This window comes from Diadema antillarum, unplaced genomic scaffold (assembly GCF_040938485.1).
Source record: "Diadema antillarum isolate AM-2024a unplaced genomic scaffold, OU_Dant_1.0 seq00000920_RagTag, whole genome shotgun sequence".
Classification (NCBI taxonomy): domain Eukaryota; kingdom Metazoa; phylum Echinodermata; class Echinoidea; order Diadematoida; family Diadematidae; genus Diadema; species Diadema antillarum.
Genome location: NW_027271772.1, coordinates 70,749 through 131,696, shown reverse-complemented (window position 1 = coordinate 131,696; position 60,948 = coordinate 70,749). Strand labels below are relative to the sequence as shown.

The following is a 60,948-nucleotide window of genomic DNA, read 5'->3' as shown; positions in this document are numbered from 1 at the left end:
TTCCGGTACATTTCCGACAATGCTACAACTTTTGAATAAATCATAAATCCAGTCTTCTCGCGAACTCATGAAATAATTCTCCCCAAACTAGGGGCGAGGCAAAGACAAAACAAAATAAAACAAAACAAAACACCCAGTTTATCAATCTTCATCCTTCACTGCAAAATGACTGCATTCCTTAATGTTATTCCGTTTTCAATGATTATCATCAAGAAATTTGCAATGATTTGACAGTTTCAGCTTATTAAGTGTAACAGTCCCCCGATGGTAGCAGCCGGTTGCTATGGTAACTGACATTAATGCGAGTAGCAAGGATATGTGATTATTGGAAAACGTTTTATGAAGTGGACCAAGACACGACTGAGCATTAAAAGCGAAATAGATGTTAATCTGGAAACGTGTAGCCCATGGCAACACTCATCAGTATTTTCCTTGCGATGCACAAGCAGTATACGTTATTATGATGGCTTTTACAATTCGCCTTGCGAAACTACTACTATTTTAAGTGTTATGATCATGCTCTTTCTATAACCTATATAGAATATATACCCCAATAAAATCTTCTAATTATCTTTTAAAATAATTTTGGAATTCAACAATATTGAAATTAGTTAACATTAAGAAAGTACATGCCTATTTGATCGCATGTATACATCATGCAATGTTTAAATGTTTTATGATGTCTTTTCACTTTATTTCACGTCATTTCATTGTAAATACCAACTTGAATTTTCCAAATTTGTTGATTAGTAACATCTATTGTGATAAACCGCGATGCAATCCTCAACAATGATTAATAAACCAGAGAAGTTTGCTTATACAGAGACTGCAAACTATCTATAGTAGTCCCCTCCATTTCCAATGATTTTGATCTCCGCCATATTTCTCATGAAAGTCACAACATTTATATTGCATTTCAGACTTTCCCTTGATTATACAATGTTGCATTAATTTTGTGTCATTATGTGTATTCAAATGCTATTTTGTTGGAAATGAAATAGAATAAACGAAAAGAAAGAGGTGGCTTGAAAAATAAGCTAGTTGCACTAGCAATCTTCCGAGGAAAATACATCCAGGGCGTTTTTCCCCTTATTTTGGCGTGCTTCTGGCTTTCTTCCGACGTGTTTAGGGCTTACTGTGGCGTGTTCCTTGCTTCGAATAACACACCCACGGGAAGAAAAATATATAATGAAGAGAAAACGGGTTGGGTGCAAGAGAGAATCACTCAACCAACTTTCTAAATAAATAGGATAAAGAGTGAGGAGTGCTCTCAGATCTGTTGATGCTATTCACGCATGTTATTCGTGTTCAATAAAATGATGTTGAAGTGTATATGTATATAATCTTTCAAACTTTTCTGATAACTCAGTTCCCAGTTCCACTTTGCGCATTAGAGAAAGTTCATTCGTACAAACAGAAATGTTTTTTTTTTTTAATTCACTGAGAGAAGTATATATCCGTGCTGCAATGAATATTCCCCTGTAATCCTTTTTAATGGTGTTTGCTATTACATGCAGATCCACCCGACAGCAAGCCTGCCATGGTTTTTAGCAATGATGACTAATAGAAAGAGGTTGTTAATGCATTCGACATTAAACAATGATATAGAATAATGTCTGCCGAGTTTGACGGACCATTCTGGTTACCTGGTCTGTAATACGCAAATTCATCCTTTCTTTGAATATGAATTCCATGGTTTGTCGCGAAGCTTATGAATTATGCCGCTTTGAAACGAATGAAGTGCCCAACCTAGAAACACAATAGGTCATTATTTTGTACTAATGTGCACATGAGCTGTTTGTGAACTGGCTTAATGTACGGCGAATCTAATTCAGGCAATCGGAAAGAAAATACCTTGCTGGAATGATGAATGCACGACGAAAACGATTCAATTCGCTAAGGAGTACAGGAGGTGGTTTTAAAGACGTTGGTGATAGAGGATATTTGTTTCTGGTCCAATAATGAACAGAATGAGGAAGTGGCATATACTGTTACAGGACGTTGCTATCTAACTTCACTTTGCCTTCTTTATATAAGGTTCCGCCATTATTTTTAGAAAGGTGTACCGTTCTACCAGTTGAATAACAGTGGTTTTAACGAAGCGGCAATATTACGAATGAAAAATAGCCCAGCATTCGTTATATAACTCGTGAAACTTCAACAGTAAAAACCTATTAGAACCATGCAATCTCTCAATCGTCCTATATGTGAGTATAATGTAGGCCTACCATACTTGCCGATAGTAATACACTGACAACTATATCATTCACGATATACCTGCCTTCTTTGAGATGGATAGTCTATATAGTCAGATATCAAAGTTTAACGTAGATTGGGGCTTCAAATCTCTTTACATATATACATTACATATATATTATATAAATTATATATATATACTTATATATGATATATATATATTTATGTGTTTGTGAGTGTGTGTGTGTGTAGAAACACACAAAATGATGAATAGAAAACAAAACGGATAAAAACATAAAATATACATATGGTGTTAAAAAAAATATATTGTTTACAAAACCGGGAAGATCGCACACATGCATGGGGTACGCTAATTGAAGTTTCAGTAAAAATCATTTTGAATATACATTTTCTCGTATTTAATTATATGTGAAGAAAGAAACGCACGGAATATCATATAGAAATACTAGAACATCATGAGTATATGATAAAAGGCAGGAACGAAAGCTTTGCCAAAGATTACCATCGAGTTTAGCAGAAAACACGATGCACTCGCTCGCAGAAACCCGAATACTTTTCTGGGCTTTCATTCTTTTCGAACTTTCCGGCGTCTATAACATGACCAGATCCCATCGACCCATGTATGAGACGACGATCATCCGATGATATATTACTTTCAGGTTGATATTTGTAACATGAACCGTTATGGCCCGGATAAATGCCAGCGACGACGTGCTCCTATACAAGCCCACCCACGATGCCAGCGGAGAGAGGAAGCGGGGTCTACAGCACAGACTACACCATCTGTGATGGGCAACACGATTGGACGATACAATAATCAAAGACAATTTAATGCATGAAAGACAATATAGGGCACGCGCCATGGATCGCCTTCCTTTTCTTTTTCTTTTTTAAGGTGGAACTTGAAACCCGAAAACTCTGCTAACACCACGATCCCGTTAGTTGAAGCTATTCGTGTCCTTCAAGTTGCCTCATTGCGTTGAAGATACTTTGCTCGACCGGTCTCGTACGTTTAGAATAGAAGATACCCACAAAATAAAAGCTTTGTTAGGATATAATGATATAATAAACAATGATAAAACAGTCATATCCGTCAGCACGCCCCCCCCCCCAAAAAAAAGGTAGATATATCCTTAAACGTTTCTATTACAAGGTGCTCATCAACTTAGAACAGTTTACTTAAATTCTGGAGGGCTCTATTGTATACACTCAACTGGAGTCTGTAAGCTTGGCAATGCATTGTCTCTGTTCCATTAAATAGTCAAATTTTGCAATCCTTATGTGTTTTAAGTTTAATCTTCGTTTCATACATCATAAAAGATCTTCAGTTGAGATTACTTATGATGCAAAGAAAATACAAATCCGCCCTCAAAACGGAGCCGATTTGAATTTGATTTGATTCATCGTTTTCTTTACAATTATCATAAAAATTTGCAACAAAATATGAATGGCCGCGAGGGATACATTTTGTGTGTGAGTGCGTGTATGTGTGTGGTGTGCAAAATAATAATACGAAATACGCTTTAGCGCGCCATTAAAAAAACAAACAAAAAACAGATCTAAGATTACACATGAATTCAGCCTATATCTCGTGCAGCATGGATTGTTACCGTTTGTTTTTCAGAAGATTCCCTAATCCGAAAATGAAATAAGGTTCGTCATATTGATTATTCCGAAGGTTCGTTCATCCGAAATGATATAAAAGGGGGTTCGAATTCCGAATAGGGTTCGTTAATCCGAAAACAAATAGGATTGGTATAATTCCAAAGATTCGTTTAAATACAAACCTTCTTTTCATTTTCGGACTAACGAGAACCTTATTTGCGTTTCGGATTAACGAACCTCCGGAATAACGAACACTACCCATTGCATCTCATCCACCTATTATAGGACCACTTTTTCAAAATAATCATAGCGACGTTTTATGCAGTATATAGTCGAGGATGTTGATCACCTCAATACCTGAATTAACCCTTAAAGAGGAGGTTCAAGAGATGGAGGCACAACTGACATGTCTTATTCCCTTTTGAACTCTTTTTCGAAGTCGCTACTCAAAAATACTTGAAGTCTGTGCCAAAGTGAATCTGCCTCATTATTAGATAGGAAGAGAATTGGTTGTTAATGTCACACGTGTTGCAGAATGACCAGACACTCTCTGAGGCAAGGGAGATGTACGTCTGGATGATGGTAACAATACATTTTGCCATCACCACATAAGATTCACGATATACATAATGGTCTAGATGATGGTAAAGGAATGGGGATGCGCGAGTAGAAATTGCGCAAAGATGATAAAGAACAAAAAAAAATCAAAATTACTCGACTGGGCATGTTTGGCGGGCACTAATAAAAAAATACTGATCTTTAAATATCTGTATTTGAAGATTACCATCTCAGATTTACCTGTCGGAATTATGCGGAAAAGTTATAAAATCGGCTTTCCAGGAGGATACAGTTTCAAACACTTTCACAACATACAGCTCACATTTACACTTTTTCACCTACAATTATTTCGAGACGGGATTGATTTGCGCTTTTATGTTTTATCTTCATTTGAAACTTCATTTCATTCAATTATTAAATCAATAAACGAGTAAAATATATCCGACATTATGTTACGGTTCAAAATGAATCTTCAGGCTATACTCAGAAGGACGGTGGTACAAATTGCACATGTGGATCATTGGTGTCGGAGTCCTTTTTTGTAACCCTATAGAAAATTGACAGCATGATTGAATATTGTACAATGTATAGCCATCAGCTGGAGCACCATGTAACCTCCTTGGTCATCCTATCGAGCCCAGGCGAATCTTGCGGCAGAACTTATCATCTTGTTATCGTCAAATTGACACCTCTGAATTTAATGTCTTTGTATGTTTGCAGAAAAATTAGATGGGACTGGTAAAATGTCTAATATATCAAATTGTCGTATATTTTGTATCACACACATTTGGCTGGCAATTATTGCGTTTAAAAATACAAAATGGTGTATGTACGTGATGTTGGAGAAAAAGATTTGAAATTAACTGAATCTACACAAAATCAGAAGGAATTAGTCAAACATTGCCACTCTGAGAACAACAGAAGCTTTGATCTTTTAAAGTTTGATTATTGATTTACGAATCATAACATGAACACTTTAAGAGGGTTTTGAAGACAATGTATGGAATGGAAATGAATTGAATATGAACAAGTTATGACTTCAATGAACAACATTGTTTTTACTTTATTTTAGTTTCCGAAAAGAAAGAGTTATTGAATATATACATGTAGTATCAGGATGAAATTAGATACAGGACTTTAACAAATCGCTAGGAACGTTATGTTTACGGACCTGATGGGTTTGGAATTGACATGGTGATGTCATTCAATGTATGCAGAGCACGTCTAAAGAGGGTCATGGGAACTAAAGGAATATATTTTAAACTTACATGATTATGCTGGTTTGGCGCATTGATGTCACATGACACTAAATTTCAATTTTGAGGTCGTCGGTTCGAATCCTTTGACAACAGTTGTGCCTTATTTGTTGTATGAGTGGCACAGTCACAATGTGTTTTTTTTTTCTGTTTCATCCTCCTTGTCAATTCTTTCTGCCAAGACTTCCAGCTATTAAGTGGTCACGTTGAGATGGATTGTTATTACTTTATTCTTTTTTCCTTGGTTGTCATGTGAAATGATTCCAAAGCGAGAATCAAAGCATGGGAAGATCAAACTTAAGCATACATATTTTGTCGATGGCTATCAGCGCATGCGATCACGTCATAATATTATTCATGTTAGTAGTATAATACAAAACTTATATTTAGAGTTACAGTATTAAACATGGTCGTGATTAAGAAGTGTCGGTTTGAAATCGGGTTACAGTTATCAGATTGGTCTTTGGATGGATGTTAGGGTAGGGGAGATGACGGTTCAAGAATGTTAACTCAAAAAGAAACTTAAGGGAAGATAAAAGTCAAAGTGACATTGCCATCATCAATATTTTCTTGATCAGGGACTATTTTAAAACGTCTTATATGAGGGCTGTAATAGGAGAAACATAATATGTAGCACATTGATATAATGTTCAGAAGCGCCGACGGTTTAGAAACGCCGAGTGTTAACCAAAAATGAAAGGCATTCAGTCAGTTGAAAAGGAGGAAGATTGTAAAGTTAATAAGGCAAGTAAGCCTTATTAACGAATTATGAAAATATGAATGTTAGTTGGTTATCCAACACACCTTCTTGCTCACATTACCGTGACGTCACTGACTAAACTGACAGTACTGACTGAGGCGTTGCGCAAAGTCAAGAAAGACGTCTGACTATTCTTGAATCTGTCACCTACGGAGGTTGGACCCCTGTGAAAACCAGCTTTTAGCTGACCAGGGCAATCCATCCCATGAGTGGAGATTGAATAAATAAAATAAAAAAATAAAGAATCAGCTCTAGGTTTTCTCTTTTCATGGTAGATCGTCTCTGCTGGTGCTGAATCGTGACTTTTGGAGTAAAGATGCAGTAGACACTTTAAAGAGAGCAAGTGATGAGCAAGTGAGCAAAAGAAATTGACAGCTTTACCAAGGTTAGTGAGGCAAGTCCTGCAGTCACGCCAACCAATGGGGAGGGGGATATAAGAGCCCCTTTAACCCCGTGGTTCACAAGTCGATCGATGCACAGAACATATCAATGAGTCGAGTATCAAAGATAGGGCCACATACTGCTAAGAGTAGGCTTAATGCAGGGCCGCCAACTCTCACTCATTGAGTGAGACTCACTCATTTTGGTCCTTTCTCACTCTAAAATTTTATTTCATTTGCATGCATTTCTATTGATCTCACTCATTTTGACTCCTAAATTATAGCATTGGCCTATGGGAGTCTCACTCTCAACTATAGTTTCCAGTGTTGGCAGCCCTGTTATTGCCCTATTAGGAAAGCGAAAAGGTTGCCGTGGATTCACTTCAACCTTTTAGCTAGTCCACAGCGGGAAGGTTGCCAAAGGTTGCCGCACAGCCGCAACCTTCCCGCGAACTGGGTTACCGCAGAAATGGGTTGATGCGTTGTCAGCGTTGATGCGAATCAAGTAATTTGAAGAAAAATAGGGGGAAAAAATATATGGAATGTATCTATGAGATAGTCGTTTCACCGCAAAAGTGATGTTGAGGGTATCATGAATCAACACAAATCAACATGCCTTTGTACCCTTAAAGTGGTAGCAGTGGCGGATCCAGGGGGAGCGCACAGGGAGCAAAACAAGAAAAAAAAAAAGAAAAAAAATGGGGGTCGCGTGCGCCCCCCCCCCCCCCCCGATTTTGTAAAGGCGCCCTCTCTTTATGGAATTCCGGGATCCACCCTGGGTAGGTTTTTATTCATAATGAAACATCTTCGGCTTTGTCAGCTCGATTGTATTTTTTTTTAATGCCAACATAAACACGAAGTTACAATTTTCATGAAAACATAAAAACAAAAACAACACAAAAACTCAATTCGCTTTTGTTAATAGAGACAACCACTGCCTGAAGCCCCCCCCCCCGAAAAATAAGACTATTGTGAAAAACCGAGTACTGTAAATTAGAACAATTTATATGCTATCAAAAATCAGTATGAACACGTGATGCAGGGTACATCATGTGCCAACTTCGGAGAATGAATCATCCGACTACTCTAACGTTACAGCTGATAATGAGATCTTATGCGATATTCGCAGATATTTCCGAACCAAGCTAACACCAAAACTCATTTTGAATTGAATTGAATTGAATTGAATTGAACTGAAAACTGTCCATAATTATGTAGCATATGATCACGATTGATAGCAGCTGGCCTCCATGCAGTTTATCACTTTTCGACACGTAGGCCCGAGGCTATATAGGACATGCTAACTGTCCACAGTGGCACATGTGACATATTGTATCGAAGACATTTGAATATCAAACATTCGTATCCAGGTGTTACAACTCACGAAACGTTTGGTCGGGACAAAGACATTATGATAAAAATCGATTATCTCGAGTCTCTTTCATAATCCCGTTGTCGTTGACCGCTGGGCATCCTGGCATCGAGATCAGCGCAAAACGGGGCGGACGGTCCCCTCGCTGGACAGTCGCTGCTATGATGGGTGGACATCTCTCGATTCAAAACCTAAATCTAGATATATGTTCTACAATAGATTACATGCAATCGCATTCAGGGCCCGCAATATGGAAACCATTCATTCATATCAAAACACCCCCATCCACGTGTTTTTGCAATAATGGCGTGCACATTATCGTTAAGAAGAAAGATTATTTTTGTCTTTCTTTCGAGGAGCTAGCCCACGACATCACTTACCGTCAAGAGCCATTAACATGCTGAGATCATTCACGGGTATCGAAGATAAGAAGAAATCAGTGATGCATAAACGTATTACAAATGGGTTCGTCGTCAGCTAGGATTTCAGTATCATACTGTACCAGCTCCCAAAGGTGGCAGATGCGGCATGCCTGATAATATTCACCGTCGCACAATCATCGCTGGAGAAATTGCGTGTGAATGGAATTAAGTAGCGATATGGTGCCCAAGTGAAATGTACATTGCTCGTGAACTTCGGTACGGAACGCACTTGACATTGGTCTAATCGCCCTGCCACGATTGTCCTCATGTCTTTTTGGCCATGTGCACTTGCACGTAACTCACGTAGGCCAAGCCATATTTGGACAGGACACGCCCTCAACCTATATTTGGCAGGAGAGTTGTTGTGTTTTATATGGCAGGCCTCATGCATATTAACGTTTTGCCAAGATAAAGGGCGCGGCCAAAACGGTCAGGGCGATCCGACCAGACATATCGATCGGTATATCGATATCGAAACCGCAACCTCGACTTGATGACATCTTGTTATCCCTGTCCATTTGAAATTTATTACAAGAGGAATTGCTTTCTACAATTTACTATGTAAATAAGAACAATTCAAAAGTCATAACACATGTTTATAAAGTATATCAATGTAAGAAAATTATCGGTGGACCATGATGAATAACATATCAATTGATAATCATTTTGCTGGATGGATCAGAGTGGGGACCGTGGGGCGCGCGGGGAGGGCCAGGGGGTGGAGAGACTGTGTGGAGAGGGGGGGGGGGGGGGGGGTTAAAAGCCGCAACCAAGGTACCGTTGACAAACAACATGGCTGCCTGCAGTAATCTCTCACAATTTCCACATTCGCAAATTCTCGAAAGTGCATCTTGTTGATATCCCGAAAGTATGCATCTTAAGTATCCTCATACAAGCAAATTCTTCACCTGGGAGGAACTTAGGTAAGTTCTTTCTGCATTTGTCCGTGGAAAATGGACCAAGTTGCGTTCGTCATCTCTTTCATAACGCTGGTCGTACACGTACTGTAGTCCCATATGCTACATTTGGTGTGTGGGTAGTTCATGCAAGTCGAGTGTATGTTATGTTTTGTCCGTGTCCCGTATCCTTTGAACGCTCACTGGCTGCTGTCTAGCGCTGTAGGAACCTTCTAGACGATGTATAGACAATAAAAGATGATTAGGATGTATAGACTAGTCTAGTAAATTTAATGGAGGCTCCTGTTAGCTGTCCATTTTCAAAAGTAAATTGCAAACACAATCGGAATCTCTTCCTGCCTCGATGGACGATGGCTCGATGGCGTACAATACAACAATTGAATTGAATCTCTTCCTCTTGTAAAATTTTAATTCAGAAAAGTATTGACCAATGACAGTGTTGACTATGTTGACAGTTTGACATGTTCAATGTTGACTTAACATCAATCCAGAGACGTTGACTAGGTCTACCTACCCGATCTAGTGCATCTTATCCAGTACAGTGGCTGCAATAAAAGTAGACCATCTAACGAAAAGTTTAATGTTAACAGCTAGATATCATGTATCAGTGTTATCACTCACACAAATGTTATGCTTGATAAATTAATAATATAAATATAATAATACTTCACTATTCAGCTCATGGGCTAGAAACTCTATGTCCTGATATCCGATCATTTCAAAAACGAAATATCTTGTGATTTTAATATTAAATCCGAATTTACAATTGTAGAATCTCAGATGGAATAGATTTCTAATTCTTGATTTCTAGATCTAACGTTAGAATCTAAATTTACTCATCTAGGCCTAGACTCTTTTCTCTAATGTGTTAGATCTTCTTCTTCCTATTCAGTACAGTCCACCTTGTCCATCTTAAACGGTTAGACTCGGGTCTAGATCTAAAATTCTACCTGGCATGAATAGATCTAGTCATAGGCCTAGGGGGCGCGTAGGCCTAGCCTAAATACTAGATCTGTACTAAGCTAGACTAGACAGTGTAGATGATATATATGTGAAATATTAAATTTGTTGTGCTAAATGTAATGTGTGTCATGTGTCTACAGTATTACAACACAACCTGTAGCAGTAGGCTGTACATTCTGATGATTGTCTAGATGTCTTTGTGAGGGCCACATAATTGTAAGTATGTTTTCATCTTGATCCAAATCGAGAGCAAAAGGTTATTATTTTAGTAAATTTGACTCGGTGAAAAATAATGCAGAAAAGATGTGGTCTCATATAAATTTCATTCTTGGCATTCTTGAAAATATTGAATCGCTACAGAATGGAATCGTGAATGCTTGCAGTAAATCTTTATCTTATAGATTTCTTGGATTGTGATTATATTTTTTGATGTGTGCTGTCAATAAACATCAAGATTACACCAACATAATGTGTTATTGTGCCTGCAAAAATTTCTTCTGTAACAAACAGAATGATATCTCTATGACTGTTTTTTGGGTTTTTTTTACACAGCTGTCTCACCAGTGCTCTTGGGGTAAGTGTGATGCAGATTTATTGAACTCATCATTAGGCGCGGTCAGACTGGCAAAAGATCAAGAAGTTTAAGATCGCTTAGTTTGGGCCATTGGTACGCGTGCAAGGAAGATTGCGCCGTCCGATGGCTAGTGATTGTGAGGTAACAATGCACATCTGTACATGACAATGGCCTCGCGCTTCGGAGACACCGCCCGCAAACAGATTGAGAAGTTTCGCGGGAAGTTTGCGGTCACACTGGCAAAACTTCGAGATCTTAAAGATCGCGATCTTAAACTTCGCGATCTTTTGCCAGTCTGACCGCGTCTACAGTGAAGTATCCTTTGCATTCTGTAGGGTAACATTTTGAGGCACATAAAGCAATCTATTCTGCACCAACAATTTAGTAGATGACTGCTATGAAGGGTAACAAGTAAACCAAACAGATCAATTGGTCCGTTTAGCTCAGTACAGATGCAATTGCTAATATAGGGGATAAAGAAAAGGAGCAGTGATTAGTTAAGTCTTGAATCTTTGTGAATATGATCTTGTATTCTCACAAAATAGCAATCAAAAGAAAACAAAAAAGAATTCTATGCCATGGATTGGCATGATGAAGCTTAAATGTAATTGTGTCCATAGCTCTGTATAAATGCATTTCAGTGATTGTAGTGTGGTTGTGTTTTGTTTTCATTTGATATTCATGTAAAAACAAGATATTTTGAAGTCCAATTTCGATCAGTTCTGCTCATGATTTTTTTGCCTGAAAGGCAGAGGGTACTGTATAATGTGTCTTTCATTCTCTGGTCTTCATGTTTCCATGTTCCACTAATTAGATGATATATCAACAAATACATGTTACCATATGTGCAAATTTCACAAAATAGTATTTGTGTATCTTTTGACGGTTTTACGGTTTTAGTCTTCTTCACAATATCGCGCTCATCACAAACACTTCTTTTCTGTTGCCTCTGCTTCCATAGTATCCTAATGGGACGCTTCGAAGATGCATTCCAGCGGATCACATGATCAGGAAAGATGGCGTCAGCTATCGGGTGAGTGAAGCAATGCCCTGTTATCAAACATCCAGCTCAAACTCGAAGTCAAAAGGGATGAGCACTTGAACAGAGTGAAAAGAGAGAGACCATTACTGCTTTTTTTCATTTTTATTCTTCTCTTTCTTCTTCACTTTCCTCTCTTTCTTGATCATCTATCTTATGTTCTTTTTTTTTCATTTCCTTGTGCCTTTTTCTCTTCCATGGCAAGTTTACTGTAAAAGAGGGTGTCTTGATGTATATAAAGAGTTTAAATGCATAAATATACAGATATTGTATCCATTTTTATCAATTTGAGATATTGAAATTAAAGCTGCTGAAATGCAAAGGAAATGATGAAAATTAATAGTAATTTCAATGATATTTTCAAAACTATTTCTTGTTAATGTATCAAGTGTATTATCATTGAAAAAAAATATCTATTTTTCTTTATCTGGTGATAACCTTACTCATAGAATATTTTAAGATGTTGTTTGATTGTTTGAAGTCACTTGAGCACATTGCCATGATTGTGATTGCAAGTGTGATTATAATCGTGGTTCTGACTATGATTTTTTTTTTATGGTTCACAGTTGTGTTTCTTACTGTACGAGCTGAAATTTTCGCGGTGGTTTTATTTTTGCAAATTTTGCGAATCGCCTTTGAATCGCAAAAACAACAACATGCAAAAATAACAACGCGCAAATAAGTAAGTTCAGTTAGACCCTCGCACCCGCGAAATTAACACACGAAATGTCCTCCAAGTAGCAATTCGCGAAAATATCTGTACGCAAAAATTTCAGCTCGTACAGTATTATCTTTATAATCATGAATGTTATCACAGTGTCAATTGCAATTGTGATTGTGATTGTGATTGTGATTACATTGATACTTATGCTAATGGTTGTGATGATATTCATATTTGTATATTTGCAATGTACAATGTATGGTACATACGTTGCATTTGCGTGAATGCATGGCGTAAGGGCTCACATGCCTAAGGGTAAAAATAATTACATGTAGGCCTACTTTTATACGCCCTATGTCATGCATTGCTACCCTTACCATATCATACATACTACATGTCAACTATGCCATTTCCATCTGAATGTATTAATACATAACTGTAATTATGATGTTTTGTTTGGCTGAAGGTAATAATAATACAAGTAGTTACTATGATTACGACTACATCTACATTGTATTTTGTAAACAAACAGGAGATGCTGAAGCTGATAGACCTAAAGTATTTCAACGAGGCTCTCCACCTCTCCGTCAACATGCACACGGCGGACTACAACATCAACGTCCTGCGAAAGAGCATGAACCTCCTCAACCACAAATTCCTCACGTATGTCTCAAAACTTTAACTGAAATGTGATTGTTTGTTTCATTTTGTAGCTTGTACTGTGGATGACAACCAGTCTTTATTAGCCATCGAAGGATGTAGATTGTAGTTTATCTTTCATATTTTTCATGTTGATTGCATACCAGACAATTATTATAGGATAGAAAAGCTCAATTGTGTGATTTGTGGGAAAGGTGTGATGACTGCTAGAGGTTGCAAACGACCTCTGAAAACTTAAAAAAACAACAACAAAAAACAACAAAAACACCAACAACAAATTCCCATAGTGAACAGTAATGAATGAAATCATCTGAACTTTGTGCTGCTATTAATTACAACTGATCTATCCATCAAGGTTTTCCTTGGTTTGATGTGTCTGAGGTCTACAGACTTGTCACACTGTCTGAGGTCAAGGGTCACACTCAAGGCCAAATTTGCAAGTGCACATTTAATGCAGTACTAAGATTACCCCAACGTGAACTGATGAAAGTAGAGCAGCTCAGGTACAAGAATAAATATCATACTACCGGGTACATAGATATTTGTGTGCAAAACGTGAGAGAGAACATTGAATGTAAGCAGCACAAAGAGAGTATTGCTAATACTACGTGCTCATGATGTACGCTCCATGCACATACAATTTCTGCAATATTCTCAGATTCTGAGCTTCCATCATGCTCAAATTTTAAGTTGTGGACCACCCTGATAATATTATTATTGTAGCATTATACATGAATTCTGCTCAAGCACAAGCACAGCTGCATCTGCTGTGTGAATTTTTAGTGGACATGGGTGGTATTCATTGGTATTAGTGGATAGTGTGCCGTCGACTGAGGGCAGTCACTGTATGTAATATCTGTGCACTTATTACATGAAGAGCTAGATGTTAGTTTTCAACAGTTTTTACCACTACAAATTTAGAAAGTTTAGCTTATGAAAGACACAGTCTAAATTCACATCTTTTCTTCTTCTTCTTCTTATCAATGAATTGTACTTTGTTGAAACGTGCCGTATTGCAAAGCAAAGTCAAGTGAAAAGTTTGGCATAACCGCTGCACTGACTGGCAAAAATTGCAACAATGACATCGTACCTGTGATTCCAGAGATGGTAGACCTGGACATGAATATTCATGAACTGTTTCCCCTCTTTAACACGGTCACACCCCCCTCTCAACCAATCACCATTCACCCTGTACAGGTTTGATGAGCTGAATGACGTGCGGGTGGCCTTCCAGGTGTATGAGGCTGGAGACATCAAAGGAATGATCATTGACAAGCACACCCTCATGAGGACCCTGAAGGTAACATTATGGCCACTCCCCTCTTTTGCCTTGTAATGGACTATTCCAGTCCATTTCTTTCAATGGTAGTGAGGGAGAGTCCAGTTTGCAATTGGGGGCGGAGAAGTGATTACAGATGAGGGAAAAGGCATATGGATATAAAGATTTGGCAACTGAAAGATCATGTTTAGGGTCAGCTTCTGAGTCATTGTATCAAAATCAAAATGATTAACCCATTGAGGATGGACTGATTCTGCTACCACAGGCGTTTGCCATAGGCAACTGCCCGAGTATACTCAGGACTCGTCCTCAACAGGTTAAAGATGAAACATGAAAACTGGAACTTAGTAAAGTAACACACTCAAGCAAGCCACATTCTAATAAAATAATGCTTGAAAATAAAAATGAATCAAGGTCTAACATGCTAACTGGAAATAAGCAATTTTATTAGGAATCAATGTGTGGAATTGACAAACTCACACAAACGAAACAAGAAAGCCACAAACTAATAAAAGAATGTATGAAAATCAAAATGAATAAAGGATAAATGAAGAAGAGGGGCATGTTCTGCTGAAATGGTGTGTATGATGGAAGAAATATGAAATAAGTGTGCAATTGTCTCGTATGTGAATAATGTAGTGTGATGCAGCTTAGCATATGAAATCAGCTCATCAAGCATCAATACTTGTCTGGCAACTTCCTTGCAGCTATGTGGGCGCACCATTGCACCCCTCAAATTGATGCACAGGGTCAAACACATGGAGGAGAGGTTGGACGAACCTGGACGCATACAGTTCTACGAGTTCCTGGACCTCATCGTCTTGTAAGTTACCCGCAATGCATTTGCTTGACATATTCGCCCTTGCATGATTGAGGGAAGAAATGCGTAATGCTCGTGTATTTAATCCCGAGTTCTTAACTGAACTGTGGGGCCTCAGTCAAAGGAGTATACAGGAAAAGCCTGTTGTAGTGAACTCATACCAGGACCATAAAAGATCCCGCTTCATTCACTCATCGCAAAGAGCAGGGTGTTTAACCCGGTCAAGTGGTCCTGCCTCACATTCAACTGGACCCCACGGAAGACCTGCTTAGCATAGCTGAATATGGGCTATCCAGCCATCTTCTCAGATGGAAAATGAAAAACGAACAAACCATCGAAATTACCTTGTTATATAGTGTAGATATCTCATCATAAACGTTCTGTAAAGAGACCAGCTATATACAGAAATGGGAAATTGAGACCGCCGAATTTACCTCATTCAAAGCAGTACCTTGTATTTTTAAAAGCCAACTCATTATAATGGCATTTTCCTGTTTGTGTATTGCCAAGAGAATATTAGTTGGAATGCAATTCATGAAATTCACAGCAGGTGTCAAGAATGTCACAGAAATTTCAATGCCAGTTTGTCACATAACATGATCTTGTTCTGGAGATTAAACTCAAGATTTCACTAATTGAAGTGGGATGTTTCCTAAGTTTAAGAAGATGTCTCATGTATTTGAGCATGTTGAATCCATTTCTAATCTGGATAGGTTTTTTTATGTGTCTTGGAAATGAATAGGACCCTCGTTGTCTGTCATGGCAGATTAATGATTACATATTGCATGGTGTCCTAGACAGTCATTCACAAAATGTGGGTTAAAGAAGTATGGCTTCAGTGACATTTCATGCAAAAAAAAAAAAAATGAATGTGAAATATCACATTAACCACACTACACCATGTTGGAGGACTCAGTGATGATCAGATTGTGGTATAGTCTTGCCATGTTAGTCCAGTTGTGCTCAAGCTCCAATCATATTTTGAGTGCTGTTTTCTTGTATCAGAAATACTTCCTCCAGGATACATAGGGTACTGTAAAACATGATATATTCGTGGCATGAATTTTTCGCGAATTGGAGCCGATGGCCTTTTTTGCGGCATGAAATTTTTGCAGACTTCCACTGGCATTCAGTGCATATAGTGTACAAAAGAACTTTCGCGTGCATTTTAATTTTGCGAATCTTTGCGCTCGCGAAATTCGCGAAATTAAAATGCACGCGAATATTCCTCGTTTTACAGTAAATAACCCTATTTCTAATTGCAGCAGGCCTTGTACAGGGTGCCTATTTATGGCAGAGGCCTTTTCATTCAGCGATAAAATCAGGTGTCACTTCCCATGACACTTCCGTGTAACTCCTGCTTGTGTTCTAAAGTGGGACTAAGCACACATGATGTTCATTAGCTGTTTAGTGATGAATGAAACTGCCCCTGTCACAAACGGGCACCCTGCCGCAAACAGGAGTGATTACTCTACTCTCCTTTAATTGACTTTTGTCAAGTCATGGTGAAATTTTGATGATTTTGATCCTGATGAAATTAGCTTCTCATCATCTTTGAATTGGCAACACTCAATTTTTCTCTGTATAATTGGTGAACTTTGACCTCTGTCCAGGTGCTTTCTCACCAAAGACGTTGTACTGCCCGAAACCAAATGTGGACCCCTTGACAAGACTTGGAGGAAGCTGTTCGAGGTAAGACAATTTACGAATGAATTTGCATCGTGTAAAAAGAGCATACATGTACTGTATGTCAAAAAAAAAAAAATTACAACGGGACCCTCCTCAATGATAACTTTAAAAATGATGAATCAATCCAAACACAATTTCAGGGTATGAAAATATAACTCATTGCCCTCATCTTACAGAAAACCCCATTTGATTTGCTTCAGTGGTCAAAGAGAAATGGGGAATTTTATAGAGCATATCAGGAATCTCTTCCCTCCAAGTTCTGTCCATTGTGTTCACATATTGATATGCAGTTCAAAGAGCATCCAAGTGCTAAACTTGAAAGAATCAGACTCATGACATGCTTTACAACAATCCACATTTCTCTCTGACTGCTTAACCAAATTGAATGGGGTTTGCTGGAAAATAGAGCTAAGATGTTATATTTTAAGACCCTGAAGTAGCATTTGGACAGTTTGGTCATATTGGGAGTTATCAATGCGAAAATATGATTGTATTTTTTTTTTTTTTTTTTTTTTTTTTTGGGGGGGGGGGACGGGACATACTGTACATTCCCCCACCGCCAACCATTGAGTTGCATCTTTGACACATACCTTGTTCACATTGTGTTTCACCTGGGGGGAGGGGGGTGAACCATTTTATCAGTTGGATTACTGTATACGGGATATAATAGTCTAAATATTCGCGATTCAGGACTCCCCGACGATTTCAATTCGTGATCATGGAGTACTGTACTGAACGGAGAAATTACGTGTGTGTCACATTCATATCAGGATCAGAGTCATCATTTTCGTGTGTCTTTAATTTCGCGAACAGCACCCGACTCGCAAGAATAAAAACCTCACGAAATATTCGCCGTATACAGTAGATGTCATTTCTCTTGTGCGCACAGATCTTGATCTCTTTGTGTGTGTGTGTGTATGTGTGTGTGGGGGGGGGGGGGGGTGAGGTGTAGGGACAGCCCCCACATTTTGCGCTCCGCCCCAACTTTTGCACACCGCCCCCAACTTTTGCACGCCACCACATTTCTTGGTTTCGCTTCCCTCTCCCAGGATAGACCTCACAATTTTATTATACTTTGTGTGTGAAGGAAAGTTTTAGGACTGCCTTTGCAATGTTTGCAAACTCTCAGCCAGCAAAGGATGCACACATTTTGATTGAAGTGATGGAATAGCTGGAAGAATTAAGTGGGGGTGCGTGTTAGTGCCACAAAGCATGCATTTTAAGAGGAATTGTATGGTACATTTGTAATATTCCAGCCCAAGCTTCAAGTCAAAAGTGGGTCTTCTGTCTACCCCCTCTCTGGCATGCATGTACACTCCAGTAGGTGGAGAATCGTGTGTATTTGGTTTGATAATATGATGATGAAGGAATATTTGTAAAACATATGCTTGACTGAGCATTGTATTTGCAAAATGGTATGTACATTGTAGTCCAACCTGGGTGTACAGTATCTGTGAGCATACATTATGTTCTAGCTTTAAGAATTTGAGGCATTGCAGAGAAAATTCACAAGGATAGACTCTGATATTTTTTAGAGTTATCGGGCAAAAAGGCTAGTATGTAAATAGACTTTATGGCAGTTGGGGGACACTTCTTCTGTATTGGTCCTCTTTCCACTGCGACACCGATAAAGTGAGAGTGTATGGTTTAATGATGTATTATTATTGCAGTTTAATTTGGTGAGAAAACTGTCTCCTCTTCTGCCCCCCCCCCCCCCCCCACCTTAAAGGACAAGTCCAACTTCGTAAAACATGTGGATTGAGGGAATGCAGCATTATTAGTAGAACACATGCATGAAAGTTTGAGTAAAATCAGAAAATCCGTTCAAAAGTTATGAATTTTTGAAGTTTCAGTTCAACTGTTGGTGGATGCGAAGACTACTACACCTTGTGATGTCGTATGTGTGGAACAATATAAAGAAATATAAAGAAAATTCAACATATTTTCACTTTTCTGGCATAATAAAAAAGCACAAGATTTGCCTCTTTCATAAAAGGCAGGGGGAGTAATATTACTCGTAATATATGCCAATTACAAGTTGAGGGAATGTGTACTTTTTTTAGAAAAAAAAATTGTAGAATTCTCTTTATATATTTTCCTTATATTATTCTATGCATGTGACATAATCAGCTGCAGTAGTCTTCTCATCCAGCAGTGACTACACTGAAACTTTAAAAATCCATAACTTTTGAACAGATTTTCCAATTTTCCTCAAATTTTCACTGATGTGTCCCACTTGTATTTGTGCATTATCTCAATCCACATGTATATGAGGGTGAACTTGTCCTTTAAAGCTTTTGAACTCTTGACCTTTCAGCATTGAGCTGTGAATCATCCAGTGATGTCAGAAGACGTTAAAAGCCCCCTTCCCTTTTCCTTTCCCATCCGCCCCCCCCCCCCCCCCCCCCTTTCTGAGGTTTGATTTGTCACACAGCAGTAACCAAGACTTGTAGTCTTGGAAGGGATGTGAGCCCCACCTGTAGGTATACTGGAGAAGGAATTAGGAATTTCGATATCAGCTAGAGATGTAACACATACATGTGTATGCCTAATCCTCTTTGGTCAAAACCACCCATTGTTCTATTGTTGTAGTGAATTAAATCCACATTCTCTGTAGAATAAACATGCAACTTCTGAGGTAAAAGAACTTCTGTGTTCCAAAGTTAAATTCCACCCACTAAATTTTCATCCAAATTTCACAGCTTGGTTTGTGCATGAAAAAAAAAAGAAAAAGAAAAGAGAATTCAAAGACACACTTGGTACAAAAGACAGGAAATATACAGTATGGGTGACTTGATTATTAAAAGACAATAATTGCTTGAACAAAATGGTCTGCTGCAGTGCTGCTAATATTCGATGATTGATTACTGTATACGCTATAATTTTCGCGTACATAAATTTTCGCGAATTGCCGCTGTCACACATTTTCGCGAGTGGTTAAATTCGCGATTGGGGGACAAGAGAAAATATGAAGTGGCAAAGAAAGTGTGAATTTTCAACTTACTAGCAAATAAGAATGGTACTAGTTATACACTGCATGAAAAAGACTTGCCAAACTCTGTGAACTAGTAAGTTAGAATTCAACATTTTTGAAGTGGTTAAGTCCATCGCGCTAGATTTCTGACGAGTGGTCCCCTTGCGATAATGGATTGGCTCTCTACAGTATTCGTAAGTAGACGTGGACGTGCGTAAACAAGCTTAGCCAGTATGGTCTGTTCGGTAAGCCGTGACATGGTCTACTAGTACTGAAATGTTCGTATCATCAAGGCAAGGGATTCATTTTGGAAGGTAATATTTTCGCGTGTTGTTAATTTCGCGAATAGCTCCCGACTCGCGAAATTCGCGAAAATAAAAGCCCCGCAAAATATATAGCGTATACAGTAGGTTATTCACTCTGTATTATTGTGACATTCATTTGATGACTTCTTCTTCTTCCTGTGTAAAAGCTCGATGATTTTGACAAGGTTTTCTCCACGTGGGACGAGCGTCTGGAGGAGCACCTGGACCGAGAGTTCATCGGGACGGAGCGCAACTACGGCCACGAGATTCTCGGCAGCAAGCGCATCCCGCGCGAGTCCTCGGTGGACCCAAGCCTGAGAAAGACTCAGGTGAGCTCTCCTCTCAGATCCACATGCGCCAAAATACATGTAGCTCAGTCCTTGGTGGGAAGCATTGTCAAATGACAGAGAAAGAAAAAAAAAAAAACCTGTGAAGTCCCCTTTATTGAATGAATACCATTTCATCACATCTGTGTGGTTTCACTTGAGATCATTCCAAAAAGAAAGAATAGATAAAATGAGAAGAATGGATTCCTTTGTGTTTTATTGTTGTTGTTGTTGTTGTTGTTGTTGTTAACAACAAACCCTTACGAAAAAGTCCTGTGGTACTCCTGTGGTAATTACCACAGGAAGGTACCACAGGACAGTACCACAGGAAAGTACCACAGGACAGTACCACAGGACAGTACCACAGGAATTGTCCTGTGGTATTTTGAGACATACCACAGGACAGTACCACAGGAATTCCTGTGGTATTTTGGGACGTACCACAGGGCAGTACCACAGGAAAGTACCACAGGACCGGTACCACAGAACAGTACCACAGGAATTCCTGTGGTATTTTGGGACGTACCACAGGGCAGTACCACAGGAATTCCTGTGGTATTTTGGGACGTACCACAGGGCAGTACCACAGGACTAGTACCACAGAACAGTACCACAGGAACTGTCCTGTGGTATTTTGGGACAGTACCACAGGACAGTACCACAGGTCGATCATTACCACACAGCATTACCACAGGGCAGTACCACACAGCATTTCCATGGTACCACAGGAGAGTACCACACAGGATAGATCGAAAAAAAAAAATCTGGGAGCTTTTTAGCCACATTTCAAGGAATATTTCTGATAGGTGAGTGATGGATTTTAGGACAAACATGGCCCTACTTAATAACCTGTCCTACTCCTAACATATAACCTCAAACGAGAGTCTATTGGCCAAGTGCCAATCTAGTCCTATAATAGATCTATATAGTCATATTCTATTCCTAGGTAGCCATCGACCCTCTCTGTACATATATATATGGCCGTCTATCCGCAAAGCATTAAGGCATGGTTACTAACTCGATTATACTTTATTATCAAGATATGAAATTACACTTTCATAACAATATCTATGATATTGGGAATAACATAACATAATTAGACAATCTTTCATAAAGTTCAAAGTAAGTTCCATCATTAATACTTTGACTTTTTAAGTCATATATGTATTTTCTAAATCTAGAGCGCTTTTTATGAATATTCATGAGCTATGTAAAAATTTGTACCACAGGAGTACCACAGGAGTACCACAGGAGTACCACAGAAGTCCTTATGAAATTTCTCATGCTTTACATCAGCACTTTCACTAAATAGGTAATACTGTAGGAGTATAGGACAGGATAAGTAATGGCAAATCAATTGTTATAATTCATAGCATAACTCATCTATCAATTAATTGAGGAATATTAATATGTGCTTTTTTGTTTGTATTTTTGTTATAAATTTCAGTTGATTCTGCCTTACAATTTTCCTGTGTGGTACTCCTGTGTGGTACTGCTGTTTGATATTCTCCTGATGTGATAGTCCTCTGGTATAAAATGTTAAGAAAAAAAAAAGAATATCCTGTAGCATTTTTCTGTGGTACTTACGAATTTAATTTGCTGTTTGGTACTTCTGTGTGGAATAGCACCATATTATGAATTTCCTGTGGGATTTTGGACAGTTCCTGTGGTACTCTCCTGTGGTATACATCGAAAATTACCACAGGAATTCCTGTCGTACTGTCCTGTGGTACGTCCCAAAATTCCACAGGACAATTCGTGTGGTACTGTCCTGTGGTACTATTCTGTGGTACTTTCCTGTGGTATTGTCCTGTGGTACTGCCCTGTGGTACTGCCCTGTGGTACTGTCCTGTGGTACGTCCCAAAATACCACAGGACAAGTCGTGTGGTACTGTCCTGTGGTACTATCCTGTGGTACTGTCCTGTGGTACTGCCCTGTGGTACGTCCCAAAATACCACAGGAAAAGTCGTGTGGTACTGTCCTGTGGTACTATCCTGCGGTACTTTCCTGTGGTACTGTCCTGTGGTACTGCCCTGTGGTATTGTCCTGTGGTACTGCCCTGTGGTACTGTCCTATGGTACGTCCCAAAATAACACAGGACAAGTCGTGAGGTACTGTCCTGTGGTACTATCCTGTGGTACTTTCCTGTGGTACTGCCCTGTGGTATTGTCCTGTGGTACTGCCCTGTGGTACTGTCCTGTGGTACGTCCCAAAATACCACAGGACAAGTCGTGAGGTACTGTCCTGTGGTAATATCCTGTGGTACTGTCCTGTGGTACTGTCCTGTGGTATGTCCCAAAATACCACAGGACAATTCCTGTGGTACTGTCCTGTGGTATGTCCCAAAATACCACAGGACAAGTCGTGTGGTACTGCCCTGTGGTACTTTCCTGTGGTACTGCCCTGTGGTACTGTCATACCACAGGACGAGTCGTGTGGTACTGTCCTGTGGTACTATCCTGTGGTACTTTCCTGTGGTACGTCCCAAAATACCACAGGACAAGTCGTGTGGTACTGTCCTGTGGTACTATCCTGTGGTACTTTCCTGTGGTACTGTCCTGTGGTACTGTCCTGTGGTACTGCCCTGTGGTACTGTCCTGTGGTACGTCCCAAAATACCACAGGGCAAGTCGTGAGGTACTGTCCTGTGGTACTATCCTGTGGTACTGTCCTGTGGTACGTCCCAAAATACCACAGGACAATTCCTGTGGTACTGTCCTGTGGTACTATCCTGTAGTAATTTCCTGTGGAACTGCCCTGTGGTACTGTCCTGTGGTACGTCCTAAAATACCACAGAACAAGTCGTGTGGTACTGTCCTGTGGTACTATCCTGTGGTACTTTCCTGTTGTACTCTCCTGTGGTACGTCCCAAAATACCACAGGACAATTCATGTGGTACTGTCCTGTGGCACTGTTGTGTGGTATACATCCCAAAATACCACAGGACAATTTGTGTGTATAATGTCTTGTGGTACTGTCCTGTGGAACTTTCCTGTGGTAATCTCCTGTGGTACTGCCCTGTGGTACATCCCAGAGTACCACACAGTTCCTGTGTTAACATATATTTGTGTGGTACATTGTGTGGTACCAACCAGTACCACAGGGAGTACCACATGAGCATGTAAAACAGTACCACACAGTTCCTGTGGTAACATTCATTTATGTGGTACATTGTGTGGTACTGACAAGTACTACAGGGAGTACCCTACAAGCCTGTGGTACAGTACCACACAGTTCCTGTGGTAACATTACAAGTGTGTGGTACATTGTGTGGTACCGACAAGTACCACAGGGAGTACCACAGGACTTTTTTGTTAGGGTGTTGTTGTTGTTGTTGTTGTTGTCGTTGTTGTTGGTGGGTTTTTTTTTTTTTTTTTGGTTGTCATTGTCATGATTGTTGTTGTCGTTGTTGTTGTAGTTAAGTTGTAGTTGTTATTTGTTTTCACATCTGACTTTCTCTTTACTTCTCTTAGACTGGCTATTAAAGCATAATCATCGGACATACGGTATCTGTCCATGTTGCTGACGTTTGATATTTCATACATATGCCCATATTCACCACATTGTACCTCAGCAAACTCTTTTCTGGACATTAGGTTACTTTTCTAAAAAAAAAAGAATAAAAAAATAGAAATTGGGATATGGAATAGGAGTGAGACAAACTAGCCAAGGTGATGCAAGGCAGAATTCAGCCAAACCCATTGTGATCCAGAAGAGGATTTGTCTGTTTTGTTTTTGTCATTTTTTTTTCATAATATGTCTGTTTTTTGTTTTGTTGCTATTTTTCAGTAAGAATTACATTTTGTAAATCTGGACTTGCAGTTGCAATTGAGAGACTATAGCAGCATAATAGAAGAAGAGCATTATTCATATTAAAAGGAGGCAGCATTTTCACCTGGTATTAATATCAAATATATCACTTGACTCTCTATAAACTGTGAAAATGGAACTGCCGTGAAATATAGTATTGTGTGTACAGTACTTCTTTTTTTTTTTCCACAATCCAAACAAAAATGAATAATTAAAGGTGCGGTTCCATTCCCGACGCTACCGAGAGCTCAAGACTTCGGTGACCCAGTCCCATGGTCAGGTCCGCGGCACCAAGGCAGGCCACGTCCGGGCGAGACCCGTCTCGGCGCCGGGCGTAGACGACTTCCGCATCCCCGTGCACTGCCCCATATTCGAGAAGCGCCCCCACACCGTGGCAGAGGTAAGGTCACTGTGTCACCCACTGACTACTCCATGCCTGTAATTCTGATAACAAGTTCAGGCTGTCACGCACCCGTAGCCCTCCTTTCATATTCGATTTGTCACCGTGAAACTTCAAAGAAGATGACCGTTTTGTATCACAAAAGATTTACTTCAAACCGAAAGTCCAAATTCATCTGCACCGAATCACACCTCCTTACCTTTGTCCTGAATTTCGTGCTAAACAATGCTTTGAGAGATGACAGCCTTTTTAGACAGCATCATGGCCTACCGGGCCAAGGTGATTGATGACATTAATTGGCTCGAGAGAGATAGAAACCGAAAGTCATTAATTGATCTCTCTCCAACTCAAGGGGAACTTCCTAGTTGGGGGTTTTGTGGTGACATTTCACTCGATCACCAGGCCCGTCATTTGAAACAATTTCAGGATTGATTAATATCCTTTTGCAGACGTGTGCCACCAAGATTCCTTTGCTGTCACGGCACTCTCAATGCAACAACTTTTTCTGGGAAGTTAATCTAGCATGTCATGCATTTTTGTTGTTGTCGTTGTTGCTACCATTGTGATGTGTGGGCATGTAGTTTTGATGCGACAAGACGGTCGTATTAATCTGTCCAATCCTCAATTAGTAGTTGTCAGTGTTGACACTGATGCCAAGACATTATGCTGTAACAGTGACAGCTCACTTGGGGGCACTATGTATCAATGTTTCAAAGTTTTGGTGTGCAAATAGGAAGGGATATTTCACTGGGCTTTATGCATATTTCTGCCCCTCCCCCCCACCCCCCTCCGAAAAAAAAAAAAAAAAAACACAGAAAAAGAAACAATAAAATACTGTTTAAAAAAAAAAAACGCACACATACTCAGACACTAGTCATTTTGTTACGACCAAAATCACTCTGAGAATGATCGCACAAAAGAAACAATCAACTGATGTTCAGGCGGTTTATTAACAGTAATATTGTGGGTACAGACTGGTAATCGGCGTCATATCAGTACAACAATGATCAATAGAAACAATTACAAATCGGTAATGGGATCACTTACATGCATCCAAACTATCACAAAGTCGCTACAGTTCCCTGGTAGTGTCCAGATATGATGTTCGATGCACAAATGAATGATCCGCGATGCACCGATGAATGATTCCTGCGACGTAAATCCAGAGGCACAGGTTACAATAGTCCACGGTGTAGATCCGGGGTAAAATCCACGATATACGTCCACGGCGAAACGTGCAAGAGTCCAAATGTTGTGACGACCACGTCCAGTTGATGCGTTGAATGATGATTCACTTTATATTGTCCAGCTAGGAATCCAGCCCGTCACAGCTTTTCCGTAGCAATGTCCATTGACATTAAAATATGGAGTCTATCTCCAATGTAGGCAATAATTCTCTGCAGGCAAAATGTCTCCCAGGCCTTATCTCCACAAACATAACAGGTCAGCAGGTAACACAGGACTGACTATAACAAGTCGCTTCAGAGCCAGAAGTGACGTAACTCTCAGAGCAGAGGTGTTGGGTACTCTGCCTACTGCAGAATTTCTCTAGCTTATATACTATCTATTCACCCCTTCTAGCACATTCTATAACTCTCTCCAACCTACTAGCCAGTCTAAGTTCCAGGAAACCTGGATGACTCACTGCCTAACTATGTACAAAACATCATTACCAAGAATAACTACCAATCACATTGGGCTACAGGGACAGTGCCTCACTCAGCCAAATATGTTAGCACTTCCCAGAACTTTCTGGAATGGGTGAAATCATTCTAGATTGAGTGAGCTATAATGTATTTCCTGTTACATGCATGTACTGTATAGCTACATTGTATACCACCTAGAAAATTCTCCACTTATCTGGTCAGCCTGTATGTACTATATCTATACCACATAGAATGTTCTCCATTAATCTGGTCAACCTGTGTACATACACATTAAAATAGCCATGCATACAGTACATCATACTGTACATAACTACTAGTGTGTACATTTGTGACAATTTGTATACAAATGTAATGTGTATTTAAAATCCTCAGTTCATATGTTAATGAGATTTGAAGATTTATTGGTAGTTTTTCCTTTTTCTGTTGTGCATTAGTACATTATGCCTGTAGAATAAAGTATGTGCTACATCTTGACCTCATAGTCTGAATTTCAACTGTCAGTGCATGTTTAGATGTATGGTTTTGAAAGTTTTGTGGTCACACTGTTCAAACGTTTGTGTTGCATTTTTATTGAATCTATATTAATTGTTGCACTGTGGATTGAGCCGTAGCCACTTTGTTGTGTACCACATGTTCTGTTTTGTGCTATACCCCCTCCCCTTTCCCTGTCTGTTGTGCATATGTGCACTCTATAATTATGTGTGCATGTGTGCGTGTGTGTTTGTGTGTGTACAGTCAGTAGCAGACACAGCAGTTGCCTGTTTTCATGCCATATTTTGACCTTTAACCTTTGACCACGCATATTTGGGGGTCACATGTCACCCCTCACAGTCTTCATCCACACCTGCACCCTCACTCTCATCCTCTCGAATCGCATCCGCACACTCAGACTCACAGAAGGTAAGCCGCCGTTGACTTTTTGAGGGGTCACACCCGGGAGAAAACTTGTCATTTCAATGATGATTCTAACAAAAAATAGCTCAAATTCCTATATTTTTTTTACGATGTGAGTTTCCAAATTAGAATCATGAATTGAAATTATAATGAATTCAAATTCCAATTTGGTGGTGATTCCTCGTGGAAAAGAAAAAAATCACTCCAAACACAGTATGTGCTTGTGTGTTCAGCTCGACCTCTATTAAAGACATACAGTAGTTTGGGAGGCAGAGCTTTACATGACCAGCCAACCATTTTGGCCTATAAATCATGTGCCACAGGCATATAAATAATTTGCGCAGAGGGTTGATGCATCATAGCTGCCACTTTACATTCCGGAACCCAAACTTTTGATTGACATGATGCATAAATGATAGGCGACACGCCTCCTTTTGAGAAGTCACAATCAAATAAGTATGATTTCCGAGGTACCGTGTGCACGGTCCAATCATTCTAACAATAAATTATAATCATCATTCTAATCTTCATTTCAATGATGATTTTCTCTCGCGTGTAACTGCTCTTTGAATCATCATTAATCCGTCAGACATTATTTTGTTTTTATTTTTGTTTTTTTTTCAATCTTTCACCATTTGCTGGAGTTGAAAGGTCAAGCACACCATAAAGAGTAGGCAGCAGTTTTTTTGTTCCTCCTGTGCTAGCCAAACTGTGTTCCCTGCTAAAGTTTAATAGTTTGTCAGTATTACATAACTTCAACCGCAAAAAGTCAGAGACTTGATAATATACCACGGCCACAATACTAAATTCTAGGAATACAAGCTAGGGCAATGTCGCCGTAATTTTGCTATATTTGTGTTAGTTGAAAGGAAGGATGGTGGTGACACTACACAATGTCTGCACAAATCTTTAAGAGTTCATCATCTGCTGTAGTCTTGATTCATTAATCATTTCTGCTGGTCATTTTAGCAGTGAGTGAAGAAGTAATCTATCTTATCATGGACAGGTTGACAGGTTGTCCAATGACTTTGCGGAAAATTAGTTTCCTTTCTGTCACGATTGTTACTTGTCAAAATTTCACCGTGTATCATTTGGCATTGTGCCTTGTGTGTGCAGTCCTGGCGTGATATTTGTTTCGAGTCTAGATTTTCCAGTCTGCCCTGCTGGCTCTCCTTGAGCTTATGAAACTGAATGCAAAACAGCACATCTGCGACCTTTCTTGTGATTATAAAGGACTGTTTTAATGCATGCTGCACTTTCTCTTGTTATGCACAAAAATAAGTGGTTAAAAAAATCTGCTAAAAATCAGCAGTTTAGCATAGCTTTAAAGTGTCTTAAAATTTGCAAAATCACTAGCACCCACAGATTATTTAACTACGCTTTATTGTTGTGGTTGTTTTCAAATGCATTTATGAACATCAAGATAGTCAAGTCTTTTTTAGTTTCCCCATCTTTTGAGTTTTCATTTTATGCAGTGTGTTTTAACATTTTTTTTTGTTTTTTGTTTTACTGAGACAATATTGACACTATCAATATCATGTCTTTGCAAAGTCACTGGCACCCACAATTATTCAACTACGTACACTTGTATTGTTATGGTTGTTTTTTAATGCTTATCAGTCGCCAAGTTTAGTCTCATTATTTTAGTTCTGCCATCGTCTCGGTACCCATTTTACCCAGTGTGTTTTCACATTATGTTTTCATTCTGTTGTAGTGAGACAATTTTGACAATGATATCTACTTTGCAAAATCACTCGCACCCACAATTATTCAATTACCCACATTGTTGTAGTTGTTTTTAAATGCACATTGATCACCAATAGTCTATTCTTGTTAGTTTCCCCGTCATTTGAGTTCCCAGTTTACCATGTGTTGCAACAGTATTTTTTTTTTCTATTGAAGACAATATTATCAGTGTTATCAAGATTATTGTTGTTGTTGTCATTATTTCAATCATTGTTTCCTCACAATCATTGAATTGTGATACATAATTATCGGATAAAGGGGTATCAGTTGATGATAAAAATCCAGTTCGTCTAATCATGTTGACAATCAAATGCAGTGATGATATTGAAATTTCATTGGAGAACACATACTCTCCATCTACAGATAGTGTTCAAGTATAATAAACACACTCATAACCAATTGGAAAAAAATGAGCCTTTATCCATATTTCTCCTCACTGTACTCTCTGAATGGGAATTCCAATTGTCAAATGTGTATTTCAAATTTTGGAATATGTTTTTCAATGCAATTGCAAATTTTAGCTTTCCACTTTGCTAAATATGTATTTTTATTTCCAGTTTAGCATGTATTTCAATGTATGCTTTATATTTCAATTTCCACTGTATGTTTCCATATTCCCCTGTGATTTGCAGTAAAGTTGTTCATTGGGCATTGAAATTTTTCTGCATGTCTTTCAGTTTTCAGTGTGTAATTATGTTGGAGATATCCTGTATTTTCACCAAATTGATCAGATGCTATCTGTCTTTGTTTCTTTCATATGTTTTTTCTTCTCTCTCTCTCTCTCTCTGCTTTGTAATGTTATTATTTCCAAATGTTCCTGCATGCATTCATACAAGTATGTCGTACAAACTGTATTTTGCAATGTCCAACAAAGTGCAAGGTATCATACATCTCTAAGAATCCTTGTATTCTTTGCGTCAGTGACCACAATATAATTTGTCACTGAAATTCCAGTGTACCTTCGAGTTGCTCATTGCCCCTCCTCTTTTATTCCCATGGAAACACATTTACACACAGTCCGACCTGGAATCTGTGAGGAATGTTGACCCCCGCCTAAAGTTGCTGAAAGCCATCCATGACCGAAAAAGTGAGTGTGAATGATTTCTTCATTTTCTATTCAGAACTGCATCCATGTGCATTTGTGTTACTTCCCTTTACAACAAATGAGAGGAACAATTCTACAGAAGCAGAAAATTATCTCTGATAGCCTTTCTTCAACTATCAAAAAAAAAAAAGAACATGGAAAAAAAAGAGAAAAAAAAATCAACAGGTTTTTCTTCCAAAGTTTGTTGTTGTTGTTTTTTTGTTTGTTTTTTATTTTTGTTTTTTGTGGTGTTGTTTTTTTTACACATTGCTTCTAATGGCAAGTCATGTTTAGCTGGTACGTAATTGTATGTTCAACACTTATTGCTTCTAAGACATCGGGTCCACCGGATCGATAATGATGCAGTATACATATACCGGTAGTTATTATCATGTGTGCATGCACTGTGGTTGACACGGAGTGGATGCAGGGGCCAGAGATGTACAAGTGTATGACTATTTTATTACGTAAGTCTCCGATCGAGACTACATGTCTCATCGGGTGTAATATGAGATCCCGCTGGTCACGTGTGTGGCAATTCGTTGGCGCGTTTTGTGTGTGTGAAAAGGATTTTTCACAACCCTCGAATATTCAAGAATTTCGCGGAAATTCTTCCTTTCGGACTTATCAGAATAATGAAAGAACAGAAGGATAGAAGATCCGCTGGCGTGGCCGCGGAAAAAGAAAACAAAGAGAAGAAAACTGACCGCGCAGCGGCAGAATCTTCGGGCGAAAACAGAGCAGCAATGGAGTCACAACAGGCGGTGAGTGCTAGCCAAGCTGACCGCGCAGCGGCAGCGAAAGGTACGGCTGCCAACACGGGCCGTGGACGGGGAGTACCGGCGGTGATGGAGGCTGGCGACCGCGCGGCGGTAGCGGCGACTCGGCCTCGGATTGCTACGAAATCCAACTCGTCAAAGTTGACAAATGATAACTTTGGGACCGTAAACAGTCGTCTTGATAGACTCGAAGGCTTGCTCTGTCAGTTCATGGAGGCTCTTCCCAGTAAAAGGGAAGGGGTGGCAGGCATGGGACATGCACAGCCAGACCGACATCTTGATCGCAGTGGAAGTGATTCAGCCTCTGCGTCAACTTCTAGCGTTAGTGCAGATTATGACTTGGCACATACAGAAGAAATGGATGTTGAGGATGATGACATGGTGCATGCCTTGAGTGCAGGGCATAGCTCAGAGCTGGAGTCGTGCGTGGATAGGGCAGAAGCACAGACAGTACCAGCTTTTGCTGCTAAATTTGCGGTGGCATCAGATATTGGACAGCCTCTTGATGAGGAGCTAGCAAGCTCTGTCAACTACTTGATGAGCCATCATCTGGAAGAGAAAGTGCTCGATGAGACAAGTAGCAAATACCCAGTGCCGTCGAACTGTCGAGGGATCGACACCCCGAAAGTGAATCAGACGATCTGGGACAACCTCTCTGCCCCTGTTCGTACGAAGGATGTGAAACTTCAGAGGGTCCAAAAATCCCTAACAAGAGGTATCTCGGCTTATGTCAGCCTGCTCGATCCAAGCAACATATCTCCCGAACAGCAAGACGTTCTAGCTTTGTTGTGCAACGCAAACTTTGAGATGAATGCTCTTCGTAAAGAATTGATCAAGCCGGATCTGAACGCGAAATTTACTCATCTCTGCAAACCAACAAACCCTGTAACCATGGTAACCAAGTATCTCTTTGGGGATGACTTGGGCAAGCAAGTAAAGGACTTGCAAGACCAGCACAAAGCGGCGGCCGGAGTGATGAGAGGCGGGTTTAAAAGACCCAAGCCGGCCTATCACCCCTACCCAAGCCAAGGGTCTCAACGCAGATACAAGGAAGCTGGTTGGGTGTCGCGGACATCCTACGCGGATTCGTCAGGGAGCACATCTAGGCCTTTTTTAGGCCAACGAAACCAGTGGAGGAAGAGGACCCCACAAGCTCCCCATACGTTTACCCCGACAGCGTCTCGAGAGGGACGCCAAGCCCCACAGTACCGGAAGCTCGGCCAAGGGCAGGGCAGGATGAAATAGAGCAACTCCCAAACAGTGATGAGGTAAGGGAGACAATAACATCTAATGTCAATGATATTGCAGTCGGAGGTCGACTGAAGCTACATATGCACAACTGGGGAGAGCTTACATCTGATACATATATTTTGCAAGCTGTACAGGGCTACAAGCTTGAATTTGACCCAGCTAAATATCCCCCTTGTAGGGAAAAACCCCTTCATGAATTCAAAAGAAATTCTGAGGAAATGGCCTCGATTCAGGAAGAAATCAACAAGCTGGTTGAGAAAAATGTCATAGAAGCATGTGAACATGTAGAAGGGGAATTCATATCAAATATTTTCACAAGGCCAAAGAAGAATGGCGGCCTCAGGGTCATCTTGGATTTGACAGAATTAAACAAGAGTATTTTGTATCAGCATTTTAAGATGGATAATATCAAGACAGCTCTACCGCTTATTTCTCCGGGAGATTATTTAGCTTCAGTCGATCTCCGAGACGCATACTTCACGGTTCCTATCCACCCAGATTCTCGAAAATTCCTGAGATTTACATGGCAGGGAAGGTTATGGCAATTTCAAGCACTTCCCAATGGGCTTAGTTCAGCACCAAGGCTCTTTACAAAACTGCTAAAGCCTGTTTTGGCAACGCTCAGGGAGCAGGGCCACATTGTAATTGCATATCTAGATGATACACTTATCATTGCAAAAACTGCCGAGGAAATGCAGGCAGCAGTGAGCGCAACTACTAAGTTGCTATCAAATTTGGGGTTTATTGTTCACCCTGAAAAATCAGTTTTAGAGCCTACTCATGAGATTACCTTTCTGGGTTTCAATCTGAACACTCTGGATATGAGTGTTAGGCTTCCAAAAGAAAAACAGGAGAACATAAAGCAGTCTTGTAAAGAACTGTTGGCTACTGAGAAACCTGTTATCAGAACAGTTGCAAAGGTTATTGGACAACTAGTGGCATCATTCCCAGCAGTACAATATGGCCCTCTCTATTATAGAGCCTTAGAGAAAGACAAGATTCTTGCCCTTGCAAGGAACAAGGGACATTTCGATAGGCATATGACCTTGTCAAGAGAAAGCATCCATGAAATTCAGTGGTGGATATGGAACCTTGAGTCACAGTTTAGCCCAATGCAGAGGGCAAAACCAGATGTGGAAATCCACACAGATGCCAGTGGTAAAGGCTGGGGGGCAACAAATCTGTGCACTTCAACAGGTGGCAGATGGAATAGTGATGAGTTGAAAGAGGCAAATCAGAATAAAATTAACCTGCTAGAAATGGTAGCAGTTAGTCATGGGCTAAAAGCCTTTTGCTCAGAGAAAAGGAGCAATCATGTACTTGTTAGAGCAGATAACATAACGGCTGTCGCATATCTGAACAATATGGGTGGCACAAAATCTCCTGAATGTAATCAAATGGCCATTGATATTTGGGAATGGTGTATTAGTAAGGACATCTGGCTTACAGCTGCTCACCTACCTGGGCGATTGAATATTGAAGCAGATCGCATGTCTCGAAAATTCTCGGACAGCACAGAATGGATGTTGAATAAGAGCATATTTCAACGAATAATCAGGAGATTTGGTGTGCCTGAAATTGACATGTTTGCCTCCCGCCTAAATAAACAGGTAGACCGATATATTTCTTGGAGGCCTGAACCAGAGGCCTGGGCAGTAGATGCCTTCACAGTTGATTGGAGTCAGTGAGAGTTTTATGCCTTTCCCCCATTCAATCTAGTGCCAATGTGCTTGCAGAAAATTCAGAAGGATGAGGCATGTGGGATTTTAGTGGTGCCCAATTGGCCAACACAGGTTTGGTACCCTATCCTTAAGAGTATGCTGGTTGAGGAACCCATGTTAATTCGAAAGAGTAAGACATTATTATGTCAACCAGTTTCAGGCACCCCACATCCTTTGAATAATCACTTGTCTCTATTATGTTGCAGGCTTGGAAGGGACTTTACGCAGAGCAGGGCCTCACACAAAGGACAATAGACATCATAGCTGCGTCGTGGAAAGGATCCACTAAAGCACAGTACCAGGTGTACATCAGAAAATGGAAAAGATTTTGTGCAGAGAGACACATTAATTATTTGAATGTCCAAGTTTGTGATGTCCTTGCATTTCTTACAAATATGTTAGACAAAGAAAAAGTTGGATACAGTAGCCTGAATACAGCCAGGAGTGCCCTTTCCACGTTTCTCATAGTTGATGGTGGACGACAGCCTCTTGGGTCGCACCCACTTGTAAATAGGTTTATGAAAGGAGTTTTTCATTTAAAGCCGCCTGCTCCTCGCTACTCTTCTATCTGGGATGTTAAAGTCGTCTTGGACTACCTCAGAAAGCTGTCTCCATCCAAGGCACTTAATCTGAAGCAACTTACTCAGAAATTGACTATGCTGATAGCACTTGTTTCTGCACAAAGGGTGCAGTCTCTTCATGTTATCCACCTGGACAGGATGAGGTGGAAAAAATCATCTGTTGAGATTTCTTTTGAGAACACACTGAAACAAAACAAGCCTGGAAATACGGGATTCAGTGTCACACTAAATGCGTACCCTCCAGATAGGAGATTGTGCATAGTGAATTATATGAAAGAGTATGTGCAGCGGACACAGAATCTAAGAGGGATGGAGAGACATTTGTTAGTAGCTTATAAGAAGCCTCACCGTCGTGCATCAAAGCAAACAATTGCACGTTGGATTAAGACTGTCCTACATGACGCTGGTGTCGATACACAGATCTTCAGTGCTCACTCCACAAGGGCGGCCTCTACGTCAGCAGCACAAAGGAGTGAGGTGCCTGTGTCAGAAATCCTCTCAAGGGCTGGATGGGTGGCTGAGAAGACATTCCGCAAGTTTTATTGCAAGCCCTTACAAGATACTAACCAATTTGCCCAGGCTTTACTGAAAATGTGACTTGGCAACTTCAGTCTGCATATGGAATGGCAGTCTGCACAGAGTGCACAGGTATGTCTGTCTGTAGTGATGCCGTTGATGGCTTACAGATGTATTGTTCTGTACGTGACTACAGGGCTTTGAAATCTCATATTACACCCGATGAGACATGTAGTCTCGATCGGAGACTTACGTAATAAAATAGGAAGATTAAATGAGAACTTACCTGTTTGAAATTTAATCTTGATTTTATAAGTAAGTCGTAGAGAAGAGACTACATCCCTCCTCTTCCCACCCTGCGACTTACGTAGCCTTATGCAGGTAAAGTTCTCAACATCTTCATCTTCCTATCAATATATCCTGTAGTCTCGTACAGCTTTAAAAAATTGCCACACACGTGACCAGCGGGATCTCATATTACACCCGATGAGACATGTAGTCTCTTCTCTACGACTTACTTATAAAATCAAGATTAAATTTCAAACAGGTAAGTTCTCATTTAATCTTCCTATTAATGTTAATCTGTTCCATACGGGAACCTTGTGGCCTGTGTATTATGTCTATAGGGATTTCAGAAGTCAGTATGGAGGACGGTTTAATTTTGCTACAACACACATTTCCCATAGACATCTTCCCGAGTAAATGTATACTCGGGACTCTTGCTCCGACTGGTGTATTAGTGTTGAGCGGCACCTGGCAAAAGATTTCTAGAAACATTCAATTTGTCCGTTGCTAGAGTTGGTAAAAAATTTTAGGTGAAAATACTTGTGACACCTTGTTAATGTCTATGAGTGGTGGCATGCTTGTCATATTGCCAACTGGATCACACTCCTTGCTTAGCAGTACCCTTTAGACTGTGCCAACAGTTTAGCATATCTTCCAGATACCTGTCTGTATTTCCAGGACTTATGTTTCTGATGTAAGCTTTTGGTAGTTCATTAAAATGATAGACTGTTGTGACTACAAATCCAGCTTTTTCGGCTGCGAACAAGATGAAATCTAGTTCCCAAGCCTTGAACATAGAGTTGTAATCATTAGTGATCAAAGTTGATCCGAGAGGCAATGACATAGTGTCATAAATATATTTGCAATATGATTGTGACATAATGTGTTGTGTATGAAAAGGCACATGTGATAAATTTGTATTCCATGCTTTTCTCTTTAATACTAGCATTATGTCCAGTTGTAATGTAGTTTTTTGGGGTTTTTTTTATTGATCATTAAAATGAAGTTGTGCATGAGATGGACTTTCATTTGTAAAAAAGAAAAAGAAATCCTGATTTTTAGGTTTAATCCTGTTATATAATGGTACAATGTGTATTTCAATTAGTATACGCTTTGTTTTCACTCACAATATATTATCACCAAATGAATCTTAATCTTAGCAGATGTGTTTATGTGAAAATACAGATCTCTGTGACAAATTGTACCATGGAAGAAGAGACAGAAGTACCGGTAGTCTCAATTCTGGCAAAGATAGATATTACAGCATATATGGTAAACTTTGAAAAATGTTGAAGGTATTATTTACCATTTGCAGATGAAACAAAATCCCACCTTTAAAGTGCTTCAAAACAGTTCTAAAATGTGATTTAGGGATATAAACAACCAATATAAAAATGTTAATTAGTATAATCAATGTTAAGTTTATACAAAATTTGAACAATAGTTATAATAAAATTGTTTCTAGAATAAACTGTCTACAGTTATGGTTTATTGAGAAGAATAGTGATATCTCCTCATATTTTAGGCTTTATTGCAAAATTTTTATATGATAGGATGTTTTGTGATACAACTGACCTGCTATACATGTATGCATCAAATAGGGTAACTCAAACATTTTTAAATCACTGCTCTCAATGGTAAACAATACCTTTAATGCTTGAAAAGTCTTGAAGCTAAGGCTATACTGTGCAAATAGTATTCTCATGTTTGTCTAGGCTGAGATTGACTCAGAGTGTCAAAGTGCTTAACAACAACTTGCGAAGATTTGTTTGCGCTGGGGGGTCCCTGTTGTCAGGATGGTAGTCAAGGATATTACCATGGCATGGCATTGCAAGCTCCCTGTGGAACCTTGAATGTGTGATGAGTGTTTTGCAAGAAGTACAGTCCAAATATCATTTTCCACTGTTCTGTAATGACTGTGCCATTGAATACAGTTGTAGTCGTTTGCCCCAAATCACAAAATGTTGCCTGTCCCAATATTGCCTATACATGTAGATGTATTCTGTTCTTCCCTGTATGTACCCAGACAGGTTCCTTTAATCCGCACAGAGAGTGTTTTCTTAAATGCTGTCATTGTTACCTGGTCATTGTAATTCAACCTTTAATATCTTTGTAGTCAACATTTTATCATCATTTTATCAACCACATGAGATACAAAGTCATTTTGAATTTTAGAGACTAACTTCTTATGAATTCGTCTTTGAGGCGTGCATTTTGGGGATTTCCAGTCTCTCGTGTGGTCTGTTTCAGTGTCTTCAGTTTCAACCATCTGTAGCCATACAGAATTACCTCATTAATTGATATCTTCATGCCTTCAACCTTCAATGGATGTGACTTAATAATCAAAACTATCATGTACATGATCACACCATGGTTTGTCTCTTCAATAATTAGTGCCACATAGATTCAGTTTCTTGACCTATTCTTTCATGTAGTGTTGTGTTTGTGTACTACAATACCTGCATTGCTCATGTTGGCTTGTTTTATTACATTTGCATCATTGATTACTCAAATTGTATGATCAAAAATATAATTTCTTTCTCTTTTTCCTCTTGATCCATGAAAAGTCTGTGAAAGTGAAAAACCATTTCTTCTATTTTCACAATGAAACCTCTAGCCTGTTAACCCCTGTTACTAAGATCCCACATTTACACATAATATACAAACACTATTTGCACAAGGGCAAGAATGAGGATTTAATTGTACAGCCTCCCATCCGACAAGGAACCTGTGTGTAAGGAAACCTTACGGGGACGTTTGTTTGTACGATTAGGTCCTAGTGTCGGAGGAGTTAAAAAGGCAGTCAGCGGAGCAAAACAAAGGCACTTGCCAATAACCCTGGACCATTGAAAGAAATGTTTGCACTGCTGCTACATCTTGTAAAAGCATTTTGTCTGCCTCGGCTTTTGTGTATTCTGTCAAGAATAGAAAGGAAGACAGAGCTGATTGTAGGCCTACAGATTTGAGCAGGATTTGCAAGTCTTCTCCTTTCTGCTGTTTTGTACCTTGCACTACATTTGTACATGTCTCGTTATCATCATCTTTTCATGCAAGAACAAGTGGCTGTAGGACAATTGTTTCGGAGATACAAAGTCCGTAACTATCGGCGATGGTAGTGGCTTTTCTTTTGCGGAAAACTTTGCAAGGTTTTAGCGTCTCCCGTGCATCAGAAGTAAGTAAATCTTTGATAATATGACAGGCCTCCACATGATATATCACAAAAAGGAGCGGAGCATCCTGCCTCCGTGCAGAAAAGGGATCTTCCCAAAGCCATAATTGAGCTAGCAAATTTTTGGTATCATGAGATTTTAGTTGGAATCAAGCCAGAGATCTAGCTCTCCACTTGCACAACTATGAATAGGATATAATCATTATTAACCCATTGAGGATGGTTTGATTCTGCTACATCATGCATTTCCCATAGACACCTGCCCGAGTATACCCGGGACTCGTCCTCAACGGGTTAACTATTAACTAAATGAAACAACCATCTACTGTAAAGATTTTAATATGGGAATTCCACAAGAGCGAAAATTTGTGAAACTGATATGCGTGTGAAAGTTCTTGCCCATGCACTATCATATGCATTGAATGCCCGGATAGCAAAATTTGTGAAACTGAAATACATGTGAAAGTTCTTGTCCATGCACTATTTGCATTGAATGCCCGGATGGCAAAATTTTATGCCACGAAAATATCTTGCTTTACACAGTAAGCTATGAAATTGTACACAAATAATTGACCACCCTAGAACCGCTGGTCAATATCAGAGCTCTTCAGGCTTCAATGTAAATTTGCTGCTTATGGATACATTGTATGTCGATCGCTGTGGTCGTCCTATGGGCAATTCTAGCGTTACGGACATTACATTCAGAGGATTTTTTGTGACTTTGTGGGCTTATTTCAACAACTCAGCATTATCATTCTGAACTCATTCATGGTTTTGATATTCTAACCCAGTCATCTTGAAATGTTAACAGTCTAAGTTTTGATCAGTTACTAAATCATCTGGTAGATATACACAAAATGCTTGCCGTTACGGACATTACATTTTTTGGACACGATCATTTACCTCCATGTGGATATGTTGAGAAATTTATGAATCAGAACATTAAGTAAAACAAAATTTTTCTTCTGAAATGAATGTGCAGGTCCTGTTTAAGTTGTAGATTGATAATTGTGTGCAACACATTCAGCATTTACTCTACATGTTCACAAATGTAGTGTTACGGACATTACAACTTGGTCCACGTTTTAAAGTCCCAATATTCATACTTTAACACAGTTTGTATCTCAGGCAAGGCTTATATTAGTGGGTTTGTTTGTTTTTTAATTCATTCTTAACCATAAACTACTTCGACATAAATGCTGAAGTGTTGCTGAATATGGAATAATGAGAGTCACAGATTGTGTGTTTTTACAAAAATTATCAAAAATTTTGCCCCAAAATGTTTTTTTTAAGGAAAAAAATGCCTAAATGCACTTCAATTGTATCAAAATACCACTCAAATGAAAGAACTCGACAAGTTCTAGCATCTGATATTAAATTTGTCCCTGTAGCTCATGTTTTTCATATGTTTTTCGCGGAATTGCCCTTATAATCCTTGTATCCCACATTGATTTACTGTCCATAGGTATGTGGGTGAGATTTGTGTGCATTATTGGACTTATTGGCATTAAAAGGGTTACATTGGAATGATGTAAGTGTCCAAGTGTCTCAGAGACTATCTGTCTGTAGCAGTCACCTGCTCTATATTACCACTGAAACCTCCTCAGAAAAAGAAATAAGGTGTTGGCGACTGCCATCCGTTTACCAGCCACCAATCCAATACTGTTCCCCTGACCGCCTCCCATGGGCAATAGTGCTTCACTGTTTATAGCACTCGGCAGCAGACCCTAGGATTAGCTCTACAATATCTACTAGAAATCCACTCTAATCTCTCTCTACTTCTGTTTATGAATCTCCTAATTTTGTGAAGGATATGACTGTCCTATACATGTGTTATTTCTAAACACAGGCTTGATTGCTGTAAGTTTGGGGTTTTTTTCCCCGGCTGGGATATTTATTAGTTTACATCAAATATATATTCATCTAAGCACATATTATACATCTTAATATTTCAAACAAAGCTCTTTTATAAAAAACAGGCAATGAAATATTATCACTCAGACCATCGTATCATATGTATTATAAAGAGAACAGGTGTAAACAGACACCATTTTTTCTGAAACGCTTGCAGCTTATGATTATTTCTTATTTATCCTAATTGTGATATTCCCTTATACTGTCTTTACATGAATTAAAACGAGGTATTATTCCTTTTACAGTGCACTCCTGTTAAACGAACACAGTTATAACAAAATTCCGGTTACAACGAAGTAAAAATTCAGGTCGCAAAATTATCCTCTTTGTTATTTACTGTTTATGTGCTTGGTTATAATGAAATGTAACAAAAGGAAACTGCCGGTCCCGAGGACTTTGTTACAACCGGAGTTCACTATATTTTACGAACAAAAATTTTGTAAAATTATTTTACAATATTTTTTAATAAATATCATGTCTCTCAATATCTTGATCATGATTTTGTTGGCATGACCATTAGTGGAGTGAAGTGGGTTCTTTTTATGTGCATGGGATATGACTCTCCTACACTGGGACTGATAGCTGTCAAGTTTCTTTCAAAAGACTTGGCAGTGAGGATAAGCCAGGTGCCTTGTCAAAGGCCAGTACAGCCTGGCTTGGACCCAAACCTCATGTATGTGGTCTCATCCCTGTGGTCTTGGGTGTAACCAAACCACTCAGTCCTGACAGCTCTGTTTGGATTCTACCTGGCATGCTGGAACACTAGTTAATTCATTCATATTTGTGTTCATTTTTATACAGTAAAAATACAAGAAAATGGTAAAATCTCAATGTCATTTGAAGTGTGCAAAAGCATGATTGTCCTCTATTCTTTCACATAAAAAAATTGTACAAAGACTTGATATTCTGAAGCATGGTATTTTTTTTCTTCTTTCTTTATGCTGATAGCATTGCAGTCTGCACCATCTTCACTCGATGCGCCAGGTCTGAAGTTCAAACCTCCCCAGAGCATGCTGCCAGCTGAGCTCGAGGCCAACAGGCGGCAGCAGCCCCCGCCTATCCACGGTCAGGGGGACGAGGACATGGCCAGGCCGATCAGACGCAAGGCCAAGCGGCCGGAGACGCGGCAGGTGGTCACCGAGCAGGACGTGTGGGACAGACAGCACGTCTTGGATAGCCTCCAGTATGAGATCGAAACTCTGGTACGTTTACAGTTTTGACAGAGATGCCTAGGCCTGCATAGGTGTCTGCACTTTAATACAGTAATCCACCTACTTTGTTGTCTTGTCATTAGATTACTGTTGGAAATATGCCACATATTTTGTTGAGTTTTTATTTTAGCAAATTTTGCCAGTCAGGTGCTATTCGCAGATTTTACAACACACAAGAGTATTAAGTTTGATCCAAACATGAATGTGACATGCACACATACATTTCTCCATTCAATGCTGTACTCCACAATCGTGAAGTCAACCACTCATTAAATTTTCCGGAACTTCTGATGCACAAAGAATTAGGCTCACTATTAAATACATGGCATATACAGCATTAGATTTAGGTGACATCCACAGTTTTAATATCTTAACCCGTTGAGGACGGACTGATTTTGCTACAACAACATATAATACATCTGCCCAAGTATTCAAGGAGTCAATTGAATGCTTAATTAATCAAGAGCACATGCTTTGCACGAAGGGCCTGAGAATACATACTGTATGGATGTATGGACATGTGAGTGCGTGTGATTGTATGTACAGTATGTGTGGATGTGTGTAGCATCCATTTGAATGTCAGATCCACACTCCCTTTCATCATTGTTTGTTCTTTTCTTTTTCGTCTTTTTCCGCTCACTCTCTCCTGCTGCCTTTATCCCCCCCAGGAGGAGCGTACGATGCAGAGCCTTCACAGCCAGCTGAAGAAGCTCCTGCCCCACCACCGCTTCAAGAGTGCCTCCCTCAAGCAGCGGGAGGCGGAGGAGCTGGAAAACGCCAGGGTGGCAAAGATCGAGGCGGAGGTGAGTCGGAGGGGGCCAAGGATCCTGGGGCAGCGTGCCTTTGATGCCATGGAAGAGGAGATCCTCTTTATATACAATCTGATCTCTGTTATCCGGCCATGTGGGGACCATGCAGCGCCCATCCAGATGAGTGATTTGGCCAGATCCGCTTCCCCTCGAATTAAGCATTGCTAAAATAGCTTGGTCTGATTAGGGTAAAGCTTTGGCAGGAGCAGAAATGGTTTAACATGCTAGTATCTCGGTCTGAATGATATATGTGTACCTATGATACATTTCCACATGGTTTTATAGCTTTATAACTTCTTCCTGTAACATGTACACTAACATATATGTTTACCTCATATTTCTTTATCAGAAACTTCGAAGACAGAGAAAAAGGGATGCCAAGAAGGCAGCAGCAGAGTCTTTACAGCGTCTGGTTCACCCCACCCCAAGGGCATACCACACCCTCCATGACAAGACGTGTGACGCTCGCAGTCAGGGCCCGGGTAGCACACGGCACAGCACATCGACCTCCAAGCGGGGGACCAAGCCCCTCCTACTGCTGGACGGTCAGAAGGTTCTGGTGGACGGGAGCGAGTCATCGCTGCCAATGGAGAGGACGACGCTGGACAACGTCAGTTCCGTCGGCAGCATCGAGGACGCGGCCAGCAGCGTGGCGCAGACCACCGACATCGGTCACCACGCTCCGGTCCTGCCACGGCCTGGCCGCAGCACCACCAGCCACTCGTCGTCCTACGACCCGGCCAAATTCCGTGAGTCGCGCATGGGCACTGCCGCGCTTCTCCATAGCTACTTCCACGAGAGCGATGCCACCAGTGAGGACGTCGACGACGATGAGGGAATTGGCACGCTGCCCGCCAGCGAGATGAGAACAGACACCATGGAGGGGCCCCGCCCAACGGAAGAGGGTGACAAGGATGAGGAAGATGCGGGTGTTGGGACAGAAGACCACAGCATCGGACGGAGATCTAGCTCCATTAGCATGACAGACGAGAGCGGCAAGCAGAGGTCGCGGCGGCCGGTACAGAAGGTTAAGACGCCACTGGCGCAGAACCTGCAGTTCGAGCGCACGAAGTTGACGCGCAAGGTCAAGATCGGGGAGGACGAGGAACTCTGGCTGCATGGGTTCCCGCTCAGCGAGATTGACCGGCTGACCTTCAAGAGCACAGATGACCGCTCTGAGCTCAATCCCCTCACACAGAGTCTGTCAAGCATCTACAGTAAAAACTAGTCTTGATGACATCTGATACACCCTCTGATACGATATGTGACAATACATCACAAAACCAACAAAAAGTCGCATGCACCGATTTTGTAAGAGGACTGATAAAAAGGTGAATTGGGTCAACCTAGCTAATATTGAGTTTTTCTTATTTTCTGAAAAAGCAAGTCTTCTTCTACATTATACTAAAGTTTGGGATCATAAAACGAACATTAAATTGTGTTTTAGCATTTTTTCTCGAACACTTTTTGGCAGAAAAGTGTCATTAGTGTCCCCTTTTCATTTCTTAAAAACCCTATCCATACTCTTCACTTTCAACTCTAGTAACTTTGGAAAGGATAATTCTACTGCTCTGAAAGTTGGCGTTAATCATCTACAGGATGTGTTAAATAAGCATGCTTGATTTCAGCTTAATCTGATAATCCATCCATTGTTGTTGCTCCCGTGGTTTACATCCTGTTTTTTGTTCCAGTCATCGCACATCTACCACGGCTTGGTAAAAATTTAGCGCTTGAATAGGCCCTGTACTTCAGAGCCTCTTTTCTCAGTTCACCCTTTCCAGAGTGTGTGCTTTCTTTTCAGTATTTAGATAGGTTAGGAGAGTCCAGTTGAATTGAGTTATACATCATTTTAAAGCTTAAAGTCTGCTCGTTCAGAATCTGCACATAACTAATAAAAAAATCCATGTCTGGCGACTTTTAGTTGGTTTTGTGATGCAGGGTCACATATAGGCATCCTGTGCAATCACAGAGATAGACTCTAAGAGGTCATATTTATTACAAAAGAGATCAGCATTCCACTTTCTGTGTTATCTATGTCAAGTGCTATTACACACCACGTTCTAATTGGCTGTATTGACTGGAGTAAGATCGGATAAACAGTGTGGTAGAGGTTCCATGAAAATACAGAGTAAACTGAGCAAGAAATTAAAAGGAAAGAAAAAATGTAATATCCTTTCAATCTAATTATTGTAGGCTTATGATGAACTGGTAAATATGGCCCGTGGGGGAAAACAAGCAAAAATATTTTTGTAATAATATTTTTGTGTACAGATCAGGTAGTGACATTCTTGTCAGCTCCAATTCTGTAAGTTAATAGTTGCAACCAGTGTGATTATTTGGTGAAACTGTACAATTCTGTTTCATATTCAATGTCCAATTTTAGTGAAACATCTACCATGCTGTTCATGTGATTTCACATATATATCTATAAAATTCAACTTGGACATGGTGAGGAACTAAAGGGATAGTATAGTTTTAGTTGAGGTGAGTAACTTTTTTGCGAGATACTTATAGAAACCATTTTATGAAATCTTAAAAAACATGCAATCCTAGGAGGAATTCAATGTTTATTTGAAGAAGATCGGTTTTGAAATGGCTTAGATATCCAAAAGCAGTAAAACAAAGTGATCCTAATAAAAGGCAGGTCCTATCTTTTATTAGGATCACTTTGTTTTGGATATCTCAGCCATTTCAAAACCAGTTTTCATCAAATAAACTTGGCATTCCTGTAAGAATCATAAGTAAATGCTCCTTCATATTTCATATTTCTCATTACCTCACAAAATCACCGTCAAAAAATGTTGGAAACCTCAAGCCCAATCTCAACGGAAACTGTACCATCCCTTTAATCTTTTACTGAAACCTTCATCACATGAATGTAATGAGCCGCCAGTTGCAGGAAAATATAACGTCCATGTTGTGAAAGGGGCATGCAGCATACCCAAAGCTCATTATGAAAGAAGAAACCCATCACAAAGTTTGTTTGTTTGGTTTGTTTGTTTTTGCAACCCTACATGGATGAGAAATTGCTCTGTTTCTTTGTAATATTTCATCATAATTCAGAGCAGCATTTTGAAAGAAACTCTCAGAGAAAAAATTAGGACCTGAAAGCAAAAAAAACAAAAACAAAACCAAAAGTGAACAAATGAAAGAAAAAAAAAATCCTGTGCTTCCACGATTTGACCAAAGTGAGCTGTTTTAAGTTTCTCTGCATGAAATAGAGATAGAAACTGCTAATTTTGATGCCCATCCCCAGATCTCAAGAGATACGGAGAAAGAAATGAATTGATAAAAAGAGAGAGAGAAGGGGGAGAGAAGCAAGAGAGATAGAGAAAGAGGGGCAGAAGGAATGAGAGGAGACAGGGGAAGAGAGATGAGTAGAGAGAAAGAAATACACTGTAAATAGATCAATGGAGAAAAAGACGAGGAGAGATAGAAGAGGGATGAATACTGTATATACCATACATTTTAAATAGCAAGTCTAATTTTTCGTGAATCGGGACTTTCGGACAATTTCACGGTGATCAAATTCGGGATTGTAGAGTACAGTACTGAACAGGGAAATGTATGCATGTACTGTACATCACATTCATGTCAGGATCACAGTTAATATTTTTGCATGTTTTTTAAATTCGTGAATTGCAGCACTCACGAAATTTGCAAATATGAAAAACTTTGCAGAATATTTGACGTATAGGCCGATTCTGTGAGGCGGTTTATGTATTATCGGCATGGGCAGTGTCATTACTGCGGTGTCCCGGTCAACCCCCACCCCCCCCCCCCCCCCCCCCTCCCTACGTTAGCACGCGCATGGAATGAAAAACTGATGCATGGTTGTTTTAGCCAATAGGCGTCTCGTACTGAGTGCACGAACCTTTGTTACAAGTGCGCGTACTCCTGCTACAAGTGCGCGGTAAACATGTTGCCCGGGGGTTGGGGGAGGGGGGGGGGGGGGTAGGCTGGGACACCGCAATTTGAGCTAATCGCTGCGCCCAGTGCCACAAATTGTCTGCTGCCCTCAACGAACCCGAATCAGTCTATAGGCCCAACCCTACAGTAGATACAGAAACAAGAAGAGCGAAGGAAATGAATGAGTGAAACAGAGGGGGAGAGAGATGAATAGAAAGAGAGATATAGAGGAAGAGGGAGAGATATATACATTCAACAATAGGACCTGTTCATGCATATTGCATGTAATGTGATATTCACAGTTCAATTGGCATTGATAAAGAGCCATGTTATGCTTATTGTATAGAACGACCGAGTCGTGACAACCTAATGCATCCGTATAACAGCCATCCAGTATTGTACCCCAAAGTTGAACATGCACTCCAGTGTAGCCAGTGTATAGGCTGACATTGATGATGAGTGTCACGTTTGTTACATTTGTACGCATGGATTTGTTTTCTTTTAAGTATTCTAGTAAAAGTGAATATTATGGGATGATTTTCAGCGGGATTGCTGAATTTTCAAGTCTTTCATATTTTAGTTCCAAGCTTAATTGGTCTGATGCAGATTTGTATGAATCCGTCCATTCCAAAGTCATTTTGAAAATTGTATTCATGCACAGAAGTATTTTATGAATCTGCTGGCAGAGCAAAGCTGTCTCTTATTTCTAAAACTATATAACTGATTTTTCTTTCTTTTGATAGTAAAAGAAAAAAAATCAGTCGCATATGTTAGTGTAATGATGTTATCATTACTTTTATAGCTGTATTATATATGTGTATTTTCCCCCAAAAGCTGGCTTCTTTAAGGGAAGTCTTAACATTGCAGGATTTTAATGCTTGACCAAAAAGATATGTGTAGTTTCTTGCAAACAAAATTTTTTATGGTACCATGAGGAGTGGATGTTTAGAAATAGTCTGTAGCATATCACTATTAAATCCAAGTAGTTAATCTGTGTTGTGGCAGTGTAGGAGCTATTTCCATTCACAGGGTTATGAATTTTAATACTAATTTTGAAATCATGAAACATGTGGATATTGAGTACTGTTTTAATTGTAGGCCTACTCATGTGCTGACCGTGGTTCAATTTTGTCCAATTTTGTTCGTTGTTGAGCTAGCAGTAACTGATTAGATACACTGTATTGTACAATAACTGTGAAAGTCATGGAATTGTGATCAGTTTTGATCACTAAAGGTAATCATGTGGTATGAGGTAAAAACTGAAGTGATCATACTCAGCATGATCGACTCTATCCCCCCCCCCCCCCAATACTGTATTAAACCTCAAAAAGGACACAACATAGAAATATTTGTCTGAACAAAATTGCCAGCCTCACATACACAGCTTAGATGGAAATTATTAAAAGACATTGCTAACAGTGTAATGTTCTGGTTATTGCTAAAATGGGTGCTTTGTGTAGTCATAATCTCTATTTTGATATTTCTTTTGTTATTCGCCAAACATTTGCACACCAAGCAACGTTGCTCAACAGCATTATACACCACTGATTGCCAAATATCCCTATACATCAGTGGCATCAGCTGGTTGCATTTTTCCTGTAGCCCCACAAGTTCCGACCAGGTGATAGACTTCTGGGTGTCATCAAACTTTGTGCCTGGATTTGATTTTTTAATCATTGTAAATTTTTGCTAAGTGAAATACTCTGTTATTAAATATTTTGGTTTGTGTGGGTATGGATGACGAGTTGTAACATTTGTTTTGCTCTGGGGATCAGTTTTTTAAGTAAAAAACTGCGGACGTTTGCCTGCTTTTGTGAACAAACTTGATTCCAAGTTGTGTGAAATGATCATACAGTATAAATATGTAACTGTCATTGCCTCAGCATTGTGAAACACACACTTGGTAGTTTGAAGTGGCAACTGATGTTATTGCACAGTGGATATGAGTTGTGTTTTTATTTTTCACCTTGCCAGAAATGTCTCAAAAAGGGCACATCTCAAGTTGAATACTGACTTTTTGTTTCCTTCCGTAGATCATAAATCAGTGTTTGAATCAGGAATAGCTGGGGCCTGTCTTATAAAGACTTGTGATAGAAATCAATCACAAGTTTTTTGAGAGCTTCAATGCAAGTTGCGATTGATTTGGGGACTTGTGATTGATTTGAAGGCTTTATAAGACAGGGCCCTGATTTTGCTCAAAAGATATCATTGATATGGCAGTGTCAGAAAAGTCATTTTCAGGCTGTGATGTGTGTGTGTGTATACATGGTTGAAAAATATACTGTGTTTTTTATATTATATATCATAAAGAAAACAAATGCTTTGAGGTTTGTTCAGTATTTTTGTCATTCCTCAATGAAAAGGCAAAACACATTATATAGAACTATTTTACCTGGTAAATAGCACAATTTACAGTACAATGTTTACCATGCCAATACGGATGCTGCATCTTTACTGTAAATTGGTAAAGTTTATTGTATAATGTGGACAAACAAAACTGCGGTTCAGGTGCAAGTTCTGTAAAAGTCTTGCAACTCCGTATAGGAGTTCATTTGTAATTTAGAGTCTTGTGTTTTCAAATTCTACTGCAATTTCACACAAGCGAGACCCTTGTGAGTCTAAAATACATAGAGGTTTATTTGAGGTTTGGGCTAGAGGTGGAAGGAGAGAGCATATCGTCGCTGGGGTGATAAGACCTTGTATTTGCAATTTTGGTGAAAATGAGTTTTTTGGATTAATGGTCAAATAATGGGTTAAGTGATGTCCTGTCCAAATCCCAACTGTCTTACTCCAAAAACGAAGCCACCACAGCCCGTCAAAGGAAAGGCTATCCCATTCGCCACAGTGCTTTGGCCGCCATGTTTTTTGGCTCTCCTGAACATTTGACATTTTGTAGATACGAGGTCTTATCGCCCCAGCGACGATATTACATAGAACCTGTGGTTGAATGCTGATTATCAACAAGTCATTTTGTGGATGGGGCTGTTCCAAAATCATGTGTGTGATTGTCAAAATGTTCAGCATTGTTTGAATAGCAGGAATAGAAATTGGACCTACAGCAGAATATTCAGCCAGACTGAACATTACTTAATGCAGGTGAGCCTCATTATAGTGAGGACCTATTCGAAAAGCTGTGACAATTACCTTGTTATATCTGGGCCCTGTATTATGAAGAGTTATAATTAATCATACAATGTCATGTAAAGTTGATTTCTAATGTAAGTCTATGGCAGCCTGTGTTGTAAGGAAATTTATGATCTATTATTTCTTCTGATAAAACAGGGCCCAGGTGTCTTATTATATAAAGCATGGCTCGACACTAACTTTTTTGTTTGGTGGCCCAATGGGGCCACCAAAATCCTAAATTTCAGATTTTTGGTGGCCCGAGAGAAAAATTTGGTGTCCCGAAAAAAAATAAATAAATAAATAAAAAACATTAAAAGTCCTTTTTTTTTGATGAGTCAAATATTTAAGATTTATGATAGTAAGAATTAGAAGTTGGACATATCTACTCATAAATAAACTTCTACAAACTTGCAACACTCACTCTCAGGCATTCATTCAGTCCTTTTCATCCAGCCTTTAAACAAATTTAACTGCTAATTTCCAGCGCAAAAAGTTACGAATTTATCGACATACTTTTCAAAAAAATTTGGTGGCCCGAGGCGGGCCACCAAATTTGCCCTTTTTTTAAATTTGGTGGCCCGACTTTCATTTTTGGTGGCCCCGGGCCACTGGGCCACCGTTAGTGTTGAGCCCTGTATAAAGGCATGAAAACAAAGAATTATAAAGAGTTGGGACTGACAAGATCACCTTGTTACAAGAGGGTTTTGTTCCTCTTCTTCAAGAGGTTCCAATGTATTTTTTTCATTCATGAGTTAAGGAAAAAGAATCCAACACAATGTCATGCAGCTTCTTCCTGGCCTGCCAGTTTATACCAAAGATAATAGTAGATGGGAGTGTTGGACATGTGTGCTGTGGTTGTATTGAGTGTTGGGGGAGGATTTTGAACCGTGGCCCCTTTTAGTGGAAAGTACAGCACACAATCCACTATAAAAACTAGGACACTCACTTTTAATAATGGTTGTTGTTACTTTCTTCTTTTCTTTCTTTGGGAGCATTATATAATTGAATGCAAGTACTTGTGTTGGTTGACTTAAATTGTCATGATTGTCCACTATTGTATATTTATTTCATTAGAATCGTTATTCATGAACTTGCACCATGAATGCAGGCTGTATGATGTCAAGATGCACAGTACTCCAGGAACAAAAGAAAACCAAAAAAAAATCCTCTCTTTTTTCTTTTCTTTTTTGCAGAACTTGGATGATTACATCAATTCTTAAGAGTGCCTTTGCACTAGAATTTATCAGGGAAGCAAACTGGCTTTGTTTTGCTGTAGTGAGTATTCACGCACAAACCCCATTTTGTAAAATGCCCAGGCAGAGCTGCATCTATTTCGAGAGAAAATAAAGACATTTGAAAGAAAGACCCCTTGTACAATTATCTGTGTTTTTGTTTTCATTCTTATTCTTTAAAAGGAATCAAGTTAACATGTTAAACATACATGCATACACACATGACAAACCTCAGCTAATTTGCCCTTAGTATTTAACTCCTACAAATACATGTACATGTATATTCCAATGCACATACATGTATTACACTTATTAAAGCAGTAAGTTTTATTTTAGAACTGTGACCAGATAAAAGCCAAGAGGTGATGAACATGCAAATACAATACTGTAACTTCTTTTATTTTAATGACAAAATTAGGGCATTTCCCTCAGAGAATGCGACATGCATTGATTACAAATTATTGTGCTTGTAAAACTGACTTTAGATAGATAAACCGATAAAAATATATAGATCTAATTCAAGCAGAATCATGGCAGGAAGTTCAGAAGTTAAAATGACTGATTCCTTTGATTCTCGGTATTGCTTGTCACGTGGCACATCATATATTCTTCATAAATCATGAACTAATCTTTTACTCGCAACAAAGATATTTCTATCCATCAGACTCACATTCTTGTATTACATTGTAACAAACTCTTTGGATCTGTGAAAATGAAACTTTATTTTGAAAATTTGTCATATAAGCATGATTTTTACTAAGAGAAAAAATACAATGAATACATTGAACTTAACATTCTTTTTTTTTTTTTTTTTTTTTTTGGGGGGGGGGGGGGGGCAAGAGAACTTACTTTGTTACAATGTATAACAAAAGAGTGTGTTATATCAATATTGTTTTAAACAAGCATTCATTACAAGTACCAGCTGATACATATTACAGTTGGCTGTGGGGGAATTTTTCCATGTATTACAAAGTCTACAACCAAGAGGGGCATGGTGAAATAATTATATCCAAGAGAAAGATTCTCTGCCTTGTACATTCAGCACATACCAACAAATTCTGTATTGGACAAATAGATATTACGTTAATGTAAAATGTCCTATGTCAAAACATATACATTAAAAACTCAAGAGTTAAAATGGATAGTAGATAGGTGGTGTTCTAATTACATTTTTGTATGGTGTTCGAAACTTAAAACAACAAAAATATAACCTGAAATTTTTAGTTTTTTGCAGCAATACGTTATGGGTTGTAAGTACAAGGCAACATTTGCACAGTATTGACCAAGGTACTTGTACTATCACCCTCCACATGAATTTAAAATGGCACAACGATATACACTACGTACATAAAACAGATTCCTCTACATACCTCACAGTAACATCTAGGCTGGCAAGGTGCCATGAATACTTGGAAGTTTGAATGTTTCATAAATACAAAACATAAAATCAAATATCTAAATGATACTTGATGGAAATATTAGTCATGTCACAAACCAGTCCCATACACCAATATCTGAGTTGGTTTTACAAAGAGATGGTTTCTCGGTGGCACTAAATTGAACTACTTAAAGCTGACATAAAAAATCTCACATAACAAAGCTTTTGTTTTTGTTGTTTTTAAGAAAAAAACAACAACAGAGCACTAACAACACATTTGCTTCCTACAAACGATAGCTTTGGTTTGGAACAGAATTGAAAAGAAAATTAAGATTTTATTTCATATAGAAGATCAGACTCAAACCAAACTGCCATACATTCTATGCCTCCTACGATTTAGTGAACCCTCGACTAGAAATCCTGTTAAATGCAGACATGAGTACGTGGCAAATGCATGAATGACAGAAATACTTGCAGGTTACTACATGTGTACACTCCTACATTCACATTTGTTTGGGTATGTCAAAACACTGGAATGGCTTTGATGCCACTTTCTTGTATGATACCTACACTAAACACACCTTCATTGGCACCCCTCTTTCACACACAATGGCAAAATACTGACAAAAACAAGCCATATCACAAAGTTGATGTATCATAAAGTTGATTCAAGAGGTGATTATTCACAAGGCAACAAGGCCCTTCTGGCACTAAAAACAGCAATATTTTCTCTCATACAGTAGTTTTTTGTTTTGTTTTTTCTCCCTCCACATCACACACTTGTGAGGAGAGATCTGACATAATTCTTGGTGTTATGCTAGTGAATCTGAAAATAAATGTTCCCATCTTGAATGAACTGGTCAAGTTCAGGCACATAAGTTCGGCAAGATTACAAAAAAATATTGGAAGACTGGCTAACAACCTGTCTTGGCTATACACCCACATTCTGAAGGCAGGCAGACTGTTCACGATCAATTGGTAAGTTTAATTTTTTTATGCAATAGGGATCATTCAGTGCAGGCAGTGGGCTGAGAATGAAAGAGAGAAAGAGAGAAAGAAAGAAAGAAAGAAAGAAAGAAAGAAAGAAAGAAAGAGAGAGAGAGAGAAAGAAAGAAAGAAAGAAAGAAAGTAAGAAAGAAAGAAAGAAAGAAAAAAAAAGAAAGAAAGAAAGAAAGAAAAAAAAAGAAAGAAAAAAAAGAAAGAAAGAAAGAAATGAGTGAATGAATGAATGAATGAACAATCACTAAATGTAATGGGTGCTATTAGTATCCCCTCATCCAAAGATTAAAAGTCGAGTTGCCTGTTTAATACAACATACAAATTAATACATGATTGTATGTATTCATATAAAAGGTACCTCTCACTTGAAGATTACTGCAGTTTGATTGAATATTTTGCAACACATGATCATTTGACACACACATAGTGTGAAAAAAAAAAGAGATGTCATACACTGTTAGTCCAGTCTATTCAATCAAGACCAATCGGTAAGTGCCATCTGCAGTCACAATCTATTTAGTATAAACTTAAGTACACAGTATCTCAATTTCAATTTCCTGATTTAATGTGCTGACAGGTTGCTGTTCGGTTTTACACCTATCACGCGACATTTTAATACATATGCACATTTTCCTTGCAACCGTTTGACAAGTTGCTCTTCATCGACATTAATACAACAAGCACCGATTATTCAGTGTTTTAGTAGCAGCCATGACAAAAATTACGGGCATACATACTCAGACAGGACTCAAACCAACAATCTCCTGATTACTAGACAGGCCGGGTCTAATCCACTGAATACATAGGTGCATATTAAACATTGATTAAGGGTAATTTGTCAAGTAGTTGCAATAAAAACAGCTTGACACAAGGATTCATTAATTTTAACCCTAACCAGGCCGGGCTTTTTTGGGTGTTCTGTGGCCGGGGGAGGGTTGATTCAAACCCCCCCCCCCCCCCCCCCCCCCGGCCTTTTTAGGGTTAACACATTTCCTTGTAAATGCTACCAAAATACCTAGTTGACTTTACATTTTTCATGTGTCCACGAGTCCCATGCACACTTTAAAACATGCTTGCACATACATCTTGTGATCAGTTACAAATGACCCTGTCATCTTAATTTAAAAAAAAAGAGAAGAAAAATAGAGAAAATGCATCAATTGGATAGGTGACAGGCACAGAATACCTATAGGTGACAAACTCTTTAAAAATATGTGCATGATGATAAATATCGACAAAATGCATGATTTCTTACACTGAAATCATGACACTTGTATCCCTACAAATGCATTGACTGAATACAAGAACATGCATTATATGCAAGACATTTTACCAAAAACTGTTTGTAATTTTGGACACCATGTGTAAAATAAATTTGAAACCAAAAATTACAAATCCTACTTTCATGACTTTGTGTAAGACCACTGCTTTAAGACAATACTGACCAATAAAAAAAAAAGAGTATATACAAACTGTATACCTACAATGTATGACATAAATTAATTATAGAGAAAGGGAAATGAAAGACTTGTTTAACTCTAGCAATTTCAGAAATATTTCTGCCAGCTTTTACACTACCACCCTTTCTCGGTTCCCAAGTACCCAGACCCATAGCAGAGAAGTGCCAGCAGTCGTCTATAAAATGGTTTCTACAGATTCTTCTAAACATCACCTCATAGAGAATTTATAAAACATTCTTGTTGGCTACTCTACAATTTATTTACTCCTTTCACAGAAACTGTTTTGTAAGGTCATCTGCAATTTACCATGTAAAATACGATTCAACAATGGACAAACATGTACAACGCCCAAATTTGTACAGTGTCCATAAAAAAATACAAAACAATAAAAAAAATCACTGGATAGGCCAGTATTTAAAGTCCAATAGCCCAATTTGGCCTCGGGCAATCACTGCTGGAGTGCATAAGCGTGATTTTAAATGAAATCCCCTTTTTCTTCTACCCCCCCCCCCCCCCACCCCCGAATAGCATACACCATCTGCAGACCACATTTATTTCGCTATGGGAGTACAATGATTTATATTCACAAGACAATGTAGGTCAACTCTCTTTTGTTCTTATCATTTGTGTTTGTAATGCAGGTATGTGTTTCAAGTGTTAATCTTTTTTATGCAGTCCAGGTTCCCTATTAAAAGGAACTCTCTTTCTCTTGGTGCCTAACACTTTCATGTAATTTATGTTGTGCACCAATGCCTTTCATACATAGTCAGGGTGCAATGTTAGTGGTGGCCCAGGGCCACTAAAAGTTGATGTAGGGCCGCCAAATTCCCAAAAAGGTTAATACAAAAATTGGTACATTGTACATCATGCTATCGGCTGGGAATCCTGGCACTAATTATCAACCAATGGCTTGTCAAAGCTCATACGTTGTAGAATTTCAGTAGTATACAATGTAGCATGATTGAGTTTTAAGATCTACAGGTTACTGAAATAAAAAATACCCATGTAATAATATATGAATAAATAATCAAATAAATACAAATGAATGAATAAATAAATAAATAAATAAATAAATGAATAAATAAATAAACAAATAACAAAAAATAAATAGTTAAAAGATAAGTAAATACATAAAATGAATAAATAAACTGCAATATGTGTTGAAGAATACACAAAAATATAATTACAACCATTCTCCCAACACATACTGGCATAAATACTAGCATATGAATATGTGCACCTGTGTACATTGGTTATTCTGCCTGCAGATGAGATATTGTATACCATAGCAGTATTAACATCATTATTTGATCGATTGATCGATCGATCGATCATTTTTTTTTTTTTTTTAATTACAGAAAGGAAGGAATGACATTAGAAATTGAAAGTAGCAGAGAAATAAAAATCTATACCAGAGATATTCATCTCTTTTGTAGAATTCTCTTTTAAAAGGAAAGCAGTGCCCTAGGGCATAATCAATACAGACCAGGTCAACCCCAAGGAGATACTGAAAGAGTCAATCTTAACCCGTTCTGTACGGGAACCTGGTGGCCTATGGGCATTTCAGAATTCAGTACAGAACGGGTAAAAGCACATTATAGAGCCAGTTATAGCAACTTAATTTTTTGTAGTGACAAATGAAGGAGTATGCAATTTCTGTGTGGGTTACATTGATAACGACGTCAATTCTGAGAGTACCCAGAACCAACACCAAGACTGTATGAGTTTAATGATCTGTTGACAATAGCAAAATCGTACAATGAAACTACAACTCCTGGTAATTTACCACAGTGACTTCACTCATTTGTTGTTGTTGTTTTTTTCTTCAAAGGACAGAAAACAACATCTCAATATTACATCGACAAGTTCAGCATACAAGAATGAGCAAGAGAGAGATGAATACTGTAAAACATGATATATTCGCGGCACGAAATTTTCGCAAATTGGAGCTGACGGCCTTTTTCGTGGCAAGAAATTTTCGCGAATTGCCTCTTGCGTTCAATGCATACAGTGCAGATAAGAAATTTCGCGTGCATTTTAATTTCGCGTGCATTTTAATTTTGCGAATCTTGGCGCTTGCGAAATTTGCGAAATTAAAATGCACGCGAACATTTCTTGTTTTACAGTATTGTGATATATATTTTCCTTCGTTTCTTTCCTGATTACCAAACATGGTTAATTTCAGCAACTGTTATTCAGCAGAACAGCACTTTAAGAGTGATTTAACCATGATTGTATAACTTGGAGCAATCAAACCAATAGCTACAAGCACTGATGTTTACACAAACCTGCTGCTCAGCGAGGCAACATTTCTTGCACCTTCTACACAGTATGTATTTCAATAGCCAATGATAACTTCTGCAGAGACTCCAACCCCAAACACCTTCTGATCGGGAGATTCTCCCGCCTGAAGCCCCTAGCAAACGGGAGACTCCGAGTTGATGTGTGCGAAGTACGAAGTTCCTAGGATTCTAGATGCTCTCTGGTGCTATCTAAGGCTTCTTTTTTTTTCAACATACAGTAGCAATAAGTAAGAAATCCTTTCCAACGGGAGACATAGAGCCAGGGCGGGAGAAATTAAATCTCAAACGGGAGAACGGGAGATTTTGTAAAAATGGGTTTTCGGCGGGAGATCTCCCGTCGAAAACGGGAGAGTTGGAGTCTCTGCTTCTGCACTGGACATAATTTCTCAAACTCCATGCTCAGTAAAATCACAATCACAGACTGCTCTCATATATTACTGTACATATCACATAGCATAACATGCATAAATTAGATCTGCATGCTGGACAGATATCAGTTTTTGCACGCACAAAACATCAAATACAGTAAGTACTGTACCACAGATGTACAATGTACATGTACAGTGTATAGGCCTATGGTACACCACATATGTGACCCGCTACAACAAAAGGATCCTAAAGTCGCGGACGGGTGAACCGAGAAAATCGAGTTTGAAGTCAGATCACCAAAATCTGTCAAAACGTTCAGATTTCTGTTTTTACATAATTTCGTAGTCTAATGCATCTTCTATCATCTGCCGAAATTTCGAAGCTAAATGATTAAAGGAAAGGCCTGAAAATAGCATTTTTCTGGGCCATGCTTGACTCGCCCGTCAGCGACTTTAGGATCCTTTTGTTGTAGCGGGTCACATTGCATGAGACTGCCACAGAGAAAAATAATTTTTTGCACATAATTAACTGAAAGAAACGTTTATCCAGCTTTAGATGGTCACACTATCAATCTGACACCCTGTAAAGCATGAAATAAAAGTAGACAACCGACAACATTGCACAAGGTCTCTTCAGTCCCACACATACTAATTAGCGTACGTGTATGTGTCATAAAAAATCAAGCCAGCCAACCCTTTTCAGTGCCACACATTAGTCAAGTATTGTGCATTATATACACACAAAAGGCCCTTAGAAGACAGTCAAGATCACTTCTATGTGAGCTGGTCATTTCCAATGAAATATTTCTGACATATGTCCCTCAAACACAACACTGTTTTTGTGATTGCACTGCAAGACTTTTCAATGATGCTGAAAGACAATTATACAAATTTCTTGTCCAAGAGTACATGTAACACACTCGTTTCTTTTATGTCAGTCACTTTCTGCATATCTAGACAACAGAACCAAGTTGTGACTCTGCCATATGTAGTATCAAGTTTAATAAAAATCAATATACAAATTGTGAATCGATGACTGAATTTCCACTTACAATTACATGAATGAATTTTTAAATTCACATGATAGAATACAATCAAAACAAGATAAAGAAATCAAAGATTAAAATGAATATCATCATCAGCTAAAAAATAATTAATAAATTATTGCAATCAAATTAGCCTACTGCAGAGTGTGACTAGTTTCACTCAGTGGACTCATCCATTCCCTTAACACACAAAATAGATTCTGATTTACCCTGTGAATGTTGCACAATAAGCCTATTGTTGCAGAAAGACTTGTGGAAAATGGTTAGTTTCAACGACCAAAGTACCTGGGTTGACAAATTCTGGGCTTACAGTGTATGTGAGGTTGTACCTTTCTGGAGTAACTCCACCTAGAACCAATAAACTTAAGATGCTAGCCTTACAGCAGTAGTCTGTAGCATTATTTGATCATGTGTACAGACTTTATTTCAAATGTCCCTGCACTTTGGATGTTCTGTTATTTGTTTTATTGAAGTGTTAAACAAACTTTACATCAACCCAATTCTACTTTTCGAGTTAGAATGACTAAAACATTTCCTCTTCCAGGAAAAAGAAAAAAAAATCATTATTTTAGTCTTTCATTTGTTCAGTTGAGAGATTGAATTCTCAAAGTAGTCTCACGAACCCACATAACATACACTTTGTAGGAGATGATGACATTTTGTCAGGAATATAGATCATTTAAATTCGCATGACTTGAAATGAAGTGCTGTAAAAGCTGTTATTTTCATGTGGGTTTAATTTTCATGAATTTTGTGAATCACTCTTGGGCCACAACTCCAACAACACATGAAAATTATATGTCGCCATCTGATATTGATCGCATAACGTTTGCGGCGTGCAAATATCAACATGCTCATTTCGTGGCATTTGGCACCTTCCAAGCCTGGGCGAAACCCTGGCTATGGCTGGTCAGATACACTCATGCTAGTATGTTTAATGTCACGCGCATTCTTCCTCATCAACGAACCTCAAGCGCAAGATTGCAGTGTCTTGGTTGCTGGGTGTGCATGCTGTGTGTATGTAGTGAGAGTGATAGCCTCAGTGTCCAATTGCGAAAAAACAACATCTTGCAAAAATGTCTGTGACCTCCTCATTTGTGATAATATCTGTACTCAAAAATAAAAGCTTTTACAGCAATAGTTTAGCCATGTAAAAAATTCAAAATCCTTCAGGAGGAATAATCTATAAGTTTTCTCCCCCCCCCCCCCCAATATGAAGCCCATGATAGTTTGCTGAAAACGTGTCAATTTCATATTAATATTTCATTAAAGTCCATTTCTATCTTGGCCTGGATGTCACCACACCTGGTCACGCGTCCAAAAATCTGGGCAGAACTTTCCGACGACATTGCATCGCATGTGCTAATTACACAAGCGCAAGAAAACAGAATCACAAACTGTTTAAACCATAGAGGCATAATACCTTGGCCCTATATACATTTGCAGATATAGTCATTGCACAATATTGAAGAGGCTCCCACATACTTTGTACATACAGAAAACAGAAACAAGCACCAAAGAAGAAGAAGGAACCTTACACAAGGTTAATGGTATCCCCTCTTAATATTGACATACAATTGTATTAAGCGTATGGGTGAAACCACACAGGAAGGATACCAAAACACACCCGATTCAAAAATCACAAAGCTTGAAATTGTGATAATTTGACAAGACATAGCATTGCAAATGCAGACAAACGATGAAGACTCCACACCAGTAAACATCTAAGAACAGCTACCCAAATTTGGTGGAAAAAAAATACAAAAATACAGACTTTTAAAAAAGTTAAATATCAGAAGATTTCTTCTTTCTAAGCATGTGCAAAATCGACAGAATTTAAATTTCAGATATTTTTGGTGGCCCAAATACGTTCGCATGTTTTCAAGGTGCTTTATACCCAGTGGTGTAAAAGGCAATGAAGTTTTCCCAAAAATAATCTTTTGAATCCTAAAATGCCCATCGTCACAAATGTCATATTGTGTATACCATGGAAAAATAAAAATATAAATGCATCAGACGGATATGTATTCCAGAATGAAGCCACAGTCTCAATCATGGCAGAATATATTAGATTTGGAGGTCTCCCCATGTTACATCAACTACAAGAACAGATAAAAAGATAAGAAGTAGTGAAAGCCAAAAATGTGAAAGATACATTGTATGCCTTGCCAGAGACTAGTCTTGGATCAATGAGGCACAAAGGTTAATATTTCTCTTGTCACATATCAATTCACAATTTGCACTTGAATACAGCTCTGATGCTGCTTACCCCACGGACAGACTGGGTCACCAAGTCTTTGAAGATTACACAAGGTACAATCCTTCAAGCCCACAGTCACCTTGTCATTATCAGTGCGGTGTCCAAATGGCTAGTTCTCGCACGGCCATCCACTGACCCTGAGATTTTAGCACCAATATCCGCACGCAGGCCACCTTGCGGGGAAAGCGGTCGGAGACGTCCGCGACGTCTAGCTGGCCGGCCAAGAAACGGCCGACCTCCACATACTCACCGC

The 60,948-nt window shown here is 39.1% G+C and overlaps 3 protein-coding genes across 3 annotated transcripts in view; 2 read left to right on the top strand and 1 right to left on the bottom strand.

Moving 5' to 3' along the window:
• The first annotated feature begins 9,401 nt into the window (after positions 1–9,401).
• Positions 9,402–43,842, top strand: LOC139741320 (uncharacterized). The gene is made up of 13 exons (XM_071651906.1): positions 9,402–9,493; positions 11,003–11,024; positions 11,986–12,057; positions 13,257–13,387; positions 14,582–14,684; positions 15,371–15,486; positions 17,097–17,175; positions 20,619–20,780; positions 24,805–24,987; positions 30,312–30,381; positions 41,543–41,796; positions 42,474–42,608; positions 42,964–43,842. The coding sequence occupies exons 1-13, from the start codon at positions 9,441–9,443 to the stop codon at positions 43,840–43,842; spliced, it is 2,259 nt and encodes a 752-aa protein (XP_071508007.1). The 5' UTR covers positions 9,402–9,440.
• On the top strand, positions 30,851–32,402 carry LOC139741339 (uncharacterized). Its single transcript, XM_071651920.1, has one exon. It carries the CDS (start codon positions 31,014–31,016, stop codon positions 32,400–32,402), a length of 1,389 nt encoding a protein of 462 aa, XP_071508021.1. The 5' UTR covers positions 30,851–31,013.
• Positions 43,843–60,771: 16,929 nt separating the features above from the next.
• Positions 60,772–60,948, bottom strand: part of LOC139741334 (alpha-1,3-mannosyl-glycoprotein 4-beta-N-acetylglucosaminyltransferase C-like) — a 5,441-nt gene continuing 5,264 nt past the window's right edge. The window contains exon 4 of the mRNA XM_071651916.1: positions 60,772–60,948. This exon is cut by the window's right edge and continues 996 nt beyond it. Coding sequence (XP_071508017.1) covers positions 60,785–60,948 — 164 coding nt within the window. The 3' untranslated portion in view covers positions 60,772–60,784.

What these genes read in the sequence shown, in the direction of transcription:
- LOC139741320 (XM_071651906.1), top strand. Translation starts at nt 9,441, where the DNA reads ATGCATCTTAAGTATCCTCATACAAGCAAATTCTTCACCTGGGAGGAA. An exon ending in CTCAACCACAAATTCCTCAC is followed by an intron (nt 13,388 to 14,581) that starts GTATGTCTCAAA and finishes CACCCTGTACAG; the next exon opens with GTTTGATGAGCTGAATGACG. An exon ending in TTCCTGGACCTCATCGTCTT is followed by an intron (nt 15,487 to 17,096) that starts GTAAGTTACCCG and finishes ACCTCTGTCCAG; the next exon opens with GTGCTTTCTCACCAAAGACG.
- LOC139741339 (XM_071651920.1), top strand. Translation starts at nt 31,014, where the DNA reads ATGAAAGAACAGAAGGATAGAAGATCCGCTGGCGTGGCCGCGGAAAAA.